Consider the following 69,606-nt stretch of genomic DNA (forward strand, 5'->3'; position numbering starts at 1 on the left):
CTGAACTCAGAATAGCTCCTGTTAGTTGGGCATCTGTTGGACAGCTGGAGGGGAAATGAGGCACAAAGAGGCAAAGTGACATGCCCAAGGTCACCAGGGAAATCTGTGGCAGTGCTGGGAATAGAACCCAGGTGCCATACTTTAAACATTAAGCCATGACTTCTCTCTAAAATATAAAACTACTAGAGGTATGTGTCTGTATTGTACTGGGTGGGAGATGTAGGGCTCTGGGTGTTTAGGGGTTATATTTATGTCAGCGGGCGTGGGAGTGTATTCCTATCTAGAGTGAAATGTGTGTTTAGTGGCATAGCTGTGCATGAATTTAGATATTGTTGGAACTGGGTGTTTTTAGGGATGCCAGCAGAAGGGTGGCTATGCTTGGAGGGCACAGGAGTAGGGGTGGGCAGTGTTGCCAACGCTTGCAATATTATCATGGCTGCCATGATATGCGATGTTGTTCTAAAAGCCCCAGCTCCTGGAGTCATGGGGTCAATTTAAAGAAAAAAGCAAGTGCCTAGCCCCGATGGTTGCTGAGAAATACTTGAAAACGTAAAGCAAGTGCACGCTATAGATTTAGAAACCAGAAGGCAAAGATAAAGACCCGACAAGGTACAAATCTCAGGATTTGGGGGTGGAAGCATGATTGCTGAATACTGGGGGTAGGAGTGTAAACAGCTAGTGGTGACAGAGCAGGGGGTGTATCTCTTGAGGTGTAGGTGTGTATGGGCAAAGGTGTATGTGGGTTAGAATCATAGAATCAAGATTAGGGTTGGAAGAGACCTCAGGAGGTCATCTAGTCCTACCCCCTGCTCAAAGCAGGACCAACACCAACTAAATCAGCCCAGCCAGGGCTTTGTCAAGCTGGGCCTTAAAAACCTCTTAGGATGGAGATTCCACCACCTCCCTAGGTAACCCATTTCAGTGCTTCACCACCCTCCTAGTGAAATAGTGTTTCCTAATATCCAACCTAGACCTCCCCCACTGCAACTTGAGACCATTGCTCCTTGTTCTGTCATCTGCCACCACTGAGAACAGTGTAGATCCATCATCTTTAGAACCCCCGTTCAGGCAGTTGAAGGCTGCTATCAAATCCCCCCCTCACTCTTCTCTTCTGCAGACTAAATAACCCCAGTTCCCTCGGCCTCTGCTCACAAGTCATTTGCTCCAGCCCCCTACATATTTTCATTGGCTCCACTGGACTCTCTCCAATTTGTCCACATCCTTTCTGTAGTGGGAGGCCCAAAACTCGACACAATACTCCAGATGTGGCCTCACCAGTGCCGAATAAAGGGAAATAATCACTTCCCTCAATCTGATGGTAGTGCTCCTCCTAATACAGCCCAATATACCTTTAGCCTTCTTGGCAACAAGGGCACACTGCTGACTCATATCCAGCTTTAAATAAATAAATATTTTGAACTGGAAGGGACCCTGAAAGGTCAGTAAGTCCAGCCTCCTGCCTTCACTAGCAAGACCAAGTAACAATTTCCCCCCCAGATTCCTAAATAGCTCCCTTGAGGATTGAGCTCACAACCCTGGGTTTAGCAGGCCAATGCTCAAACCACTGAGCTATCTCTCCCCTTCTTGTTGATTGTAATTCCCCGGTCCTTTTCTGGAGAACAATGGCTTTGTCAGTCGGTCCCCAGCCTGTAGCAGTGCATGGGATTTTTCCATCCTCAGTGCAGGACGCTGCGCTTGACTTTGTTGAACCTCCAATCCTCCAATTTGTTTAGGTCACTCTGGGTCCTATCCCCACCCGCCAGCATATCTACCTCTCCCCCAGCAAACAGATAATTAATGAAGATGTTGAACAAAACCAGCCCCAGGACAGACCCTTGGGGCACTCCACTTGATACCAGATGCCAACTAGACATTGAGCCATCGATCACTACCCATTAAGCCCAATGATCTAGCCAGCTTTCTCTCCACCTTATAGTCCATTCATCCAATCCATACTTCTTTAACTGGCTGGCAAGAATACTGTGAGAGAACACATCAAAAGCTTTGCTAAAGTCAAGGTATATCACGTCCACCACTTTCCCAAATCCACGGAGCCAGTTATCTCATCATAGAAGGCAATCAGGTTGGTCAGGCATGACTTGCCCTTGACGAATCCATGTTGACTGTTCCTGATCACTTTCCTCTCCTCCAAGTGGTTCAAAATGGATTCCTTGAGAACCTGCTCCATGATTTTTCCAGGGTCTGAGGTGAAGATTCTCCTTCTTCCCCTTTTTAAAGATGGGCACTATATTTGCCTTTTTCCAATCATCTGGGACCTCCCCCGATCCCCACAAGTTTTCAAAGATAATGGCTAATGGCTCAGCAATCACATCAGCCAACTCCCTCAGATGCATCTGGCCTCATGCATGTGCAGCAGACTCCTAGCTGGGGCAGGCGGTTGGGATGTGGGAGAGGTTTCAGAGTGCAGGGTCCCACGGTGCTTATCGCGGATTCCAGAAAGCGGCTGTCATGTCCCTGCAGCCCCTAAATGCCTGGGTGGCCAGGAAGGCTCTGCATGCTGCCCTTGCACCCGCAGGCACCTCTCCCACAGCTCCCATTGGTTGCGGTTCCTGGCCAATGGGAGCTGCAGAGCCGGCCCTGGGGTAGGGGCAGCGCACAGAACCTCCCTGGCCCCCCATGCGTCTAAGGGTTGCAAGTACCTGGCAGCTGCTTCCGTGAGCTGCGTGGAGCTAGGGCATGCAGAGACCTTGCCTTAGCCCCAGCCCCCACTGCGCTGACAACTGGACTTTTAATGGCCCAGTCGGCAGTGCTGATCGGAGCCGCCAGGGTCCCTTTTTGACTGGGCGTTCTGGTCGAAAACCGGACACCTGGCAACCCTAGCTGAGTGTCAGTGGTGCAAATCCAGAGGGACCCTGCAGGAGTCAATGCGGTTATCTCAGTGCAGGAGATAAGACTCGGAGCCTTCTCACTCTGACCCTCTCAGTTCCCCTCTCTCCTTGCAGGCCTGGGCTTTCCAGGTGCTCAGCCTTGTGCAGTGCTGGCTTCTGGAAGAGTGGTGGGGTGTTTTCTGCAGTCAAAAGGCAGCAACTGAGGCAGAGAAACCCTGCCGGTTCCAGACAAATCACTATAATCTCTGCCTCCACTTCCTTCTGCTTGGAGAGAGCCATGTATCGTTTCCATTTAGGTAATAACAGACTGCTGGCAAAGCTTTCGGCACAGAGCCGAGCTGCAGGTGATCAGCCGGCGCAGTGGAGTCTGGCTCCAGTTCAGCAGCTTGCCTTCCGGTGATAATCGGGGGCTTTCCCGGGGCCCTGCCAAGAAAGGGCCTTCACTTCCTGAAGGCAGCCTGCTAGGGGAACCTTGTGTGCCCTCAGAGAGCTCTAGAGGCAGCACCACCCCTGCTGAGGGGGCTCTGGGGAGGGGTGAGGGCAGAGAAGGGGCGAGGATACAAACTCTTGGGATAGCAGCTAGTTGAGAAACAATAGTGGTGTTTCATGAAAAAAAATAGTTTTCTTGAAGTGATCGTGACAAACCGCTCCTTAAGCGTGGAATCTGGTTTGATGATTGAAACCAAACATTTTTCGCAGATATTTTTCTTGTTTCCTTTTTTCTCTTTCTCCCTCCTCCATCCGTTCCTTTCCCATTTGCCCATGAAAAAGGATAGGGAAAAAGAGAGAAGTGGAGGAAGGAAGGGGGCAAGAAAACAAACCCAAACTAGATTTTTTCTGAGGGGCGGGGAGAGTGGATTGCGCAGTTGTTAAAATAGCAGGAAAAATAGGAAAAAAATAACCATTTTACACACACATAAATTCATGTAGAAAAAGGCCAGTTTCACACACTCCCATTGCACCACAAAAATCAACCAGCTCACAAAGCCTCCCCGACACAGATACAATCTCCAGTCTCCCTGACACAGACACACTGACCCCTCTTGGACCCCTCACTCCAGAGGCCCCCACGCTGCCCAAGGAGGAGTGTGGGGAGGGGAAGGGGAGAGGGTGCTGTGTGTGTGTGAGATGCCAACCTGTTAGGGCTATGACTACAGCTGACAAGTTTGCTTAATAGAAATAAATATTCATATAATTGATTAGCCATAATTACAACCCAAATCACCCCCTCTTCACCCAGCTCAATGAGCCTGTGACCCGCACGGGGAGGAAAGGCAGCAGCAAGAAGTGTCTCTCCTGCCCGTATTATTAGGAGGTCTCTGTCTCTAATAGGAAAAGGCTGTCTTGGATCTTCTAACCCTACAGCTCCTTGTCCCAGAATAGCCCCCAGACCCTACCCCATAAATAGGCTTGTCTCAATAGCTGCCCCCTCCGAAGAATCCTCTGGGCCAGACTGGAATGGTGCTGTATCTATAGATCTCTCTTTCCAACTCAGCTGCGATGTGTCTACACTGTGGAACGCCACACTCAGGAGTTAAGCCCATGCCTTTTTGCAGTGTAGACATATCCTCTGACTCCCCTCTGCCCCACGCTAGCAGCCCTCTCACTAATCTCGACTCCCCATTCCCCCACTGGGGTGAGTCTCTACAGCCAGAGATCCACCCTGGCTGCAGCCTCCTGGGAGGTGAGATGGGAGCTGCGACTGGGCCCGCAGACAGAGCTGGGGTGAGGAGTGGAGCCAGGCAGGTTTCCAGTCCCATTCCTTCACCTTGCCAGGAACGGGCCAGCTCTTGGTTCCCTGCTGTGCTTGGACAGTGATGCCTTTGCTGGTTTTGCGGCTGCCCCCAGCTGGGCAAGGGACGTGGGCACATGCAGAATGGCAATGCTCCCCTGGTGGCAGCAGGGAGTGGCCCAGCCAGGTGAGGGGTTGTGGGGGGGCCCGAGAGCACAGAGACGGTGGAAGGAGGGCCGCATGCCTTCTCCCCAGGAAGGAGGAGGCTATGGCTGGTGCCTCAGTCTCATGTTCTGTACAGTACCCCAAGGCCGTGGGAAGGCACAGCCTGCTGGAGCTAAGCAGAAGGACCCATAGCCAGGAAGGCCTTTTACTGCTATTCCTGGCCGTGTAGGCAACCCAGATACCCGGGGTATCATGAGGGTGCTGGGTGGCTAATGAGGATCCATGCACTCCCCCTGCCCCTTCCACTGCATCACGTCTGGTCTCCTGGGGCAGCATGCAGTGGGAGGAGAAGGTCCAGGGGACACATTCTGGCCCAGCGAGAACGAAATGACGTGTGAGTTGCTGGGACAGGCCCCATTCATCTTCGTCAATGGGCAGAGGAAGAATTGGAAATGGCAGGGCGAGATTAGACTGCAGCACATCCCTGTCACAGTCATTTAGATCCCTGCCACCTCGCCACTGTGTGATAGCGTGGGCACCTATGGTGCTGTCCATTCGGGAACCTCAGCACAGCGCTCCCTCCACCATTGGAGTCAACCTCCTCTAGGGGGTGGGGAAAGCTGCTGAGACCCTGTGACATTCAGGAATGGGAGGGGTGGGTGGCTCATAGTACAACTGAGAACCACCCTCAACCCCTGCCCCAGTCAGATCCGCCCTTTTCCCTCTGTGCTACACCCCTTCCCCTAAAAGGCAGATTCTCCCACTCCAAAAGCAAAAAGCACCCACTTCCCTGTCAAAGGAGAACCCTCATTTGTCTCTGGCAGTACGGTGCATATGATACATAGTTGAGCAGTGCTGATTCCACCCAGTAGGGGGCTAACATGAGAGAGCAGCACTGAGATACTGCAGTGAGGGGCACTATAGCCAGGCCTCAGAGAGAAATGCACCAGTCAGCTCATTAGAATGGGGGACAAACCACCCCGGTGACAAACTACAGAACTAAATTTGGTTTGCACCTTCCTCTGTGCTGTAATTTTAATGTACCTTGCTATATATACACTTTTCTATGCTGAAGCGCTTGAAACCCCTGGCTTCTTTCCCAGCTGCCTCCCTTGCTGGCAAATGATTTCTAGAAAGCCATTTAAAATGTATGATCCTTCCAAGGAGGAGCTGATAAACAGGTGTGGGAGGGGCGGGCGCAGGAAGCACAATGCAGTGAGCTGCCATATTTCCTGGCTTTGCGTTGTTCTCCTCCTGGCCTTTTACCAAGATCGATGGCCATTTATTATGAAAATAAATTACCACCTGTGTGCAGGAGTCCTTGATGGGAGGGGGACAAGTATCAGCCTTCCCTCTGCGTGTGTTTGTGTGTGTGTGTGTGCGCGTCACCTGTGCCGCCGGTGACAAGAGAGCAGAACGTTTTTGCTAGCCATCAATCTGTCAAGTTTACTATCTAATGGCATGTGTGTGCGTGCTGTGATTTCTAGCAGCGAGACGCAGGAGGATGGGTGTCTGTGGCCAGTGAGACACAGCAAATGTCCAGTGGCCCCTGGAGTGGAATATGGGAGGTACTGGGAAACAAGGACTGAAAACGATCCCCAAAATCTCTTCTGGGCAAGGCGGGGAAGCTGGTGACATCCTTGAAAATTCACAGAGGATTTCTGGAGAAGTTGCCACCTGAGGGTAAGATTCTAAGCCCCTCCCTCATACCCCACCCCACCCCTGCCCCCCATGATCCGGCCTTCCCCACACTGGAGCCCCTACAGATGAGAGACTCAGAGGATCAATCCTGAAGACATTAATAAAAGAGACCAGACAAAAACCTTCACGTTCCTTCTCGTGAGTGAGCATGTGCTTCGACTCTGAGATACAGTCCCTGCCTTTTGAAATTAATTCCCCATCCCTGGTGCATCGGCAAAATAACTAATCTGGCTGCTCTGGGCTTGCTGCAGATTTCCTGGTGGACAGAGCCCCCTGCAGGAGGAAAGGGGGAGGAAGGAGGGCACAGCAAGGAGCCAGGGAGAGGTAGAAAAAATGGATGGTAGGAGAGAGGAAGAGACGCAGGGGCCCTGCAAACTACAGAGCTGGGAGCGTGTGTGATTCTAACCTGCAATTCCCCTCCTACCTACCAGCCCCTGGCTTGTGGGGACCTCTCCCAGTGGGCAGCATGATCTTCTATGGCTCCCTGCCACTTCTCCCCTGGCCTGTTATCATGCTCACCGCCCCCCTCCCACCTGCATCCAGCTACTCAGTGCCTTTCCGTGTCCTGATACTGCGCTGAATCATCACCCTGTGCATGCAGCTTACTAAAGAAAGCAATGTGACATCCTTTGATATCGTCTGTGCAGTTCTTATCTTTTAATGATCATTCCACCCTGCGGTTTGTTTGGGCTTTTTACATAAGAGGCCAGAGTTCAAAACCCCAGGGCACTGTATGTGCTGGGCATTCCCTGCTCTCCCCGCTTCTGGTTGGAGGCAGCTGGGATGCAGGAATCTGCCCCCCTGAAACGGTGCAGCTGAGTGACCCGTGGGAGCGCTACAGGCTGGGAGAAGACCCTGAAGACCCACACTAAGGCTTCTTTCCAGAGCCTCAGCCCCTCACAGAGACCTGTTTGCCAGGCCCTGAGTATGAGACTTGGGAGGCAGAAGAGCAAAGCTGTTACCCTGGCCCAGCGGTACAGTACCAAAGTGCACCATTTCTCCTTGTCCCCACCAAACCACCTTGGCTTCCTGCAACCCATTGTCAATGTACACATATATACACATTGGGGACTCCAAACTATTAATGCTATCTTCAGGGGCACAGTGTGGGGGACCCTGGAATGACAGAGTGCAGAGAGGGCTCCCCAGTGCACGGGGTCACGTCCTTTGGGCTCTGGTTTCACCCAGTGACGACCTCTTCATGGTCACAGGCCTCTCACTTCTCAGGTTTACTTGTGTAGAAGAGATGCAGCTGGCTCTTGAAGTCTGCTGCTGGCTTGGAAAATCCTGAGGGGAGGAAACTTTCTTGGGATTCTCCCACAAGAGCTCATAGGCCTGCTGCCCAGCTCAGTGGCTGGGGAGGGAGTCTGAGAGACCAGACATCTGCAGGACTGTCCTAGCCAAGTCTGGGGGCTGGAGACCCCTGGAGCTTGTCCAACGTGAGGAGGCCAGTGTGAGGCATACATAAGGCTATGTCTTGTCATAGAGCCTCTGTCAGTTCAAGTGTGGGAGAGGCTGTGCCCATAGCCCCGGCCTCCAGATCCACGTCCGCATCAACCTACTCCCCTTCAGATTTGAACTCCCAGATTGGAAAGGGAGGAGCCAAATGGGGCTTGTCAGCCTGTCAGTCACCTTCTGGCTAGTCAGGAGGTAGGGGAAGGTGCTGGTCCCAGAGCAACCTTCGCTGATAGAGCCCAATGGGGGAGGATATGGGCCAGCGATTAAAGATCATCTGGACAGCAATGAGTGGGCCAGGAGCTGGCTCAGTTTTTGCTGGCGATCTTTTTCTTACGGGCTGAGACCAGGTCATAGAAGGGATCCTGGGTGATGCTGGTCCTGGATAGAGGAGGAATGAGAGAGAGATTCAGGGCTGGGAAATGACATGGAAAACCACAAGGATCTCTTTGAACCTACAAACAATGGACTGCCTCCCTCCCCAGAACAGGGGATCTGCAGGCCCCTCAGCAGCACCTGGAGCCTCCAGCTAGTGTAGAGTCAGGCTTTGCAGGCCAGAGGAGGAGCCTGAAGGATCACTGCAAGGGCCTCCAGGCCCTAAATGGCTAATGCACTGGAGCCATAGGGGTGGAGAGGCGAGGAGGTCAGGGATGCTCACAAGTGTGAACATTTATCTCCCTGGGGATAAATGCCCCTCTGCTCCCTTGCATGTGAAATCACTGCTGCCCCAAGTGCCCCAGAGAGGCAAGGTCTGCATGCCTCCAGGTCTGCATGCTCCAGGTCTGCATGCTGGCACGGCATTGCCATTCGCCTCTCTGCCTGCCAGCACACCTCAGGCAGCTCTGGCCTCTGCTAGCGCCATGTCTCCCCTGACCTGAGCTCATTCCATCCCATTTCACCCTGCCTGGGGGGATCCTCTCATCTCCCTCAGGGCCAGTCCCCTCACCGTATTGCCTCGATCCACAGGTCGCGTTCCTCTGGTGTGGCTGCCGAGATCTTGTAGGATTGGTGCTTGCCTTCTACCACCTTCCCATCCCCGTCTGTCTTGCAGGCTTTGATCTTCTGCCCCTTGCAGTTGGGATTGAAGAGCTCGAAGCAGTTCTGCAGGGGGAGATGTGGAGGGAGTCAGGCAGTAAATCCATTGTTCCAGGGGCCCAGCTGTGGGAGGTCATGCTAAAGGAGTTTGCAGAGGTGGCAGTGGGCTTGTCTGTTCCTGAACTGGGGCCAGGACTTTGCCTGGCATGCTCTGGGGATCTCAGCACTGTTGATTTAGATTCCAGTAGCTCAGAGACTTCACAAGTAAAAACCACAACACTCTGCACTCAGTGACTCCTGCACCGCCGTGGCCACCAAACCATGTTTTACAGATAGAGAGAGAACAATGCCCTAGACTCTGGAAAACCCCCTGTGGTTTGTGCTGCACCACACGCAGCCTACCAGAAGCAGTTATTCAGGAACATTGCCTAACGGCTTTTGGGCACCTCTGACAGGACAGCATCACCTGTCATACTGCAACCAGCACTGGCTATGCACAAGGGACAGATAGAAAGGGGGGGAGGGGCAGGTTGAGGTAATCTTTCTTGGGGAACCTCCCTAACAGCACAGCACTATTTCTTACTCATAGACTTTAAGTCCAGAAGGGAACATCATGATAATCAATTCTGAACTCCTGCACATTGCAGGCCACAGAACCTTGCTCACCCACTCCTGTAATGGACCCCTAACCTCTAGCTGAATTACTGGACTCCCCAAATCATGCTTTAAAGACTTCAGGTTACAGAGAATCCACCATTTACATTAGTTTAAACCTGCAAGTAACCCCTGCCCTACGCTGCAGAGGAAGGCGAAAACCCCCCGTCTGTCAATTTGACCCGGGGAAAATTCGTTCCTGACCCTAAATATGGAGATCAGTTAGACACTGAGCAAGGCCCACCAGACAGACAGCCATGAAAGAATCCACTGTAGTAGCTCAGAGCCCTCCCCATCTAGCGTCCCATCACTAGCCATTGGAGAGATTTGCTGCTAGCAGTCGCAGATCGGCTACATGCCATTGTAGGCAGTCCTGTCGTACCATCCCTCCTGCCCGTCTAAAGCTCAGTCTTGAAGCCAGTTAGTTTTTTGCCCCCACTGCTCCCCCTGAAAGGCTGTTCCAGAACTTCACTCCTCTGATGGTAAGGAACCTTTGTCTAATTTCAAGCCTAAACTTGTTGCAGGCCAGTTTATACACTTCCTCCAAAGTAGCACACATATGGCATAAACTCCTGGTGATGGAACCAAATCTAGAGCTGGGCAGAGAAGGGTTGTTTCGTTTCGTGGAGGATTCTAATATTTCAAAATCTGGTTCCATTCAAACTCAGAACAAAACCTAGACATTTCAGCAGTGTCCATGAAAGGGAAAGCCCGGGATCCCTGACTCCGAGACAATCTGCCCACCAAGTGAGCTGGAGAGGTGCTCGGTGGGTGAGCTGGCAGGACGCCAGGCAGGTTTCGAAAGCTGCCTGGTTTCTGGAGGAACTCCGTCCATATCGAACCATCGCCACAGAATGTTTCAGTTTCAACTAGTTGGCAAATTCCCATGAAAAACTTCGCTGGAATTTTTCCGCTCCGTTCTAACAGAACCATAACTTCCTGGCCTGAAGTCAAGACCCCTGTGCCTTGAGCAATCAGGTCTTGTTCCAGCCCCTTCTCTAGTGTACCAGTAGCTGCTACAGAGAGGGACAGGACTGACAATGGGCAACTCAAACCTACTTAGCTTGATACTGATCTTCCACCGGTGTAACCCAAGTAAAGGGCCACTGACTCATGTGTTACTCCTGGTCTACAGCAGCGTAACAAAGACTAGAATTGCAACCTCGATGACAACCTCAGCAGAGAGGCCAAGCACTGAGCAGGCTATGGGGAATGAAAGCCCTCTGCCACCCATAGTGGCAGCCCCTCCTAGACAGACCTGAAGCACATCAGCAGGGCTAGGGTGTGTGGGAAGTTTATCCTGCTGCTGCCCTTGCTGTGCCTACCCCTGTCTTGGGGGTAAAGGGAGGGCTGGGTCTCTGCAGCTGTTGATCCCGTGTTTCTTACCTGCACTCATGTGGCGCTTGAAAGAGAATCTGCCTGAGGCTGGGTCCTGGGGTGGGGCAGTTCAGACACTCCGTCCTCCAAGACAGCAGAGTGCTGCCTGGGACAATGCCGCTGAGCAGGGCAGGAGGAGTTAAACCTGCTAGTGTGTCTGATGATACATGCTTGTCCTGGTACCAAACAGTGGAGACTTACTGGCTTTTTGGGGTCCTCCACCTTCCGAACTGATAGATTCTCCAGGGGGATGATCCCCAGAGGTTCTTTATCCTGGAAGCCAACGAGAAGCAGGTATGAGGGTCTGACATGTTCCCAGCACCCACACCAATGACGTGTTGCTCCCCATTGCCCTGGCATGCACCCTAGAGCATTATGGCAAAGCAGGCCCCTCAACACAAACACACTAGCAAATCAAAGGGGCGCTTGGAGCCCATGGCTATAGCTGGCCAGAGTTCTGACTGACAGAACCTACCATGGTGTTGATTCTAATCAGTCTGGAATGGCAGCTGTGGGTCACAGCTTGAGGCGGGGGTTGGGAATGGTGGGGCTCAGTCTGACCGCAGTCCAGGAGTGACAGAGTGGGGTGTATCCCCATCCCTCATTACCCCTGGAAAATACAGACCCCCTGGGAGAGAACTGCTTGACTGGAGTGCAGCCTTACCGTGGTGTATTCAAAGTAGTACAGGCAGTTGTCAGTCAGAATGAACCAACGGCGCTTCCAGGTCTTCACCCGGCCTCCTAGGGGCAGCAAGATTCAAAATGTGTCGGTACCTGACAGCTCCCCCTCACAATCACTTCCCTGAAGATTAGTACCCAGGGGTATAACCTCCATCCCATGCTGAACGCACCCCTGGAACTTGGGGGAGGGAAGGCATCCTTCTCAGCAGACTGGCTTTGGGAGATGCAGGCGTGGGCTGGCTAGAAAACAGCCGGTAGGTTTGAACACCAGGGGTCAGGCTCAACCCGCGGCAGCAGAAGGAAGGGTGGCTGCTGCAGACCTCCGCAGGGTTGCATAGGAAACTCTTGGGGTGATGCTCATGGTGATGAGCTGCACAAGGAGGCATTTCGTACCTAGTTTAAGGAGCCAGCCCTCACGGCTGGGGTTGAAGAAAGTGTGCGTGAGGTCATTCCCATCGTCTTCTGGGATGGAAAATGGCTCGTTCTTGATGCTCTCAAACAGATTCTGCTCCACAGAAAGAGGGAGAGAAATTAAAAAGCTGGCATAGCTTGACTTGACTTAACTCACTGACGTTCCCTACTTATGGAAGGATAGGGGTTGCTGGCTACGCAGTACCCCTTAATGCTCATCTCACAGGGACAAAATGGGAGCGGTATGTGTCCAGTCAACATCTCTGTGCCGAAACAGCCCTAGTTACATATGCACACACAGACACACGCACACGTATGCCCATGCGGACAGCATTCTATTTTGCACAGACACGCACAAGCGCAGAGGGGAGCAATGAGAAGCAGACACACCCATGTGTGGGCTACCAGGCACACCCCAATACATTGCACAGCAGTGGGAGGGGGATTCTGGTTTCTTGTTCTGTATGGGGATGACACTGTGCTACTGGGATTTGACATCATTTATTACGCAAAGTTCTGAGTAAAAGATTCTTGCAACTTCCTCGAAACAACCCTCAGGAAGTGACATGATGCCAGAAAGCTGAGCCCTTCCCACTGAGGGAGGAGTGGGGCAGAGGGTGCTACACAAAGCCAGGGCTGGTGCTTGGGTAGGTGGGTGTCATGAGCAGGACACAGTTGACATAGGGTGCTGAATGCCAAATCATCACTGTGGCCTGTACGAACCCTCCGATGCCAACCGGCAAAGGGTGCATGGTTATGTAACAATAAATCCCAGCAGGCCTGACAAACTCACTACACTCAACACACGCTGTCAGAATATTTAGCCAAACACTGTCTTGTAAGGTATCATATGAAAACTGGTGCCACGCTAGTCATGAAGATCATTGTGTGATGTGTGTATGGGCTGTGTATAAAGAGTTGTGTATGGATACTGGCAATATGTTCTTACAATATGTTGTGGAGGCAGTTGATGAGCAAGACTGCCTTGGAGAAAGGAATGTGGCTTTACCTGCCAGCATGGATCAAGCTCTGGGACAACAGCATGACTTGATCACAAGCAAAGGCCAAGGAAAGTACATTTGCATCCAAAGTGAGTGAGCCAACTGAGAAAGCAAATTGACCAGAGGATGAGGAGTGGGCTTATCGCCTGCACCCCGAAGAACAAGGAGCTGAGGAGAGGAGCCTGAGGTTACTTTTCGGAGAGTACATTTCCAAGGTTTTTTGGACTATAAAAAGAAGCAAGGGGACTTCTTTGTTAGCCATCACTTAGGGGACAAAGGGGCAAGCACGCTCTGACCCTGCCTGTGAACCGTGGGTCCTCCTGCCTGAGAGGCTGGGGATGCAGATAGCTTGATGGAGGTGCAAATGAAAGCTGCTGAGGCAGATCCCTGCTTGCTAAGGTTACGTTTGAGTCACTAGAAAACGTGTGCGTTTTGTGTTGTTTGTAACCATCTCCTTTCCTCCTGCTTAGGATCTCTTCAGTCTCTGTTCTGTGTTCAGACACTTAGGGTACGTCTACACTGCACGATTATTTCGAATTAGCTTAAACCGATATTACAAAACAGATCTAATAAAATCGGTTTAGCGCGTCCACAGTGGGATCCCGAAATCGATTGTTTGCGTCCATGGTCCAAAGCTACCATCGATTTCAGGAGCGGTGCACTGTGGGTAGCTGTTCCTCAGCTATCCCATAGTTCCCACTTCCGTGTTGAGAGCACAGTGCCTGATGGGGCAGAAAACACTGCCCCGGGTGGTGCTGGGTACAGCCTCACCCCTCCCTTTGTGAAGGCAGCAGACAACCCTTTGGCGCCTTTTTCGCAGAGTGCATTGAGCAAACGCCATAGCACAGCAATCTTTCCCTTTTTTTTTTCACGTGGTGGTGGGGGGAAATAAACTGAGGAGCTGTTCCCTGAACCACGCCAGACACTGTGTTTGAACCTACAGACATTGGGAGCTCAGCCAAGAATGCAAATAATTTTCAGAGACTGCTGTGGACTGTGGGATAGCTGGAGTCCTCAGTACCCCCTCCCTCCCTTCATGAGCGTCCATTTGAGTCTCTGGCTTCCCGTTACGCTTGTCACACAGCGCTGTGTATCCTGGAGTTTTTTATTCAAACGCTTTGGCATTTCGTGTTCTGTAACGGAGCTGGATACAACAGATTTGTCTCCCCATACAGCGATCAGACCTAGTATCTCCCGTACGGTCTATGCTGGAGCTCTTTTTCGATTTCAAACTGCATCGCCAGCCGTGCTGATCAGAGCTCCACGCTGGGCAAGCAGGAAATGTAATTCAAAAGTTCGCGGGGCTTTTCCTGTTTACCTGCCCGCTGCATCCGAGTTCAGATTGCTGTCCAGAGCGGTCAGTGCTGCACTCTGGGATGCCGCCCGGAGGCCAATAACGTCGATTTCCGTCCACATGAACCCTAATCCGAGTTATCACTATCGAATTTAGCGCTACTCCTCTCGTTTGGGAGGAGTTCCGAAATCGATTTAAGGAGCCGTTTAACTCGATATTAATGACGACGTCGTGTGAACGGATACAGCGTTAAATCGGTATATCGGCCATTAAACCGATTTAAAGTCGCAGTGTAGACCTGGCCTTAGGCTGTGTGTTAAGGTGAACAGTGTGTCCTCAGTGAGCCAGCTGGCTGATGTGGATTCTGTCTCTTTGGAGGCAGCAGCAGACTTAGTATTTCTGTGGGCATCCAGGGCTGGGGCTAGTTGCTGCAGAGGAACACTTTTCCTGGGGCCTTGGGAACGGGTTCACTGAATGTTACCAGCAAGGCCAGGTTAAGACTGGCAGAGGGATAACACAGTAGTTTAGAGTTCTGGGCACCCCAAGAAAGAGCTACAATTGCAGCACTGGGCAGGGCCCCTCTCCACAGACTAAACCTGAGCAGGAGACACTAGACTAGTGGTTCTCAGACTTTTGTACTGGTGCCCCCTTTCACACAGCAAGCCTCTAAGTGCAACCCCCCTTATAAATTAAAAACACTTTTTAATATATTTAACACCATTATAAATGCTGGAGGCAAAGCAGGGTTTGGAGTGGAGGCTGACAGCTTGTGACCCTCCCATGTAATAACCTTGTGACCACCTGAGGGTCCCAACCCCCAGTTTGAGAACCGCTGCACTTGACCTCCCCCCTGCCAGGGATTGTGTAAGAAGGGCGGAGCTGTCATGCTGCCTTCCCTGAGGAGCAGCCATGCAGTGGCTGGTCTCCACAGCTCTGGGATTTGCATGGGAGAAGCAGGGTATGCACACACTGCTTCCTGGCTGCCAGTGCAGGCCAGTGGCAGCATTCGATCTCTTAGGGCCAGACTTTCTGCCTCCATTTAGGCCCCTGAACAAGGGCCACAGGGTGCTGCTCTGCTCTTTTGGAAACCTGGCCATTAAGGCTCTTCCTTGCCCAGGCCTAACGACTCCCTCTCGTAAGAACGGATTCCCGTCTGATCTGGGTACTGATACTGCCAAGGGAGCCAGAAGGTGAACCTGCAGGAGGTGCCACCAGGATCCTCAGCAGACAGAGGTCTAGTGAGAGGGAGAATGGCCCCCAGGCAATACAGGAATTCACCAGGTAAAATAAATCCCTTGAGGCTTTCCGAGGCTGAGGCCAGGGGCACAAGGCCATTCAGGATTAGAGAAACCTGAGCTACAAATAGCACAAAAGAGACGCCAGAGTCCTTCCTTGAGCAAATGCCCCCCAGTGAAGACACATGGCAATCGCAGAGCCAGGCTCTGAGACCCTTATTCATGTCAGCACCTTACTCCGCAAGTTGTTTCCCAGGAGTCAATGGGGATGTTCCTGGGTGCTACTCATTGTGAGTAAGGTGTTCAGAATTTGGCCCACAATGACATCATCATCATCATCATCATCATCATCATCATCATCATCATCATCTTGATGCCCCAGATGTACACACACCATGCCCCGAACAGCTTACAGACAAAGATTGGGGCTAAGGGAGTCAGGTGCCCAGCTCTCTTGGCAAGTTGCTGGGCGTTGGGTGCCTCGCTCCATTAGGTCACATTGAAAGACCCAGCCCAACAAAGGCAGGCATGCTCACACAGAGATATACACTTGCAGACACATGCACCACCCACACACCCTGACAGACACAACCACCACTAACCACACTTGCAAAGGTGCACGCAGCCCTCGCAGATTCGTTCTCTCTCTCTCTCATCTACACACACACACATACACTTGCTCAACCACACACCACACACTCTCCGCCCCACACTGTCCTGGTCTGCAGCACACCCTGGCCAGCAAGCCACATTGGCAGGCTCTCTCCAATGTACCTTCCCTGTCACTGGGGCAAAGCACATTCTCTCATCTTCCAGACACCCATACCCCCGTCCTGGAGCACCCCTGCTCCCCCAGCATAAGAGAGTCCACTTATTCCTCCTTCGTCAGCAGCAGGGTTACTAGGGTTGCCAACTTTCTACTCGCACAAAACCGAACACCCTTGCACCGACCCTCCTCCGAGGCCCTGCCCCTTCTCACTCCACTGCCCCTACTCTGTCACTCACTCTCCCCACCCTCACTCACTTGCTCATTTTCACAGGCTGGCTCAGGGGGCTGGGGTGTGGGAGGGGGTGAGGGCACTGGATGGGGGGTGTGGGCTCCAGGGTGGGGCTGGGGATGAGGGATTTGGGGTGCAGGAGGGGGCTCCGTGATAGGGCGTAGAACCAAGGGGTTTGAACTCAAAGCATGGGAGGGGGCTCTGGGCTGAGGCAGGGGATTGGGGTATGGGAGAGGGTACTGGCTCTGGGCTGACGATGTGGGTTCTGAGGTGGGGCCAGAAATGAGCGATTCGGGATGCAGTAGGGGGCTCTGGGCTGGGGCAGGGAGTTGGGGTGTGGGGGGTGAGGGCTCCAGCTGGGGGTGCAGACTCTGAGGTGGGGCTGGGGATGAGGGGCTTGGGGTGCAGGAGGGTGCTCCAGGCTGAGATCAGGGGTTTGGAGGGCGGGAGGGGGATCACAGTTGGGAAAGGGGGGCAGGGGTGCGGGGTGGATGAGGGGGCAGGCTCTGGGTGGCACTTACCTTGGGCAGCTCCTGGAAGCAGCGGCATGTCCTCCCAATGTCTCCTATATGGAAGCACAGCCAGGCGGCTCCGTGCACTGCCCTGTCCGCAGGTGCCGCCCTTGCAGATCCAATTGGCCATGTGGTTCCCGGCCAACGGGAGCTGTGGAGCTGGTGCTTGGAGTGGGGACTGTGTGCAGAGACTCCTGGCTGCACCTATGCCTAGGAGCCAGGGTGGGACATACCGGCTGCTTCCGGGAGCCACGCGGAACCACGGTAGACAAGGACTCTGCCTTAGTCTGTCTGCGCTGCCAACCGGACTTTTAATGGTTCCAATAAGAAACTAGACACCTGACAACCTTGTGGGGTGATATACCTTGAGCCCAGCAGGCCTTTGTCTCTTGCACTCTCACAGCTACTGAGGAAGGAGGAATACATGGGAACCATGGATGCTCCAGGAAGGGACCACCTAGAGATCGGCACGATGCCCCAGGGAGAGGTATCGATGATGCCTTTGGCTGGGTCGGGTATTTCTCCCAGCTCAGCACCCGGCAGCAGGCCAGGCGAGCAGGCAGGAGCACTTACCCGCAGAAGCTCTTCAGGCAGGTCTCCTCCATTGTTGATGCCTCGATTCATGGCCACGAACCTCTCGAAGGGGGGCTTGTCCTTCACGTTGGGGTTGTGCAGGCTGGTGTTCAGCATGATGACAGAGAAGGAGAGCACGTAGCACGTATCTGCCGGTGAGCAAGAGAGTGCAGAGGGGTGTGGGTGCCTGGCAGCATCGCCACTCCAGACACCCCAGCAGGGGGAACTGTGCCCCTGGGGTTCTGGGGGGAAGTGGGTGGGAGGCTTTTCCATTCTCATTGAGGCTCTAAAAGGGTTCCCCCTGGACTGGGAGGAGGCTGTCTCCCTTTGCCTGAGATCTGCTAATGGCCCTTCGATTGCCTATTCCTTTGGTCTCCAGTACTGAGCGCATGGAGCCCTTGGAAAGTGGGGGAGGGTGCTCATTTAATTTTAAATGAAGCTTCTTAAATATTTGAAAAACCTTATTTACTTTACATACAACAATAGTTTAGTTATATATTATAGACATTGAAAGAGACCTTCTAAAAACTTTAAAATGTATTACCGGCACGTGAAACCTTAAATTAGAGTGAATAAATGAAGACTCGGCAGAGCACTTCTGAAAGGTTGCCAAACCCTGGCTTAGTCAGTCGGTCCCAGCCTGTAGCAGTGCATGGGATTCTTCCATCCTAAGTGCAGGACTCTGCACTTGTCCTTGTTGAATCTCATCAGATTTCTTTTGGCCCAGTCCTCTAATTTGTCTAGGTCACTCTGGACCCTATCCCTACCCTCCAGCATATCTACCTCTCCCCCCAGCTTAGTGTCATCCACAAACTTGCTAAGGGTGAAATCCATCCCATCATCCAGATCATTAATGATCCCCAGCTGAGGTCAATCCATGTAGACTCCACTGGCTTCCTCGCAGTTGAGTGGGTTCACGCCAGCTGTGGACATGGCCCATTGGGTTTCTGTCAGTGAAATGGAGAGCAGCATTGTCCCTTGTCTCTAGAAAAAACACCTACAGGTAGGAACTGGCAGAAGTGATATGGGACTGGGGCCAAATCACCTGACCTAAGGGAAGCTAAAGCTGGAGGTGCCGCCTCTACTGTTCAAACACTACATTCATGGGTCCACTTTAGCAAACATCTGGCAGCTCATTCCCACTCCCTGCCTCTGCAGCTACCTGTTGACTGGAAGACTCCTGGGTTACACTGGCAGTACCAGTTGGCAAAGGCCTCCATCATCCGATCAATCTTCTGGGCCTCCCCGGGCAGCCGGAAGCTCCACAGGAACTGCCTGCAAGGACATCGGGCCCATGGGCTAGTCACAGAATGGCCAGGCAGGCTTCATGCCCCTAATGCACAGGGGCGCCCTCCTTCCTCCCATGGACGTGTGGGTGTCCTCCCTCCACACAGGGAAGGCAACACGACATCCTTATGTGCAACAGGGGCCCCTTTCTTCCCAAGAAGGCTGCGATGGGACACCCAGCCTAGGACCCAGGCAGCTTTCCCCTCAGCACCCAATGGGACATCCAGCCTGGGAAACAGGGAACCCTTCTCTTGGTTCCTAGGGCAACAACTAGACAACATCCCTCAGAAATGGGGACCCTCCCCCAAAACAAGGAAGCAGGACAGGACACCTGCTCAAGAGCCCGAGACCTCTCTCCCCATCACATGGGTGACCAGCAGGATCCTCTCTTAGCAAACGGGGACCTCTCTCCCCACTGCACAGCCTCAAACGAGACGCCTCACCCAAGGATACAGGCTCCCTCTGCTGCTAGTGCACAAGAGCTTGACAAGAAGCCTGTCTGGGCAATGTGAGAGCTCAATGAGATGTCCTTGAAACAGGGGAGGGGCGGTGTCCCTCTCCCACAGCACACGGACACTAGCCAGGTGGCCACCTCTGGAAACAGCTGGTCCTCTCCCCCCATGCTGGGACACCCCAGGAGGAAGGGGGGCGCCAACCTATGACAGAGTAGGATGCACTCTTATGACATATAGGTGATTCTTCCCTAACACAGGGAAATGCAGCAAGATGCCCCCCAGGGAAATGGGGGTCATGCTCCCCAACGCACCGCACAGCAATGGGACACCACTCCGGGAGGTGCCTTCTCCTGCATTGGTGCAGTTGGACACCCAAGTATGAAAATGGGGGCGGGGATTCCCTCCTAGATGAACGCTTGGGAAGCTCCGTGCCCGCTCTGGCGTGCGTTCGCTTGCTTTCGCAGCAAGGCCTGAGAACCCACTCCCACGCCTCTGCTGCTCTCTGCCTGGGTGCTCGCTCACCTTAGTGCCTGCACCAGGTTGAGGTTGGCGAACGGGTGGCATTCCACAAAGGCCTGAAGGATCTGCAGGTTCGCCGGGTCCCTGGTAGAGGAAACAGGGCCGAGTGGGAGGGTGTGGGGAGAGAAGGAGACTGTGACTCAATGCTTTATGATGCAGCCTTTCTATGTGACCTAGAGCAGAGCTGGGCTCAGACCCCTCAGAGTTCTGATTCCCACAGGAACATCTCTGCACACTCCCTTTCCCTGCTTTCCAAATTCAGCTCCCTTTCCCCCCACAAAAAGACACCAGGACCTTTGGCAAGATTGTTACACTGATGCCTTGTCTGCACCGGGGGTTCACCCTAAGTACAGCCATCAGCACCAGTGCAGCTGCCCCAGTGCTAACCCCTTGCATCTACAGGGCATCAGCCGGAACCTGAGCTATACATGGCTTATCTCCCTTTCAAGCAGGGCTGAGCTCCCCCAGTGCAAGTGGCAGCTCTGCCTGTCTATGCTAGGGGCTGCTCCAGTACAGCTGCACTGGCGGCTGAAGTTGGGTCTAACCCCCACTGTAGACAAGGCCTAAGAGAGTTAGATCAGGTAGGGGAGCTCACCTCTCTCCCAGGTAATCCCCGATGGCTGTCTTGTTCAGGCCTTCTCCCTTGTACAGGAACCGGGCGATCTCTCGCAAGTCTGAGGACAGCACCTTGTGCTCGGTCAAGTACTGGATCCCCTGGGGGAAGAGTACACCCTGGCTGTGAGTGAAGGGGTTCTGGGGAGGCCAGGGAAGGGTAATTTAATGGGGGTTCAGCCCGACCATCTCAGGACATCATGTTTCCCCAGCTCTGCAGGCCTCCTCCCAAATCCAGCTACTCCCCCTCCCCCTCAGAACGCAGCCGGGGAGCACACAGCCAGACTTGCTATCTGAATCTCTCTCCTCATGTTCCACATAGGAGCTAATGTTGTACCCATCCTGGCCTGGCCCGGGACACCTACTGTCGGGGAGCTGCCAGGTTCCTGAGCAGAGCTGTGCAGAGAATGGAAATTCCGTTTCAAGCAGGATTTTGAGATTTCAAAGTTTGTCTTGGTTTTCATCCAATGGAACCCGAAAATTTCAAAATTTTCCACAGAAGAAAATGACACCTCCCCCTCTCCCCCCAAATTCATTTTGAGCTGATCAAAATGTTTTGTGCCCACAAAATTGGTTTGGTTCCATTCTGACTGTTTAAAAAAAGGAAGATTCTATTATAATGTATGGCATCATGCACAGTTTAAACCATTCCAAAAGGAAACATCTTTTCGAAAGGAAAAATGGAAACGTTCCATTCTGAATGTGTCCGAATGGGGTGTTTTGACACCATCAGCACTCCCTTCCTTTCCCCTCCAACACGCCTTTTTTCTCTGAAACAGAATTTCGATGAAATGATTTTGTGACGCGTTTTGATTTCAACAGAGCTGCATTTTCCAATGGAAAACAGCCCCCTTTAAGTTTTTCCAACCAGCTCGATCCCAAAGTCGCACCCACTGCCCACCTCCTGCCCCACCACCCCTGGGCGCAGTCTGCACGCTCTATGGGTGCAGCCCCCTCGGCACACAGAGGCCAGCACAAAGACCAGGCATCGCTAATGTCCCACTGAAGGGCTCAAAACAGGGCTTGATTTAACTCTGCGTAACACACTGTAAGAGGCCGGATTGCCAGGTGGGATGTACACAGAAAGAAGTCCTAATGCTGGTTTGCTGGTGCTCGGGAGTGAATGTCACCCAGACTGTTCTCCTCCTTTGGTGGGCTGGTGGGTATTGCCAGCAATTGCTATGATGGTACTGAAGTGTAGAGGCAGTGCTAGCCCACTGGGTGTCCTAAGCAGGAATTCTCCCCCCCTCCCATACAACACATCATAAAAAGGGACTATGGGGCCCCCTTGAGTTGCTCGAGGCCCTAAGCAATTGCTTAGTCTGCCGAGTACCGGCTCTGTTGGAGGGTCCTCTTTTGCGTCCCAGTGGAGGGGGCGGAGGCGTGATGGAAAGTTGGTCAGAGCAGCAGCAGCTGAGCTGGAGTCAGAGAGACGGTTGCTGTGGTTAAAATGATGGGGGCTGATATTACTGTTGTAGCTTGTGGTTTTCTTTGCTAAGCACAGACTGAGTGGTCCAGCAGAGTGGGGGAGGGGAGAGAAAGCGGCCCTTAGGTCTCTTCTTTTTATTCACATTCACCTCTGCCTTTTCACTCTGCTCTGAGTCTCCTGCTAGTGGGGTGGGGAGTCCGGGTTGCGCTGCGTGTGGGGGGTGGGGGATTGGGAGAGTTATCCAGCAGGCGGAAGACCCAGATTTGCGTTGCAGACTCTCATGCCTAGGCCAGTAGCAGGGGTGGCCTGGCTTCGCCAGGCCTGCTCTGAGTGTGAGAAAGCCTCACATCCTGTCGGGTGACCTCCCTCCCTACCCAGGCAACCCAGGAATAGGTTTTAGAGAAATCTATAAGTGAGAAAGCCTGGACTGGGGGCTCTCCGGATTTGTGCTCCCTGGACAGACAGAAGAGTCAGTGTTTGGATTAAGTCTGGCCCTGTCTCTCCTCCTTCCATTTCTCTTCTGCTTTGGGAGTGCTTTGATTGACACATGTGAGCACAATGTGTCATGGGGAGGCACCATTTCTCAGAGCTCTCAGAAGATATCGTGGCATGGGGCGTTGCCTGATAGTGCTATGTTGGGCTGAGAAACCAGCCTACCCCTACCCCATCGCCAGTTCCTGGGACCCACCCGGCATGTGTCTGCCGCGATGGCAGAATGAATGTCTTTGGAGTGGGTAACTCGCATCTGAGCTGTAGTAAAGAGGGGTCCATATGGGATGGGAACAAGTGGCAGTCGGAACAGTACACTTTACCTTTGTAGGGTCCATGTTGAATTTCTTCCGGCCTATGCACAGATCTTTGTCCCTCTGGACCATTTTGCTGCAGATGCAAAGGTGGAGAATCAAGCCTGGCACAAAGAGAAGCAGCCAGATGTATTCCCCTCAAAGGATGGGGCAGGAGGAGGGCTCCCAACAGGAGTTTCCAGATCTCAGCTCTGGCTTGCTCCAGGGCCGAGAAGAGAAGCCACTCACTCTCGCCTGTCTGTGTCCATCCTAAGGCAAGGGGTGTTAATCCCCATGGAGACTGGAATCTCTCAAGGGGCTGGTGTTTTACTGAACTCACTGCTCTCTAGTAAAGAGAAATCTCATGAAAGAGAGAGAGTGCGCAAACTAGCTATCTCCATCACTTCCCCTGTGCCCAGAAAGATTCCTCTCTCCTGGGACATGAGCCAAACCCCATTGATGTCAATGGAAAGGCTCCAGCTAGGGCATTAAAGCAGGCCCCTGGTTCTTTCTCCACCCTGAAGAAGAGCCATGCCACCTATGCACCAGAGGAACAACCATGCAATCGCCACCTCCCTGCAGGCATATGGCTGGATCCTCACCTCTCTTCTGCGCTTTGGAAGCAATCTATCTCCGCAAACACTTGTGCAATCTCCTCCTTCAGCTTCTGTGGGAGGAAGAGACGGGGGGTGAGAGTGAGCCAGGGGATGGAAGAGCGACCAGATGTCTCACTTCATCTCTGAGTGGCTGCCAAGCCCTACTGGCATGGGCAGGGCCAGCCCAGTTCACTGGTCATTGTAACGGGACCAGCCAGGGTGTCTTATCAAAAAGGGCACTGATCTCAGATTGCCTTCTCCACCCATGTTGGACACTGGCTGAAGGCTGGGGTGGGGAGCAAATGTTCGGACACCTATTGTCAAATGTGTCTGAAAAGTTGAGTGCAGACAGAGCCAGGGAGCAAGAGAACAGGGACCCATGTCTGGGCCTGCTCTGGAATGTATCGTGGATGCTGCACCAGTATCGTGGATGCTGCACCGTGCCCCTTTCCCTGCTGTAGCCCGGCCACGCAGCTGGGAAAGGTGTGCAGAGAGGCAGTGGAACTAGCTACCAAGCAGGGGGCGTCACCTGGGAGTTGGGTGTGTCAGAGGGAGCTGCTTGTGCTCCTGTCATTCAGCAGTTGCCGCACCGACTGATGAGCTGGTGAGGCGGCTCCTCACTATATTCTATCATTTAAACATGGAATTCAGCTCCTTTGGACACTTCATAGCTCCCGGCCTCTAATTCGCTGTCTCTGGGTTACAAAGGGAGCCAAGTTCTCGGGGTTCTCTCCATGCCTCTGTTTCCCCTCCCACCCTTTCCTTGGCGAGTTGATTGTGATTTTAAGCCCTTCCCTGTGAACATGTTTGTACAGCACCTAGCACAACGGATCCCTGAGGTTGGCTACTGTGATACAAATTATTTACTGCTATTATTCCCATTTCCTAGCACTATCCTTCAGCTGCTCAAGAGGCAATTTGAGATCTCCCAGCTGTTTAACCCCAGTGATAATGCACCAAGATTGCTGGAGAAATTCCCAAGGGGACGAATCTCCATCCTGGGACCCTGTTACCTAGGCACCTCCTGCCCCAGTGGGCAGTGACTGTTTACCAACCAGTTTTGGGGAGATGATAGATTCAGACTATTGGCCCATCTAGTCCAGGATCTTGTCTCCTGTCACACTGGGTCAGCCCTCTGGTCCATCTACTCAGGTTTCCTGCCTCTTACGTTGGCAGTGGTATGGCAAACAAACAATACACATGGACAGTTGTGTAAAGCTGTACCTGGAAAAGGGGAGGGGGCTTGCATTCCTGACTCTATGGCAATCACTTCACAGCACAAAGCACAAGATGGGTTTATTCATCTGGTAGCACTTGGCTTAACCTTCTGTCCTAGTCAAGGCACTCGTCACCTGGGCAGCTGGGCACCTGCAGATCATGGGCCAGCTCCTCAGGTGATGTAAATCAACGTAGTCCCATCATTCTGGCTCCATAAGCTCTTCAAGGTGTGATGCTGGCAGGCCAGGTGCCAGCTCATGTCAAGGCTCCTAGGCCTCACTGAACACTGACAAATGCATAGCTGGAAACCAGTCTGGCTCACTTGGGTATTAGTATTGTTAAAATGGGTATTAGATTTAGAGAGATGTGTTTGGACTTTATGGAATGCTTGTGAGTTGCCGCATGCATTAATCTCACTGGCAATATCTGTACCCCATGCTATAAGGTAGTATTTAAGTGTTTGCTATGAAACTGGAAACTCCCAGAGTCAGGAAAGAAGCATTACCAAGCATGAAATACTAGTTTACCACAAGAGGTGTCATCTCCTGTCCAACAGAAGAAGGCCCATAGACACCAGATGAACCACCATGGAACATCAGTGGACAAAAGACTTTGCTGATTGTTCCCCCCCACACGCATGAAGAGGGACTTGCACAAACCCTCATCCCATCACAGTCTGAACTCTGGGGGAAGGGAATAAAAATCCATGACCAGAAGGATTTTTATCACAGGGTTCTTGGAATTTGGATAGGAAAGTATTTCTAAGCATAAGCAAGAGATCCCCAAGCTGCTTAGCTGGATTAACCCTAAAGGACAGCTAGCGCTTGAACATTACAGCAGCTTCTATTTTTGAAACCTATGATTGTAACTCATGTGTCTGTGTGTGTTTACCTGCTTTAACCTTGTCATACGTCCTTTGTTTCTTTTTCCGAGTTAATAAACCTTTAGTTAGTTTAATATAGGTACGGCCCTACCAAATTCATGGTCTATTCTGGTCAATTTCACTGCCAGAGAGTTTTTAAATGGGTCAGTTTCACAATTTCAGATGTTTACATCTGAAATTTCAGAGTTTGTAACCATAGGGGTCCCCACCCAAAAGGGGATCATGGGGGATGAGAGGGGTTGCAAAGTTGTAGGTGGGTCCCAAGATGGCCACCTTCACTTCTGTGCTACCTTCAGAGCTGGGCTCTAAAGGCAGCACCCTCCCAGCTTCCTGCAGTCAGAGGAGGTTCCTGGAGGTGGAGGTGGGTAGGATGTCCCCCAATGCAGCTGGGAGCACCCCAGCTAGGGGCTCTTAGCTGCTAGTCCATGCCAGGGACAGATTAAGGCAGGGGCCCCTGGCCAATTTGTGGGCCCACCAGGAAAAATGGGTGCCCCAGCCCTGGAAGAAGTGCCAGGGCAGAAGCCCCTACCAGGTCACCCCGAGTCCCAGCAGGAGCCACAGGGGAAGAAGCCTCGAGCCTAAGTGCCCTGACTGCAGCCGCAGGGCTGAAGCCTTGAGCCCAGACTGCCCCAAGCTCCAGCTGCAGTGGGAGGACGGACGGAAGCCCAGAGCCCAGGTTGCTCCAGCTGCAGCTGCTGTGAGCGAAAGCTCCCAGCCTCGCAGGAGCCTGCAGGAGGAAGCCCCAAGCTTGACGTCAGGTGCTGCGGCAGGAGCCGGGGGGAAGGGGGGGGAATGGAAGCCTGGAGCTCAGCTTCTGGGCTGCTGCACTGCAGAAGTGAGGGTGTACCACCCTCATTTCTGTGCTGCCTCTGGAGATAGGCCTGATTTCCCCACCAAAAGCAGTTGTGCAGGGGAAGGACAACTCCTGTCCCTTCCCAGTGCGGCCAGACTAGCAGCTAGAAGCCCTGGGCTCCTAGCAGCAGGGGAGATCAGTTTTCTTGGGGGAGGGCTGATTTCATGGTCCATGACATGTTTTCACGGCAGTGAAATTGGTAAGGCCCTAAATATAGGATTGGCTAAAAGCATTGTCACTGGTGTTGGGTTTAAGGTACAAATGACCTGTGGTAAGTAACTGGTCCTTTGGGACCGAGAGTAACCTGAATATTGTGATTTTTGGTGTGAGCGACCATCTGTCACAAAGGCAGGCTTGTCTGGGTGGCAAGATAGACTGAAGTGCCCAAGAGGCCTGTCTGTGACTCCATGTTAAGGCTGTTCTAGTGCCTGTGGAATTCACACTAGATGGGTGGTTAAATCTAATGACAGAAACACACAACCAGTTTGGAGGTTGTGCTCTGGTTGGCACCTGCGTTCATGAGCCACTCCAGACAGCTTAACATAGGGCAGGGGCTCAGATGCCATGAAAATGGGCATGGAATAGAACAGAAACTATCTGTTTTGGTTTTGTACTCTGCCATGCACAGCTGTGGTACTAGACAAGTAATACGTGCTAATTAATAGTAACTCCACATATTGAGACAGCTGCTGTAAATTGGCATAGATTCCATTCATGTCAACAAAGCTACCTCCATTTATCCCAGCTGAGGATCTGGGCTGCTAGTAATATTGCTCATAAAGTTCACCAGCCTTTTCAAAATGTCCAGTTATAGTGTTTGCTTTGATGATCTCTTGCAACGGGGAGTTCCCCAGGCTGGATGCTGCTTATTGGTGGGACTGATGCCATATGAACCTCAGCATTCCAGATCTGATGGTGCTTGGGAAAGTATCTCCTGCCAGGCCAGGGAACTGTTCTAGATCGGATGAGATGTTTGTAAAGAGTTCCCCCAGAGAGCAGGTTCTGGGAAGACCTGTCTGTCCAGAGATGGGCAGGGGCAGGGTGGCCCATACCTGAATGTCCTCCAGGAGTGCCATCCTGTGCTGCTTGATGGTGTTTATTTCAGACTCTTCAGCCTTGCTCAGATCAGATGTCCCTGGAAATACAAAAGGGAAAATGAATGCCAGTGAGAACGGGAGTTGTCTCAGGGCAAGCGGAGCCCCACAACATTGTAGGCAGGACAAAGCAACCCCTGCCATTCCAGTCCTGAGCTGCTCCTGCCCGTAACATTCTGCCATGGCACCTCCCTCCTGCCCTGCACCCTGCCTTCCTATTCCAGTCCTGGGACCCAATCCCAGCTCTGCCAATGCTCCTCCTGATCCTGCATCACCCCCTGACACACCAGTCCTGGGCACCATACCTCAATGCCAGTGTCCCTCAGCTCTGATCTTGCAACAACCCCTCTGTTTCACTCCCAGGACTTTCCTAAGTAGCAGTGTTCAATCTTGCTACATTTTGTTTTGTGGTTTCTCATACAAACGAGCTTCTTTCACGAGCAAGAGCAGGACAAATAAACTTGATAAAGCAGTGACCTAAATACAAAATCTAACCCAATCAAAAGCCATTGGCTTGATCTCTCTCGATCTCTCATAAATTCAAGCTCTTCTATTAAATGCAGAAACAGATGCAAGAAACAAATGCAAATGGGACACAGATAAATGATTTAAGAGAGAGTCTAAGTTGATGCCATTTTGAGGGGAGGGAATTTGGGGGGTTCATCGGAGGAAGAAGAGTGATGGGGCTGGGAAGATATTCCAATGACCACAGGCTAAACACAGATGTAGCTAGCGCTGCTCTTGCTTCCTCTCTTCTTTACAGGAAGACAAGTGATGACAGAGACGATAAGACCACAGAATGATTCATAAAAGACCTAGAAGAAGAAATGGAGCCACAGCAGACCAGCTAAATACACTCCAGCCAGAGCACAGCATTCAGCAAGAATCAGAGGAGAAATAGGAAGCTGCAGCAGCAGAAACTGAGAGGCCATATTAGTGGCAAGGGAAGGCATGGAGTTCAAGGGAGCCACAGATCAACCCACGTGCACTGCCTTGTCGAGAGCTCTCATTCAGCCCCAGGCCAGGAGCTTCTCTGCAGGCAAACACCTTCCCTGCCCCTGCATCAGGTCAGTCCAGCAGGTATCCTGCACCATTGGTGCACACACCAAATCCCCTGGGCCTCCTGTGTCTGGGGGGAAAGGGGAAGTCTCACCAGCTGTCTTGGAAACTCTCTTACTGTGCCTTGCACACACGGAACAATGTCTAAAAATAGAGTGGAAAAGGGGAAGGAATCAGCTGTGGCAGGGGAGAGAAAAGAGAAGAGGGAGAAAGAACAGTGATCTCGGAGCACAGGGGCTTGTTTCCTGCAGCGTCCCAGAGGAGTGAGGGATGGGGCAGCCCCATTAGAGTCTTACTACATGTTCTCACGTCCCCCCAGTGCTGCTTACTGAATTCTACTGGTTTCCTTCCAGGCTTTGTATGCCCTGGGGATGCCCAACACAGACTAAGGGGGCAGAGTCACTCCAAGCAGTAGCCCTTACCCAGCTTCCTGCAGACAGATGTACACATGCGCACAAATTGCCTTGACTGAGTTGAGGCCACTGAGACTGGGGACAGCTGCATGGATGGGAGCTTGGAACCTAGGGCTGGGAAGGAGCATATCCCCCAACTCTGGAGGCAGCCTTGGTGGAGACCTGGGGGAAGCTGCATTGTCCAAGTCCCCATTCAACACAGGTAAGATGGGAAAATGCCTGCTCTCATAGACTCGTAGATGCAAAGACCAGAAAGCTAACCATCATGACCAGCTAATCTGATTTCCTGCCCACCACATGCCACAGAACCTCACCCACCCACTCCTGTAGCGGACCCATGACCTCTGGCTGAGTTACTGAAGCCCTCAAATCTTGATTTAAAGACTTCAAATTACAGAGAATCCACCATTTACTCTAGTTCAAACCTGCAGGTGACCCGTACTGCATACTGCAGAGGAAGGTACCCTCCCCCCATAGGCTCTGCCAATCTGACCCAGATGGAAAATTCTTTCCTGACCACAAATATGGCGATCAGTTAGACCCTGAGCATGTGGGCAAGACCCACCAGCCAAACACCTGGGACAGAATTCTCTGTAGAACTCAGAGCTGCCCCCCATCTAGTGTCCCACCATTAGCCATCGGAGAGATTTGCTAATAGCGGTCATGGATGGGACATATGACATTGTAGGCAACCTCATCATACCATCCCCTGCATAAACTTATCAAGCTCAGTCTTAAAACCAGTTAGGGTTTTTGCCCCCACTGCTCCCCTTGGAAGGCTGTTCCAGAACTTCATGCCTCTGATGATTAGAAACCTTTGTCTCATTTCTAGCCTAAATTTATTGATAACCAGTTTATATCCATTTGTTCTTGTGCCAGCATGAGCCTTTCACTTAAATAACTCCTCTCTCTCTCTGGTGTTTGCCCCTGTGAAGTGTTTATAGGAAGCACTTTGTTAAGTTAAGCAAGTCAAGCTCCTTAAGTCTCTACTCAGGAGGCAGGTTCTCCATTCCTCTGATCATCCTAGTAGCCCTTCTGTGCACCAGTTTGAATCCATCTTTCTTAAACATAGGAGATCAGAGCTGCACACACTATTCCAGATGCGGTCTCACCAGTGCCATGTATAATGCTACTAACACTTGCCTATCTCTACTGGAAACACCTCCCCTCATGCATCCTAGGGCTGCATTAGCAATCTACAGCATAAGCAGACCTGCAGGCTTGACAAGTGAATTATGATGGCTTACTGCCTGGCAAACGGGCTGCCTAACTCCAATTCAAAATCCCAGCCCCAATCCTTTACCGAGTGCAGCTCAAAAGGGGAAAGGGGCAAAGGTGGCTTGATGTCACTTTTATGCCCCCTTATCCCAGGGTCAACAAGAGACCAGGCCAACCCCTGGTGCAAGCAAGAACAGCCTCAGGGCTGCTATGATCTTTGCCTAGGGCTGTTCGGGCAGCCAGGGAGCAGGGAGCGGGGGCACATATTCCCTAGCCTTGCCCCCAGCTGTTCTCCATACTTTCATAGCTGTGGTGCTGTAACAGCTGATGTGCTGCTACAGATGGGCTGCATCACTTGGGAGTATCATCCACTGACCAGTGAAGCCAGCATTACGGCTGCTTTGCTTTGGTAAAACAGCTTAAAGCATGTAGCAAGCCCAAGGATCTGGCCCCCAGAGGACATCCACTGACCCACTTGGCCAAGTTGAGGCTGGAAATAACAGGGCTCCCTCTCCTTGTGAATGCTGCCAAACAGCCAAAGAAACACACGAATCCCCTGCCTGCCTTGTTGATAGTGTTTATAAATAATTTGCACTTTCAAAAAACAAAAAAACTGACTGGAAGAGAAAAAGATAGACAAATGTAAGGGGACTCTTGTCCCCTTACTAAAACTGAGTGGGGATGTTTTGGTTGGCTAGCTCCCAGTGCCAAGGGGAAATCAGGTTCCTGAGACTGACCGTCCCCAGGAACAATGGGGAGAGGCCAATGCTCCAGGTCAGCCTGATTGACAGGGCGGGCAGGTTAATCAGGGAGTCAGGAGGCCTGGGGAGTAAGTCCCATCTTTTATGTGAGCTGGAATTGCCTGGGTCAGACAGAGTGGGGCCGAACTAAGGAGAAAGCTGGGCCCAAGCTGAGCTGGGGAGCAGAGCTGTGCCAGCCAGAGGGGCCAGAAAAGCAGCCCTGTGCTGGGAGCAGAGCTACAGCCCCAAAGCCAGAGCACCGCCCAGACAGCAGATCTGCCCTGGGAGCAGAGCTGCAGCAACCAGAGCCAGAGGGGCCAGAAAAGCAACCCAGGAAGCAGGTCAGAGCTGGGACCAGAGTCACAGAAGCAGCCCACAGAGCAGACCTGCCCTAGGAGCAGAGCTGCAGCAACCAGAGCCAGAGGGGCCAGAGAAGACGCCCAGGGAGCTGGAGGCAGAGCAGCAGCAGCAGCCGTGCTAAGGCAGAGTGGGGCAGTCCAGAGCTGGGTGTGGTGAGCAGCTGGGGAGTGTGAGGGGGGACCTGGGCAGTGGCCCCAGTGCAGGGAGATGCCTCAGCCAAGAGGCCTTGCAGGCCAGACTTGGAGGCGGATCGTAACCCCAATGGGGCGGGGGGTAACGCTGGGAAGAAGGGTCCTGCCGCCTAGAGCCTGAGAGCATGGGGCCACCCCTAGAGCAGGTGTCCGACCTGCAGCATCCCTGCAGCACAGCCAGGGCCTGAGACGGAGGCCTGGCACTTGTGAGGAAGAGACTGAACTTCCCTGACATCCAGAGACACTCGTTGTGACGTCCCCGTGTCACAGAGCAGGGTGACGTGTTTTCCTTTAACTTAACCTTTCCCATTTTTTCCTTATTTTTTAAAATTGGTTGCTGTTTAATAAATTGTATTTGATTTGAACTGTATGTAATGATCAGTGGGTCAGGGAAGCATCCAGTGCAAGGAGAGCACCCTGGAGTGGGGTCACCCTAGCCCCTGCCCTAAGTGACCATGACAAGGTTGGGGGTCGAGCCCCCCGGGAATCCTGGGCCCAGCCTTGTTGGGGTTATGAGGACTCTGCCACACTGGAGAGTGGAAGGGGAGCCCTTGAGGTCAGGCAGGCCTCTGGGTAAAGGAAGTGGGAGCGAGGACTCAGATCCTTTCACTAGTCCATTTCACTGGGTTAGTGTATAAGCCAGGAAAGTTCCCCACAATAGCGGGATCATTCCCCCGCTTACACAAGGATGGGGGCAGGGAGAAAGTGATGGGCAGACTGGGTCAGACATGGAAGGGGAGACAAGGGGAATAAAGATGAGAGTGAGCAAGAAATGGGGCAGTGGGTCAGATTTACGAAGGGATTTAGGCACCTAAAGATGCAGAGAGGCGTCTAATGGGATTTTCAGAAGCACCTACGCAGGTGAGGTGCCTAACTCCGATTGGAAGTAACTTAATAAGTATGTGAATTTAATGTATGCGCCTCTCTTGCATTGTACTTCCCTAGCAAGCATCCAAACCTCTGCATTTTGGTAGCGGAGACATGAGATGGCTAGTTTGAGTCCTTTGTTGCCTGCTTTGGATTCTGTAGTTAAATCGGTGGGGAAAGGAGAGAAAATAACCTAAAATTCACCCTTTTGCCCACAAAATCCTGCAATGAGCCAGAATCGAGTGGTTTATTTGAAGAACTGTCCATTGAATCAATTGAATGGTTAAATGAGGGCAATTATCCTATTTAGATTATAAGCTCACTGGGGCATGGGCTGTCTTTTGATTAGGTGTTTGTACAGCGCCTAGCATAATGGGGTCCAGGTCCATGCCTAGTGCTCCTAGGCACTGTGATAATAAATAATAATAATGTGCATTGACTCCAGTGCAGGCAGTGGGCCTCTATTTTCCCAACAGCAGAGGAGGTTGACAGCAGCACAACGGTTCTCCTTTCTTTCATTCCCTGCTTTTATAGAAAACGGAGCCTGGGAACTTGGGAAAGGAGAGTCCCAGTGGATCTTCGCACTGGCCCGCTCCAATACCTTGAAGATGAGCCTGGGCGTAGCACTGCAATCACAGGGTGAAGAAGTTCACATCTGGTACAGAGGACCCACACAGAGTCTAGGCACTAGCTAAGTTCCACGTAACCCCTATGTTGAGGACTTAACTGGAACATAAATGATGCATAGCCCATGTCTGGGCCCTCTGCGCAGGGGTAAATTTCACCCACATTGAACAGGAATTAGTTAAATCAAGTCCAATGCACCAGTGAGTCATTGCCCCAAAAGGTTTCATCAACTCCTATCATCTCACCTAGACAGGCTCAGACCCGTATTTTCAAACCCCACCTCCAGCATGGATGGTGCAAATTTGGTGACCACACAGCACACATGCCAAATAATGAACACAATGATTTAACTAGTCAGACCCACCGAAAACCACACACTGTAGCTAGGCATCTAAATGCATACCGCTGCAGACACGATCAACTGCACCTGCAATTTCCTCCCTCCATCAGTAATGGGTACAAAACTGTGCTGGCAGTACTAGAAGCCAGGCTAAATGCAGGATTCACAATACACAGGCCTTTGGTCTACCTCAGTATGAGGCTGAGTTTACAGCCAATTAGAGCCAGTAGCAGATCCTGGAGCTCCTCACCTGCCTCCTCGCATGCATCCTCTCCCAGTCTCACCACTGTTCTGATTCTGACGTGTTCATCTCAACATACTCCATCCTATGAGCGCGGGCTCCATCGCACAGCCCAGCTCATGGCCCTGCTGGCGTAGCTCTCTCCCACATAGGAACACACAAGATGAAGTCACCCCCTCCTCCCACCCCAGGGAAAGGGGTGGGAGTCACCACCTTTCAGACTTGCCCTGTCAGTTATCCCTGGACTGTGAAGGAGGAGAGGAAGTCGAACATTTTCTCCACAGAAACAGACAATGGGCTTGATTCCCTGGAGCTGGCCCAGAGAGGTGCAAATGGCATCCCCCAGCACCAGCAGGGGTCACTGCGCCCCAGTGGGATTCACTCCAAGCAGAGGACAAGGGAGTATTCACACCCCCACCCCTCACTGGGTCATGCCATGGGCTGGGCAACCTTAAACTGCAGAAGCTTCCTCACTGAAAGCTGCTGGAGGGACACACTCAATCAGGGCAAACTCTTGGCCCCCTGACCACGCCTCCTCCCCAGGCAGCACAGCTGACTTTTGAACTGGGGTGGGCTGTGGGTATCTTTCACTGCTCCAAAGACCTCAAGGCAGATTTCCTGCCAATGAAGACCTTTCCCCAGATGTCTGCCAGTGTCAAACTAAGCCCAAAGACCAATAGCTCAGATCAGCAATAAAATCATAGGCCTAGATATATCCATGCAAACCACAGAAGTACAATGACTTCACTAAAGCTGCTCAGGGCAAGGACTTTTTGTGTGTTTGTACAGCACCTAGCACTGTGGCCCCTGGTTTACAATCGGGGCCTCAGGCACTACTGCAGTACAAAGCACAACAATATTAATAACGTGAAGTAGCTCACTGCGGCTATTAACAACATTAGAGCAACCACATTTTCGTGCTGGACAACCAGTTTTGAGATCCATCTTTTCCTTGGACGATTGACCTTGCCAGCATGAGGCGAGCCAGGACCCTTTTCTCTGTCGGTTTCCCGCCTTGTTGCCCACTACTTACCCAATCAGGAAATAAGTTTTTTATCTCAGTCATCGCCTCTCGGCTACTTCTGTCTTTCTAGCTTCTTCTGGAGTCTGTCGTGTTTCTGTGGTTCTCAGGGATATGTCCAGGTCTATGATTTTATTGCTGATCTGAGCTGCTGGTCTTTGGGCTCCCTCTCCCTCCCCCACCATTTCCAGCTGTTGGGGAGAGGGCAATAGCTGTGGGCCATTCTCTGTCTCCTCTGTCAGGGGGCTGATTTACTGTTACTGTGCCTCACAGGCGGTCGTTAACACCAGTGACACGCACTGCCCAATCAGAATGCTGGGGGTTACACACACTCACTTTGCACTAGCCCCAGCTGGGACAGAGAAATGAAGGCTTTCACAATTTCGCTTTTGAACTCGCAAGTCATGCTTTTGCACCTCTGTCCTGTCACACTGAGGCTGCATCAAAGGAATCTGTTGTTTACAGTCAGAGCACCAGGCACCTCTGGTGCCCCAGGCTGGGCCTGGCCCTGGCATACTCCATGCCTGCTTGTTATCTAGCTAGTCTGAGGGTCACTGACATGAGGGATTTAACTTTTCTCCTCAGAGATGTCCTGTCTGTACAAAGCTCAATAACGGCTTGACCCTGGTCAGTGGGTCGTCTCCCAGTGATATCTGCAGAGAGTTGGATCAGGTCCTGAATAACTGGGAGGGATGGAGGGAGGTGAAAACAGCACAGCACCTGCAAGCTATAAATCCCACCCAAAGCATCTGGGGAACTCCTCGTCTCTCCTTTCCTCCCTAGCACCCCACTCCAGCTGGTGACACTGCCCTGCTGGAGCCTAGTGGGTTAGCAACACTTGCAGCAACAAGACAGGAGAAAGACTTACCGGTGGGACAAACATCCATCCTGAGACCTGCTGAAAGGAGAATTCTTTCAACAGCCGTCAGTTTCTCTTTCCCCACTGCTCTTGTGATTCCTTCCACAATTAGCACTACTTCAGCCCAGTAGCTAAAAGTGTTTCAGATGAAGGGCTGCATTGTATTGAAGCTCCACCCCCACCTCCTCCCCATATTGCTCATATTAGTGACGGCACTGATGAACTCATGTTTCTCAGAGAGTACAAACCTGTCTGGGTTACTTCCTAAAAATAAAACAGACCAAGCCACGAGCAAAAGCCATGCTGTTTTAACATGGGCAGCCATTCAGATCTTTGCGGGGGGGGTTGGTCTCGAGATTCACTGTCATCTGGTTTGATCCAGCATGCTCTGGGAAGGGAGGAAGAGGGAAGTTGGCAACTCAAAGAGCCAACTTGTTTAGTGGATGGTTTTGTGCTGGGAAATGTTTATCCCCCACCCCTGCACTGAGCTCCCAAAAGATATCAGCAATAGGTGGTGGGTGGGTATTCCAAAATTCGTGTGTGCTGGGTCCTGCACTGCCCCCTGCTGACAGCTGATGGACTTGTATGCAGCCCAGGTTCCTTTCTCCCCGTCCCATACTGGTCCCTTTTGGGCAGGCTCCTCAGCAAGGATTGACTGGGCCATGGAGAGTGAGGTCCCCTCTCATCCCTAGAGTCACTCTCTCCCTTGTGGAAGCTTTGCCCCAGCAGGGCAGTGGAGGGAGCTTGCCCCGGCCCTGCCTGTGCTGTGTCTGTTCGGGAAAGTATAGGACTTTAACCACCAGGGCTGTCAGTGTCAAGCTCTCTCTTCCCCTCCCCGCAGCCCCGGAAGGCTGCACACTTCCGCTTGAGGTAATTGCACTTGGTTGCCAGTCTATGATCTATTGTACATGATGGTCCTGACATGGTCTGAGGGGGAAGGAGGGGAGGGTATTGTGCCCACAAGGTGGAGCTTGACAGCTGGCATCAACATTCCAGGAGCCTCTTGCAGGGCAAGGGATTCACAGGGCCTTACACATTGTAGAAGCGATCTGGTGGCTGGCCACAGGATTCCTCTCACTTACTTCTCTGTCAGGCTTATGGCTGAGGATGGTGAGACAATGCCAGCTATCCTGAAGCCGAGCACAACAAGAGCAGGTGTCTGGCAGGCTTCTCCTCCACACATCCAACAGCTCTGCCAGAGCATCTCGCTCCTGCCCGGCAGCACTCTATGCTTCTTCAGTTCTGCCTCCTAGCTCTGCCTGGGCCCCTCACTCCAGCCCTGCAGCACCCCCTGCTATTCCAGCCCTGAGCCCACCCCCAGCTCTGCCTATGCACCTCACTGCTGCATGCTGTGCTGTTCCAATTCTGCCCTCCAGCAACTATGCCCGTGCCCCTTGATCCAAGAGCACCCCCTGCTACTGCATTAACATTACCTCTCTTGAGCAGACTGCAAAGCCATTTCCCTAATCCCTGCCTGCTATGCTCACTGCACTGTGCACAGGACTGGCCATCGGGTTGTGGGGAAGGTTTGGAAGATGGTTCAATGGGGCAACCCCAAAGCTAACTGGCTCATTTTATATAAAATGAGGAGATTGGAAAGCTCCTCAGGTCACCCTCGGCCTCCTGCTGCAAAGCTACAGTCTGGCCGCTTGGGCTGGACTCTGTGCACAATTGCTACTGTGTAAAACAGGTTTTCACGGGACAATTTTCCAAATACACTGGAGGATTGGGGCTCACTGAGGGGGAAGGGAACTTGTGGCAGCCCAGGTGGGGCCTGGGCTCCTCCCACAAATCCAGCGCCCCACAGCTGTGGATTACAGGCTTCCCAAAGACTAAACCCAAGCAGCCACGGGTGGGGGGATGATCATGAATAACCCACGATTTTTAGGAAGAAGCAGTGACAAATCCCCTCGCCCCTCAGGTTTACATGTCCAAGGCCATTTTCACAAGGCAAAAGGCTAGAACAGGGGTCGGCAACTTTCAGAAGTGCTGTGCCGAGACTTCATTTATTCACTCTAATTTAAGGTTTCGTGTGCCAATAATACATTTTAACGTTTTTAGAAGGTCTCTTTCTAGAAGTCTATAATATACAACTAAATTATTGTTGTATGTAAAGTAAATAAGGTTTTTAAAATGTTTAAGAAGCTTCATTTAAAATTAAATTAAAATGCAGAGGCCTCCAGATCAGTGGCCAGGACCCGGGCAGTGTGAGTGCCACTGAAAATCCGCTTGCGTGCTGCCTTCGGCACGCGTGCCATAGGTTGCCTACCCCTGGTCTGGAAACTTATTGTCTGGGGCTTTTATTAAATGCAAGCTGAGATTTCTAGGTCCCCCAACCCAGGGGAGGAGCCTCTGCACGAAACTCACACAGTGCAGGCCATGCAACTCAGTCCTTCAGCACACCCTGTCACTTCAGCCCCAGAGGCCCTGGCCAAGTTCAGCCAATGAGCCTCATTCAGACCTGTTCTCCAGTCCTCCCACAGTTCTGTATCCTGGCCTGCAGCACCCCTTCTTATCCCAGTACTGGGATCCCCACATGGCTCTTCAGAGGCACTTCATCTCTGGCCTGCAGCTCTCCCTGCTCATCCAGTGCTAGCTGCTGACACAGCTCCACCACTGCCCCTTGACTCTGCCCTGCTGTTCCCCTCGCTCTTGGCCCCCTCACCAACTCTGCCAGTATCCCCTCTGCCATTTCCATTTCAGGTTCTTTCCTCATTGAAGGCAGCCAGTCTTGGGGAATCCTGTGAGTCTTGGGGAATTGGTGTTGCAGCTAAACATCCAGGAATGAGTGGCCTGAGAATTCCCGGCACTCATTTCACTGGTAACCTTATGTCTGAATTAACTCAGGCAAAACAAACACGTCAGTTAATCAAAGACCACAGAAAGTGAGCGGTTGAGCTGGAAAGAGCCACAGGAGGGGAGGAAGTAAAGGAAGAACAAAAAGCAGGATGCAGGTGATGGGAAGCTGAGCCGATGAGGAAGTGAGGCGGGCAAAAGGGGAATAGAGCTGGGGCTGCTCTTGGCCTAAGCTGGGGCTGGAACCCATCATGCTGTCTTCTGCACTGGCCAGACACACAGTCAAGGATGCTCCAGTCCCCCGGGGTGGGGTGGGATGTGAGAAGGCTGCATCCCTTCTTGTGAAGTAATTGCCATTTGAGCCTGGGTACAAATCTCTCCCTCACCCCCTTGATTGGTAGAGTCCTTTCGCTCATGTCTCTGTGCTGGGATACAAGACATCCCCTCCTCATCTATTCCCCCTTTCCTTTCCCATCCCCTGGGCTAGGGTCCAGGCCTCTTCATCTTCTCCCACTTCCTGCTTTCCCCATGTCTCTGTGCTGGGCTAGGAGTTCCCCTTCTCAGTCATTCCTACAGTCCCCCTGGAAGAGCCTTTCCCCGCTGCCGCGCATGCTGTTCTTGGCATGACAGGACAGGGTACACTGAAGCAGGGCCGTCCTTAGGATTTATGGTGCCCTAGGCAGGATTATTAAATTGGTGCCCCCGTGCCTGTCTTGCTCTTCGCAACACAAACATAAGCTTACAGTATTGGAAAACTTGCCACATGCATGTTATTAAAACCAGTTTAACTTAATTAAGGACACTGTAATGCTGATGGACTAGCACTAAAGAAGCAGCACTACAGAAAAAATTCTGATTTGACAGAATGATGCAAATAATATCATTTTTTTAATTTGTCACCATTTTATTGGAAATTTATATGAAGAGGTATTAAAACAAGGATTAGTTTTTCATTAAAAGCAATCTTTCTGGCTTTTTTGGCTGCAAAATCAGTAATAATGTCATTGTATGACAAAGACAAAGTGATGTCTTGTTCGACTGCAAGAATAGCAAGACCAGTCAAGTGTTCCTGACTCCTTGTAGAGTAGAGATAGTTTTTAATGAACTTTAGTTTTGAGAAACTCCGTTCTCCTGATGCTACTGTTTACAGGAATTGTCAGTAGAATATGAGTGGCAATGTACACATTAGGATATAGGTCAACAAGTTTGCTAGTATGAATAAACTGTACAACGTCCATCTTCGATTTTGCATGTGGCAACAACTCAATTCTTCGTACAGTTCAAGTCCATTTAAATCAAAATGATCACCAGGCTTCAGGAGGCTCTGTAGGTCAGGGGTCCCCAACACGGTGCCCGCAGGCGCCATGGTGCCCACAGGGGCCTCTCAGTGCACCCGCGTACTGGCCGGACGACGAACATCTGCCAAAATGCCGCTGAAATTTGGCGGCATTTCGGCGCCAACGCCTCTGGATGATACCACTTGCCACCAACAAGCAGCGTCATCCAGAGGGGGCGCCGCCAAAATGCCGCCAAATTTTGGCAGCATTTCGGCAGATGCTCGTCCACCACCACAATCCTTCATCTGGTGCCTGCCAGATGAAAAAGGTTGGGGATCACTGCTCTAGGTTTTTGCACTTTGTCATTAGTTCTCTTGTTTTTCTATTTCATTGAATTTAGTCCCGCTCAGCCTGCTGCCTGCTGACTGAATGGAACCCCAGGCCAAGAGCAGGTTGAGTGGCTCAGCCACGGTCTCAGCCACCGGCCTGCTCAGCCTGCTGCCAGCCTGTGGGGTGTCCCACAGGCCAGCAGTGGGTGCTGAGTGGGGCTGGCAGCCAGAACCCAGGTGGAAATGGGCAGCAGCCAGAACCCCAGAGCAGTGGCGGGCTGAGCCACTCAGCTGCCACTGCATGCCATCAACATCAGCTCACATGCCACCTTTGGCACGTGTGCCGGTAGGGCCGACCTGTCTATACACTAGTAGGAGATGAGCATATTACAGTTGTTGGAGGCTCTGTTAGCAGTAACCGGCTATAGAAGTCAGCCAACATTTTTGTTTCTCTGAGAAAACTGCCACTCCCTTCCCCATACCAAACTGTCACAAATAATTGCACAACTTAATTTTCTGTTTTTTGGCTAAGATATTGATTTTTTAAAAAAAAATATTGAAATTGATTCAGGATTGTTAGCAAGTATTTAAACTAATTGTTAAATGACATCTAAATGGCAACACACGTACTGCTTCATGCTTGGCTCACCTCTAGCCTGCTGGTCCAAACAGCTGCAGTAGAGGAGGAGATAGGTGGAATAATCGCAGGACCCCAAATACCACTCTCTGGGGTGCAGAGTGGCAACAGCAGCAGCAAACCTCAGGCTCAATCACACGCAATGGGTACCACCACCAGCCCACGGACCATGGTGAAGTAGCACAGCATCTGATCTCAGGGACGGGGCAACCATGGAGCCACAGCAGCTCATCCTGCCCTGTGCAGCTCCCGCCGGATGAGATGGATCGCTACCAGCCCAGGAGAGAGACACACTCCCAGCTAGGGTGACCAGATCCAGATGTTCTGATTTTATAGGGCCAGTCCTGATATTTGGGGCTTTGTCTTATATGGCACCTCATTACCGGGCCTCTATCCAGGTGACCAGACAGCGAAGTTGTGAAAAATCAGACTTTGGGGGTCGGGAGGGGGGGGAGGGGGGAATAAGAGCATATATAGAAAAAAGACCCAAATTGAATGGTCCTATGAAAAAGTGGGACATCTGCTCACCATCCCCCCAACCCCCTGCCTGATTTTTCACAAGGCATGCTATCGTGGCTTCCCCAGCCCAGCCCTGTGCGAATCCGCTTCCAATCCTTGGCTTTCAACTTCAATCCTCAGCAAAAGCAGCAGCCAGCCTCCACCGATTATATTTTGACTTCTCTCTCCCCCAGACTTCACCCAACCCAGCCCTGATGGAGAATGGGGGAGAGAGGGGATACTCTGTGGGAGGGAGATGAAACGGGGGGGGAGTGCTCCGTGGGCAGTGGGAGAAGAAATGGATGTTATTGGGGGAAACATACAAATGGATACTTGCAGAGCCGCTGTCGCTGCCTACTCTGCCGGGGGAAAGAGTCATACACTGCACAGGAGTTCCTTCCCCCACTCTTCCACACGCAATCCCTTATCCCCTCCCTCAGACTGTGCTGCATTCGGCTCTCTCTAGGACCCAGCAGCCCTGCTCTTACATGCTCCACTGCTTTCCATCTGTCCGGGCTCCCAGCAGAGCGGTGCCCCCAGACCTAGTGGTGCCCTAGGCTGCTGCCTGTTCTGCCTATGGCTAAGGACATCCCTGCACTGAAGTAAGAAGGAAGGGCAGGGACACAGTTGGGCGATGGGACAGGGTGACATCTGGGATGACAGAAAAGAAGAGCAATGGCGTAATTCAAGTTTCTCCCCTCCCTTGGATTTGTAGGGTAGGAAAGCCTCATATTTGAACCCCCATCTCCTCCACTGCCTGACCGCTGTTCCCCTTTGGGTTCCTCAGCAATCCCCCCTCCTGTGGGTCACCAAGCTGCAGAGACGATACAGCAAGGCCTGGGTGAGTCTGTCAGAGCATAGCCATCTCACCGACAAATTCCTCTTCCTCCTCCTCCTAGCTTCTTCCTCAAACTCTGTGAGAGAAACAAGACATGTCAGAAGCCAGCCTTCCCTTCTCCCCCTTCTGTCCAGGGCAGCAAACCCTGGCCAAGAGCACCCCTTGCTGGCTGGAGAGGGGCACAAGGCAAATCACAGCATGCTGAGGATGTAGCTGTGCCAAGTAATTCCAGGATATAAGCCTCTTCCGCCTATGGGCCTCCAAGCTAGGGTGACCAGATGTCCCGATTTTATAGGGACAGTCCCGATATTTGGGCCTTTTCCTTATATAGGCTCTTATTACCCTCCACCTCCATCCCGATTTTTCACACTTGCTGTCTGGTCACTCTACTCCAAGGTCTCAAGGGGGCAGATGCCACCAATTATCCTAGTCTAATGTTGGCCTGTCTTAACACTGCAGTGCTTGACTTCGCAACCTTAATGTTCTTTTAGCACAGATTCTTCAGAATGTACATTTCTAAGTTTTTTAAACTTTTAAAAGCCAATAATTTCATCACATGGAACCATACTGACTGTCCTCGCCACCACCCTATGAGTCATCCGCAGGGTTGGAATCTTTAGATTCACAGCACAGTCCTCTAGGTTGGAAGTAATGGCGTAACTGGTAGCAGTAGAAGTCTGTCTTCTCTGTGGACCTGCCAGTAGAGGGGGATGGAGACACATACCTTGCCAGGGGGTTTCACAGCTATTTGTTAGACAGCAGAGGAATGGTGAAAATCTGGACTCTTGGGTTCTGTGAACTTTCAGATTCTGTAGGGGAGTATGCTTTAGTGGTTACAGATATTTTTTCCCCAGCCTCTCCCTGTCCCCTTCTATCCTTATCCCCATTCCTGCCCTGTCCTGTCCTTTATTGCTATCCCCTCTGCTGCTTGCTCTCTCTCTGTCCAACTCCTGTCCCTGTCCCCCCATTCCAGGCCTCCTCTGGCTCTTATCCTTGCCCCATCCTCCCACTCCTGCCCTTGTCCCCAGCTTCTGCACATCTTCCCCACCCCATCCCACTCTTATCCTCTCATTTCCATGGCTCTTGTCCTCCTCTGCCATGCTTTTACCCTCCCCCATCCTTGGTTCCTGCCCCTCCCCACCCTTGCTCCTATCCTCCCCTCATCTGTCCCTCTCTACTTCTGCTCCTACCTCCCACCACACTCCTTTGTATTTGGGTACGTCTACACTACGGGATTATTCCGATTATACATAAACCGGTTTTGTAAAACAGATTGTATAAATTCGAGTGCACGCGGCCACACTGAGCACATTAATTCGGCGGTGTGCGTCCATGGTCCGAGGCTAGTGTCGATTTCCGGAGCGATGCACTGTGGGTAGCTAATCCGTAGCTATCCCATGGTTCCCGGAGTTTCCCCTGCCCCTTGGAATTCTGAGTTCAGATCCCAGTGCCTGATGGGGCAAAAATCATTGTCGTGGGTGGTCCTGGGTAAATGTCGTCAGTCATTCCTTCCTCCGGGAAAGCAATGGCAGACAACCATTTTGTGCCCTTTTTCCCTGGATTGCCCTGGCAGACGCCATAGCATGGCAACCACGACGCTCTGCTTCGCCTTTTGCACTGTCAGCCTCTAGATAGGCACTGGGATGTCCCTGAATCATGACGATACTGCACAATATACGACACAGCTCACGAATTCATTTGCTTTTGCATTGAATTAGCAGAACGGTTACAAGCTTCTGTATCCTCGCTGCCATTAGTAAATTGCATGAGATGAGGTTTATTCCCAAGGTTCTGTACTCGTCTGCTGCCTATAACGGGCCTCTCTGGCTGAGTCACCGGGGCGGCAAAAGGCACAAAATGGAATGACTCCCGATCAATTCTCCTACTATGGTATCTAAAAATGAGCAGTCCTGCTATGAATATGGCATAGTGTACTAGAGAACTGATGTATCAGAGAATCAGAGAGCACAGCCGCTCCGTTGCAGATCCCCGCAGAACTGATGTGGCTGCATGCTATTCATGGGGGGTGCCTTCTGCAACGAACCCCCTCCATGCTTCCTCCTCCCCCATCTCTCCTGGGCTATAACGTTGGGCAGGTCCCCCTCATATTTGTTGATGCAGTAATAAAGAATGCAGAATAAGAAACTGACTTGTTAGTGAGATAAAATGGGAAGGGTCTTCCAGGCTGCTATGACTATGTCCAGGCAGGGACATAAGCGCTCAGTAGTAATTCGTGGGGACGAGGAGCCCAGCATCCCGCTGCAATGAACCAGCAGGATCATGAATCTTTTCTTTACATAGGAAAGGACGGGGGCACAGGAGCTCAGCCATCAGTTCTTATGATGAAAATGGTACCAGCCATACTGTATCCATCTACTGGGAATGACCCAGTGAATACTTCTTATTTCATCGCCAGGCCCTCCGTCCCGCCAACATCACCTGCTGAGCCTGAAGCACAGAGTACCTCAGTCAGTTCCAAGCATTTGTACTGTTCCGACCCCAGCGTAGGGATATGAGGGCAGATACTGCTACCCTTTTATGTCCACAGCATGATCGTGTCTACCAGCCATATCATACCATAGCTATGGTGACAATTAACAAATATAAGTCCTAAGTGATACGCGATTTTTTTCCCTTTTCTTTTCACGTGGGGGGGGAGTTAACATTGACGAGCCTATACCTGAACCACGCCGGATCAATGTGTTTGAACCTACTAGGCATTGGGAGCTTTCAGCCAATGACAATGCACATACTTTTCGCCGAGACTAGCTGATGGACTGTGAGTAGCTGGAGGCCTCAGAACCCTCTCCCTCCTTTTCCAATTGAGCTCACCATCTGATACTTGGTCTTTCGAGTTACGGCTTGTCACTCGCGAGTCTTCGGTTTAGCTTGGAGATTTTTTTTTAAACGCTTTGGCAATTTCGTTTTCGGTAAAGGATGCATCGATAGTACCAGATCTTTTCTCTCCATACCAGTTGATACAGATCTCCAGAAGTTCTCGACGGTCCATTGCTGGAGCTTCTTTGGAATTTGGGACGCATCACCATCTCTTCCTCTGTGATCTAGAGCTCATGCTGGCAATACCGATAGAAAATTCAAAACAGTTCGGCTGGGCTTTCCTGTCTACCTGGCCACATGACATCTTGAGTTCTAATTGGGCTGTCCAGCAGGTACAATGTGCACTAGTGGGATACTAGTCTGGAGGCCAATACCATCGATTTGCGGCCACACTAACCCTAATCCGATACGGTAATACTGATTTTAGCGCTACTCCTCTCGTCTGGGAGGAGTACAGAAACCGATTTAAAGAGCCCTTTATATCGATATAAAGGGCCTCGTAGTGTGGACGGATGCGGCGTTAAATCGGTTTAACAGTGCTAAAATTGGTTTAAACGCATAGTGTAGACCAGGCCTTTGAGACAGGCAGCTTCCTTCTTCTCCTCCATCCTGCCTTGGTGCCAGCAGAGGGAGCACTTTGGCCCTACTCTCAGCTCCTGTGCCTGGAGCCAAAGGGTACATGTACGCTGCAGCTGGGAGGTGCAATTTCCAGCTCAGGTAGACATATATGTAGGGTGACGAGACAGCAAATGTGAACAATCAGGATGGAGGTGAAGTGGAGTAATAGGCATCTATATAAGAAAAATCCCCACATATCAGGACTGTCCCTATGAAATCGGGATATCTGGTCACCCTACACATATGTGCTAGCTTTAGGGTGACCAGATAGCCTCACCTGGATCACCTGGATCGATTGGTCTTCAGCTCTCGTTAAGACTGTGCCGATCACAACATGTCTGCCATTCTTCTTGCATTCTTGCCTTTCTTCTCCACGTTCATCCGAAACGTTTAACAATGTTATCTTCCCATCTTCTTGGAGACCGACCAGGTGGTCTTTTCTGTTCTTGCAGGTACTACTCAGTAATGATTGCGGTCCACCTATTGTCCGTGAACCGAGCTATGTGGCTCGCTCATCGTATCTTATTATATCTGCTTTCCACAACAATATCTTTCACACCACTGCATTCTCTAATAATTTCATTTGAGATACGATCCAGAAGGGAAATTCCCAACACGGTTCATTCCATTGCCCTTTCAGCTACTGACAGCCGCTGTTCTTCTCTCTTCGTTAGTGCCCACGTTTCACTGCCATACAGCATGGCTGGCAGCACGTTGAACTGAAGATATTTGTATGTGTGGTCTTGGCGATTTTTCCTTTGAGGATGTCCTTGATGGAACTAAAAGCACACCATCCTGCCTGAATCCTTCACAAGAGTTCTCCGTTCATGTCTTGGACATATTAACTTCTTGGTCCAAATATATGTACTGTTCCACTTCTTCAATTTCTTCTCCTGTTACTGTTATTTGGGCTTTTTGTAAGACATCTGATCGTATGTATTTCGTTTGACAATGGTTCATTTTCAGACTGACTCGACTGCTTTTCTTGTCGAGTCTTTGTAGCATGCTCTGTAGTTGGCTGGTGCTTTCGGCAATTAGTACAATGTTGTCCACGAATCTGAGATGAGATAATCGTTCTTTTATATTAACATCGTTCATTTATATTAACACCACTCCTCCAATTGATCTTGTTCATAAGCATGTCAAGGCAGGCGGTAAATAGTTTTGGTGAAATCATATCTTCTTGCTTTATGCCCTTCTCGATTGGGATGCAGAGGGGAGTTTCGAGGAGAGTAATGTTTGTTGTACATCCAATTTTCGCTTCCTTCAACTAACTGATGTACTGCGTGTTAATGTTCTGCTCTGCGAGTGCCTTTAATGTTGCGCTGAACTCGACACTATCGAAAGTCTTTTCATAGTCGACGAAAGCAATGGACAGCTCTTTCTAGGAGCTGGCTAAGGGTAAATATATGGTTGATCGTACTGAAATTTCTTTGAAACCCTGCTGCTCTCTCGTCTGTTGTACATCCAGACTCCACGACAGTCGGGTCGTTATCATCTTTATAAAGAGTTTATAGATATGAGACAGCAGGCATATAGAGCTATAGTTCTTAAGATTTTCTCGATTCCCCTTCTTGTACAGCAAGATGGTATTTGACTCCTTCCAGCTTGATGGTATTTTTCCTTCTTCGAGATATCAACTGAATCTTAAAGCGAGGGACTTCCAAAGTTTTTTGCCTCCTGTGGAAATCATTTCTGACGTTATTCCATCTTTGGCCGGAGCTTTTTCTTCCTTCATCTGGTGTAGTGTGCTTCGGACTTCACTGATGATTATTGGGGGGATGTGTTCTTCTGACTCTTGGAGAGTTGGGAGAGGGATGTTGATTCTTGATTTGAAGAGTTCTGTATAGAAGTTCTTGCAGACCGTCTCCATCCCTGCTCTGTCAATTACTGTCTCTCCGTCCTTGTTCTTCAATGCTGTTATGCGCAATCTATACTGCACCAATTCCCCAGACAGCAAATGTGAAAAATTGGGACAGGAGGTGGGGGGTTATAGGAGCCCATATAAAAAAAAAGCTCCAGATATCAGGACTGTCCCTATAAAATTGGGACATCTGGTCACCCTAGCTAGCTTTCCTCAAGCTAATGTGTTAAAAATAGCAATGCAGCGGCTGGGCTAGCCCACTGAATATACATCTGCTATCTCCAATGTGTATGTCTGCCTGAGCTGGGAATAACACCAGCCAGCTCCAGTATAGACATAGCCACAGCTGGTAGCTCCACCTAGAATAAGTAACCAGGAGTTGTGGAAGGGTTGCACACCATCATGCTTCAGCACTAATGCCAACCTCTAGCAACTGGAGAAACTTCCCCTGGGGGCAAGTTATCTCTTGACTGCCTACCTGCTGGGATTCTTGCACCTCCCTCGGAAAGATCAGCGACTGGCCACTGTTGGAGGCAAGACACCGGAGAACAACCTTCCCAAGGACCTCCGTTCTCTCTCAAGCCCAGTCTTGCTAACTCCAAAAGTTCAAATTGTGAGTCAGATGCCCCTCAAATCAGGAGATTAGCCCTAAAATCAGGAGATTATTTTATAACTAATATTGTAGTTTTGGTCTGTCTGCTGGTTTTTGAACTCTCCCGGCCCAGCCCCAGTGTAGTGTGGGTGGGTGGATGGGGGGGGGGCATGGGGTGCAGTAAATGTATATACTAAGATGGCCTTTGTCCCCACCACAGGGCTACCTCTGGCTGCCTGATGGTGCTCCAAAATTATAATTAATTAATTCTGTGCCCCCCAGTCCCACACCTGCCCCTTGCCCCTCAGTAAACCACTATTGCCTCTGCAGCTCCAGACATCCCATGCCCCCTTCCAGACCTGGGAATGGGAGTAGGGGAGGAGGAGCAAAGAGCAGACTGACCCATTGTTCACAGGAGGGGAGGGAGGGAAGTGAAGAACTGTCCTGAGGTGCTAGGTGCTTTCTAGTCCCTCCTCCCCTGCTGTGAGAATGGTGTTGGCTAATCCCTCTCACCGTTCGCCTACCCAAAATCTCCCTTGGAGTAGGGGAAAGCTCTGTCTGTTTACTGGAGCAGTTGTGATTGGCTGCTTTCTCCCAGAAGCAGCCAATCAGAGGGGGCTCTACCACCCATCCCAGGCTGAAATTCCAATGCGGGTGGCAAGGCTGGCTGGTAGAGTTGGTAACACTGCAGTCCCCATGCGGCTTGGTTCTCAAGATGCTGCATTGTACAGACTACCAGGAAGCAGTCCTTGTGCCGTCTGAGAGAGAGACACACAGCACCATCTGAGACCCAGCATCTAAGGGTCTGCCCTGAGGTTAGGGCATATGGTACTGGCTGGGACAATGGCAGGAGGTCTGAGATGCTTCTATAGCTATAGCAACCCCTGTATTATTTGGTTTGTTGTGTTTTCACTGAATGGCTCACAGTCTTGTCCTCCATGGATGCGTGCCGGTGTTTCACAGACTAAGCTAATTTCCCCTTTTGTTGTATAATCATATCCCTTCCAGCCAGCTGAGGGTCCCTTGTTTAAGAATACTGCGAGCAGATTGGATAGAAGAGAGACCATCTGCTCAGGCGCACAGGGCAAAGTGGCCTTGACGGGGTCGGAAATGAAATGTTCACTTGTAGTTATGCTGTTCAGCCACTAGATGTCTCTGTGGATTGTATAGCTGTTCCAGGCAGGGAGGTGGTTCCTGGTAAACAAAGGAGACAAAGCTGGGGCTCAAGCTGCAGGGAAGCCTGGTTTTGCTATAGTTTTGCTGACTTGTTTAATAAAAGTCTCCTGTTTAAGATAGACTGGATCTCCAATAGCATGAAGCTAGCCAAGGAGGCACTTAGATACTACAGTGTCAGACACAGTATAAGAATTTACCTGGGACAGATAGATCTTCCTTTAGGAGAAAGGAGATGGATAGGAGACTTGTCCAGGCTGGGACACCTCTTCTTCCTCCATCAGGAGCTGCTACTGCTGCTTCACCTGAGGTGAGTCCTGTTTCTTCACAGTAGCAAGTGGAGCAGGAGGGGAAGCGAGCGGGGAAGGTTCTAGGCAGAAGCTGAGCAGTGAAGCAGAGGGAGAGGCAGAGTAGCAGTAGGGATAATGATTCCTGATTCTAGTAAAGTTCCTTGTTCAGCTTTCTCTGTGATTCTTTACCACTCTCACCTGAAAACAGAAAGGCTGGGAGGCCCTGAAACTTCTCAGCCAGGAGCTGGCTCCTCCTCCAGCACTCACAGTAGATTACTCTGACTGGTGAGTCCTCACTGCACTTGCTCGAGAGGAAAGGGAGCTCTGGGGAAGCAAGGAAGAAAAGGGGGACCCCTCCCTCTGCTCTCTGCAAAGGGGAGGGAATGGTGTTCCCCCTTTTTCCTCCTTAATTTAATGCCTGGCTGGATGCAGCACAGCACCCCCTGCTGCTCAAAGCTGGGGGACAGGAAGCATAGAAAAGAAATTACTTGAGTCATCTGGCGCATGAAACTGTCTTTCAAATTGCATGTTTGTACATGCCCCGCCTTCAGCCAGTGGCCTGGACTACCAGGGGGGAGGGACTGACGGGAAAGGGAGGGTTAAGTAACATTCTCTCTTCCACTTCCTCCCTCCCCACGACCTGCTGCTCCCTTCAACGCTAGATTTGACATTACATTTGTACAGGTCTTTCCTCTGGTCACCTGAGAGCCTTATCTGTGCCTGATTCCTCCTGCCCCAGGAGCCGCCCTCCTCCCTGAGGCCAGAGAAATGCAGGCCATCAAGTGTGTGGTGGTGGGAGATGGGTACGTACCCTTCTATTTTGGGGGGAGGAGAAGAGAAGGGGAAAGGTTTTTTCTTGGTGACATTTCATCTTCTTTGCTTTTAACTTCCTCTGAACTGCTTTCGCTCTCTTTCTCTGCCAGGTAGGGTGTGCAGGGGAGCAGTCTGCAATGGAGGTTATGCATTATGTCGGGATGCGGGACGGGCATTTTCTGGGGAAGGTGTAAAAGGCCCTCTGAAGGACGAACTATTTGTAGGTTGGCCGATCTCCCCTAGATGAAGGTGGCACTGGACCCTCTACAGTGCCTTCCGCGCTGCAGCTATTGCTGGTAGAACTGGAGTCAGGTTTAACACACAGTGGGGGAGATTGTGGTTTCCCTTCTACTGGGTCACGCCACAAGCCATGGGGGTGGGGGGGAGGCAGTGACTGACACATGGCAGTGGTGCATGGATAGCACTGTGGGTCCTCTTCTGTGGATCTCAGAACCCACGCGCTCTCCATGAGTTGTCCAGGAGATCATTCAGTGGGACTCCCATGGATGCAGCAGGGAGGAGATGTTCCTTTCCCCTTCGCTCCTGAGATGTGCAATGCCCTCCGTCTGCCTTAGGTATGTGAGGCAATGAAACCCTGGGCATCTGAGCCCAGCATAATCATTGCTTAGCTTATCCACCACTTGGCCAGTGTGCACCCTGCTGTCAGTGGATATGGCCCAGCCAAGGCCTTCAACAGCAGGAGCTTCCTCAAGGCGGGCCCCAGTGGGCTGCTGCCCCGCCAGGGCACTGGGAGACAAGCAGCCAGGGCCCAAGAGAGCTGTGAGGTGAGAGTAGTGTCTGGCACTGTGAGGGTTAAGCCACTTCCAGGCTAGGAGCTGGTGATACTGTTATCTGGGGCAGCTATCGGTAGCAGATGAAGTGACATTTGCAGAGGCCCTGCACCTCGCAGTCACTTCCTCCTTTCAACTGGCCCCAGGAGGAAGTTTGCAAACAAACGATCAAATTATAGAAACCACCTTGGAGGCAAGGGCAGGCGAGAGGGTGGGGGAGGGACAAATAAATACAGAGAAAATCCCAAACAAATGGTGGTACCTGCCAGGAAAGTACCGTAAAGACCAGAAACTAAGGGCTACAGAGCTGTCCCTGAAACCACCTGCACAGAAAACACCCTGAGACTAATCCCACAGCCACCTCATAACCTCTCCCCAGAATTTTGCTAACCACCCAACCCTCCCCCAACACAACACCAGTACTCTGCCCCCTAACTCTACCAGCCCCAGAGCCTCCTCCATAACTGATAACCCCTTAAACCCTTTAACTCTGCTAGCCCCATATCCCTCCCCACTGACCACATCACAGCCGTCCAACACTGTAATCCCATAACCCTCCCCCATAGCTCTGCCACCTCATATCCCTCCTTCAGCTCAACAGCTCCATCCGCATAACCAGCCCCCAGCACAGTAACCCGATAACCCTCCTCTGCTAATTCCATTGCTTTAAGGTGCTGCCACCCACCTGGGAGGCAGGTCAGTAGTGTTATCTCCATTTTACAGAAGAGGAATTGGAGGCACAGTAAGGTCATATGACTTTCCCAAGGTCACCCAGCGAGGCAGAGCTGGGAAAGGCCAGTCCATTAGCCACTAGGCCATCCTCCCCCTGTTTGTCTTGGCTGCAATTCCTTTCCCTCTCTGTAATCTATTTGCCTCCACAGTTGGCTCCCTTGCCCTTCATTAGAGATGGTTGGAAATTTTTCCGTGGAACCCTTTTTTGTGTGACAGAAAATGTCAATTCATTGGAATGGTGTCTCAGGTCCAGGATGGAATTTCTGGACACAAAGAGAGGCTGTTTTCCCCCAAATATCCCATTGCCTAGTGGTTTGAGCACTCAGGCTGTGGGGGACATAGGTTCAAGTCCCTGCTCTCCCTGCATTTCTTTGAAGTCCCTTTGGCCTGGGCTCTCTCCCACTAGCGCCCTCTTCTGGGGTTGGACTGCATTTCAGCTCTGGCCACCTAGTTCTCCATCATGCTCCACTGAAAGCTCGGTGGTGCTGGTGGCCTGCAAGGGTAGGACTGCACAGCAAAGAAAAACCTCTGGCTGTCCGTGCCAACCGACACCGGCTCACAGGGCTGTTTCATTGCTGTGTAGACCTCTGGCCTCGGGCTGGATCCTGGGCTCTGGACCCTCCCACTGTGCTCCAGCCCGAGGCCAGAAGTCTACACAGCAAAGATACAGCCCTACTCCGTGAGCCTGTGTCGGCGGGAACAGGCCAGCTGCAGGTGTCTAGTTGCTGTGTTATACAGGAAGTCAGACTAGATGATCTGATGGCCCCTTCTGGCTTTAAACCTTATGACTCTATGAGAGGAGGAGGAGGGAGGAAGCTTTGGCTGCTTGCTCAGAAGCCCCAAGAGCAGCCTCACTGCTGGTAGCCTGGCTCATGAGTGCCATGTCAGCTGGAAGGACCGTGTGATGACGCTTGTTAGGTAGCCTCAGGAAAGCCAATATGGTGCCGTGCTCATAAAGCATGAGGTGTCCTTTCCCTGGTACTGGCGCCATGTCCCATCATGGCATTAGAGAGTGCTGTCCTGTCGGGGGTGCCATCTAGGCAATTGCATTCGGTTACTCTACATTGTCACTGCTGTATCAAACGGATACATATACTCCTCCGTTTCCTGTCAGAAATTCTTTGTTGCTGTGCACTGATAATCAGCTGCTGTGCTCCAACCCAGAGTGACTGCATTTCAGCTGAGTGATCCCTGTGTAAGGTCTGTAAAATGCCTCAACTTTCAGGCTAGAAGACACTAGCGCAATGTAACATCCTCACTCCTTTTCCCTCTAACACTCTAACCCTGCTTGTGCAGTGCTTAGGGCTGGGAATCTGGATTCTCTGTTCTTTTCCTCTAGCCTTCTGCTATGTTTGGCTTTCTGGTCGGAGAAGGCATGATACCCCACAGCAGGAATCACAGTAACAGGTCCTGGGTGTATTTTCTGTCTCTTTCAGAGCTGTGGGTAAAACCTGTCTCCTCATCAGCTACACCACCAATGCCTTCCCAGGCGAATACATCCCCACTGTGTGAGTATCTAGCAGATGGGAGGCTGGGGGGCCAGGCAGAGGGCAAGCAGAAGGGCAGAGGGGGTCACGAGCATCGGGAGTACTAGCTCTCTGTACCCATAAGTCAGTACTAGGTCAAGTCTCGATACCAGAAAGCTGTTCATTTGTAGGCTGTGGGGCTGTCTGGTATCTGGATAGTCCCAGCCTTCAGTTCAGCAGCTGTGAAATGGACAAGGGGCCTAATTCATCATTGCCCTATGACTCCTTTGCACCAGGGAGCCTGACCTAAAGGGACCACAAGAAAGACAGAAGCCTTGGCACGGGGAGCCTTCATACCTGGTGCAGAGCCAACTCTCTGCTGCCTCGTGGGGGAGCCCTAGCTGTGGGGAACAGGGTAAAGGATGCAAGGAGCATGTCCAGGCAGTAAGGTGCAAGGTTGGGACTGATCTGCACCACTGCAAACTCCTATACGGGTCACTGAAGCAGGGATGCAATATAGGATGGCCCCAAGTGTAGGCTACTAGCAGCTCTTGATTAGGGATGGTACAAGCTGACATTCCACTCTCCCTTCACCTCTGTTGGCATGTATGTGAGCACATCCCTTGTTCTCAATGAATAGCACCTTACTGCACAAGAAGTCCCACTGAAGTCACTCCATGTATGTGGGGGTAAGGGTGTCAGAATCTGGCCTTTAGGGTTCCAGCTCCCTGGAAGAGACAGGTGTGTGTTGCTGTTATACCACAGTAGCAAAGCAAAGCATCCTGGGAAGCTGCATATAAATCACTGTGCAGACAGGGCTGGGAGCACCTGAAATCCTTGTCCTTTGGCATGGTCAATTTGAGCCGAGCTTTTGGCTGCGAGAAGCCATCTCTTCTTGGTGGCCGGCTTGTGCTGCGATACTGTCACCTCCTATGTGCCAAACGGTGTGGTGTGTGTGGCTGTTCAACGCCTTCTACTTGCTGTGCACCTCGCCTGTTCATATCTAGGACCCCTGCTCTGTGGGCAGAGAGAGGCAGCCATTTTGTTCTCTGAGTTGGGGCAACCTGTAACAGAGGAGACATGCACTGGGTGTGCTCCCTCATGGGGACTTTACTTTGGTTCCTTCTTGTTGCTCTTTTCCTTCACTTTAGATTGAAAGCTTGTGGTTGCTCTCTGCATAGGGAAAAATATAACAAATGGGTTCAGGATAGGAGACCTAAAAGGAGCACCTGCGTGGGTGGCAACTGTTCTCTGAGCTGCCAGTGACCCTGTGTCCCAGCACGGTGCTAGGGGATGCTCTGCCCAAAGACAGGAAAGCCTCACTGGCTATAGGCATTAGAGATACCACAGCATGTTTTGTACAAGTAGGGGTGGAAACCATGGCATCCTGACCCAATTCCAGCGGGGCGCTTGGCAGGGAGCATGGTCCTGAGTGGTACAGAGAAGACGGATGGCATGAAAACGTTTAAGAGGGCAGTTTGGCTTCTAAAACAAAAGGGTGCAGATGAAGGCTTAGAGAGCGCAGAGCTGGAGCAGGGAGTGGGGAGGGCTTGGCAAGGGGAACTTGAGGGGAAATAACAGATTGGGGCTTCGCAGTCAGGATGGAGCCCCAAAGGCAGTGGGAGATGCTGGAGCTGGGAAGGAATTTGGGACAGCTAGGCTATGGGGAGGTAGGTTGCGGTGGGACAGGTGCAGGTACTCGGTGAACCAGCAGCACTAAAGCACTGCAGGAGGGTGTCTCTTTCCCTGCCCCGGGTTCGTGAGAAAGAGGTGCCCCCGAGTGCTCTTCTCTCTAGTTTGAGGAACCGACTCTCTCTCTCTCTCTTTGCATTGCAGGTTCGATAACTATTCTGCCAACGTGATGGTTGACAGCAAGCCCGTAAACCTGGGGCTGTGGGATACAGCTGGGCAGGAGGATTATGACCGGTTGAGGCCCCTCTCCTATCCGCAGACGGTGGGTCATTCCTCACTGTGCCCTGCTCCCCACTCATTGCACCCAAGGCGCATTCCCTTGGCGACATCTCCCTCTGCTGGAGAAGTCGGACTTACTATCAGCCTGAGATGGCGCTAGAGTTCCTCTCTTAATTTTCCCCTCTCTGAGAGCTCACCAGCCCCCGAAAACCCCATCTCCATTTTTGTATATGCTATGCATCTGGGGGTCCAAAGGAGTGAAAGGATTTTGGGGAATATTTTGGAGAGCCATCTAAATATCATACGGTATCATTCAGCACTAAAGGTGTCTCTCACAGGTTTTGAATGACTCTGGGGATTTGCAAATGAGGTATGGAGACTTTCATGTCTTCTTGTGTCCTGATTGTGAGACTGGAGGGTTCTGAGTCCACGAAACAGAGCTTCTTAACTTTAAACAGGGTTTGATGGGCGGGGGGCGGGGGAGAGAATGGTGATACTTTATTCAAGCTCCATCCACAGTCTGCTAAAACAATCAGCAGTGAAATAGTTAATTGTGTTGATATGGTCATCAGTAGGATTCAGAGTCAACACACATCAGTGCTATTCCCCCAAGCAGTCTGCTTGCAGATTCAGGAAGGCAACCCTGTGTCAGTTCACATTTAACAGGTTTCCTTCACAACTTGGAAGGGTAGAAACATAGGCTCAGAGTTTGTTTTTTTTTAAACTAAAGCTTAAATTCTACAGTGATGGGGCCACCAGAGAAGTATTTTTCTGAGTACCCGAGTACCAGCTAGGTCTCACTCCTGCATTTATTGTGACTGGTTTGAATCTGGCCCCACTTTGGCAGAAACCAAAACCGTCCCCATCTGATGATTGGTTGATGATCTGTGGAAAATGGGTGAGGGGGTGTCAGTCCATTTCCCCAGCAGGACAGGAGTCCGCATCACAAAAACTGCACCTCCACACTTAGCAATGATAGATTCCCTCAATAGCGGCATCAGCTGATACCAAGGGCTGGCTGGGCTAGGAGACTGAACAACCGTCTCTCCCTTCCAGGTGGCTCACAAATGTCAGGACTGAGTTGCACAGATTGGGAGGGATGGACAGAAGATGCACAGTGCTGTACCTTTTTTGTGGGGGGATAACAAGAGAGCTTGAGTCTCCAGGGCTATCAATCCAGCACCTTTCACCAGCCCACCCCTCTCCTATGCTGGACAGAATGCTCCAGCATGGTGCTGGGAGGGGTCCCCCCTGCCTAATCCCCGAATGCTGTCGTGTTCTTACAGGACGTCTTCCTGATCTGCTTCTCTCTGGTCAGCCCGGCCTCTTATGAAAACGTTCGCGCCAAGGTAAGCGCATCGTGGCTGGCGTGGAGGTGTCTCTGTGCAGAGAGCAGAGGTATGCACTAACTTGCCACGTGCAGCTCAAGAAGCCAGCGAGAGCCGCACAAACAGGCACTGGCCTTGAAAAAGGAATGCTTGTGCAGTGAGCGTGGGCGGTGACAGCTGATGGATTATCTGGATCCTGAGAGCTATTTTCCTTTGTGTCTCTCTCAGGAGTAGCTAGAATATTGGTCTCCCACAGCCTCTGGGTTGTCCAAGAGAGATTAACGAATAAACCAGGCTAGATTCTAGGGCCCACCAACTGTGCTGCTCTTGGACATGAGAGCGGGCAACACACTGTTCCCCGTTCTCACCTGGGTGCTTCCTTAGCACCCGCCCCCGACTCCTGCCCCTTCACTGCCCTGGCTCCAGCAGCTTTCACTGCTGCAGCCTGCACATTCAGAGGGCAACTTTCAACCAAGACCAGCTCAGCACAGCTCTTATGCATGGGCAATTTATGGGGCATGGGGATATATTCCCCCAACATTCAGCCGGGGGAGAGGGGACCAACAATGTATTTCCCCCCAACTTTCAGCTCCCACCTAAAGGGGAGTGGAGGGCAGCCTGAGGCTGTTGCATAGCTCTCTCCCTTCCACTGCTCTGTGTCTCAGCTCCTGGGGCAGGGAAATCCCACTTTGGGCTCCCTTGTCAGGGGCTTTGCCTCTGGACTCCACCCACAGGACAGTGCAGGAAACAATGGCAGCTGGATTTTATTTGGTGTGTGGGTGTGTGTCTTTCTCTCTCTCCTCCTGGCCCCTTCTCGACCTCCCACTAGTGGTTCCCTGAGGTCCGACACCACTGCCCCAGCACCCCCATCATCCTCGTGGGCACCAAGCTGGATCTCCGTGACGATAAGGACACGATTGAGAAGCTGAAGGAGAAGAAGTTGTCGCCCATCACATACCCGCAGGGCCTCGCACTGGCCAAGGAGATCGGTAGGTAGAAGGCCATACTGGCAATACACTAAGACCGCTGGGGAAGAGGACGGGGGTGTGTATGCGTGTGCTCTCCACCAGTCTGGCATATGCTTCCTTGGCAGGGGATGAGGAACATGGGCAGCATCCCATGACGCTGAGTGGGAGCTGCTACTGGGCACCTGGAAGAAATGCCAAGGGGTGTGTGAAGGAACAGGGTATTGAGGGCTCAGGAAGGGCAGGCCTGTCCTTTTCTTTTTGTGACCCCCTTTGTGAGGGAGTCCCACCCCTCAGCGCCCTGTCTTCTGCTCCTTTTCTGGCTAGGATCTTTTGCCGTCCCATCCCCCAGCAGCTATCTCTCCCTGGCCTCTTCTAGCTGGTCAGTCTTTGCTGTGAAAGTCACAGCTGCTCTGTTGGCAGAACTCTCCTCCCCAAGTCCGGAAGTAGGAGGGACAATGAGGTCTTTAACTTGTCTCAGAGAGACCCAACCGCTGCTTCCTCTTCCTGTCCCCGTGATCTGGGGTTTGTGCGAGTGACTAGGGGAAGATGGTAGCTCTGCCCCGCCCTTTTTTGTTCATCTGTGTCTCTCTCTTTCCCCTGCTCCGCCTACAGTATAGCACTTCCTTGCCTCATGTGGCCACTAAATCCAAGCCGCAGCTAGGTGAGAGGAGAGGGGGAGACGCAGAGGCACAGGGTAGGGAGAAATGAGGTGTTTTCAGCTGGGATTTCAGAGAAGAGGCGGATAGTCAGTGAAGCACAGCCGTTCCCCCAGGGATGAATCACAAGCACTTGCCCCCAACCTACCTCCCATTTCCACAGAGCAACCACATCCTTCCCTCTCAGAGCGAGGGTGCTCTCTGCTCCACCAGCCTGGCGGGGTTGGGGATCCATCAAATCTGTCTCTGATGGCTGTGAAGCCATTTTGGCAGGGCTGGGGCCAAGTCAGTCTCTCTGAGCCTCAGTTCCCCAACTGTGAAATGGAGGTAATAGCACTGGCCTACCTCACAGGGGTGTTGTGAGGATCGATACGTTACTGACTGCAAGATGCTCAGCCACGTCAGCGTTGGGGGCCGGAGCAGACAGACAGAGAGACAGATGGATGCATCTGTTCTGGCTGACATGGGCCCCTGAGATTTCTTCACTGGTGTCTCTTCTGGGTGAGGCCCTTTCACAGTTGCAGGGCTGGGATGGGGACTCTTGGATTCACTCCCATTTCCTCCTAGTGATGGTGCTGTCTTTTCTCCTGGCAGATTCTGTGAAATACCTCGAGTGCTCGGCGCTGACACAACGTGGCCTGAAAACGGTGTTTGACGAGGCAATCCGAGCGGTTCTCTGCCCCCAGCCCACCAGACCGAAAAAACGGGGGTGCAGCCTCCTCTAGGGGTAGGTGAGAAAGGGCTCCCCTCCAGACCCCAGTCTATCAGCACTAAGGGGATTTGTCTCCGTTGATAACCCCCCTCACCCCTTCTTTCCCTTGAAAGGACCCTGATTCTTGCTGGGGGGAGCCCTCTGCCCTGAAGAAAAACCCCTCGCAGGACTCCCCTTCCTGCTGCACCACTCTCCTCCTGGACTTCCTGACTCTACCCTGAAGAGAAGCTGCTGTCACCAGCTTCCCCCAATGGGATCCCAAAACCTGCCTCTGACCTGAGACCTCAGCGCTTCCTTGGAAGCTGGGGCTTGGCCACTAGGGCCTGCTTTGTGGCTGCCCATTACCAGGCAGCAGCTGCCTCTCCTCCCCCTTCACATTGCTTCCTCTGCTCTTCCCCTGCCTTCCACACAAGGCTGCAGGGAGGCAGGAGAGAGGCACAGAATGGCCAGGGACAGGAGACAGCTGATCAGGGCCAGGAGAGGGAGAGAAAAGGCTCTCTTCTCTCGTCTTACCACAGCTGGGCTGGAATGGGAAGAAGGATGGTTGAGGTGGGGAAGGAGGGTGGAAGGGTACGAGCTGGCTTCACAACCTGCCTCCTCTTGTTCAGGACACAGATTCCAGCCCCAGCCCTCAGCTCGCTCCCGACACCAGGCTCTGCCGATGCAACAGGGGTTGAAAGTTTCAGCGTCTTGGACCTTGGTACCTCTTGGTGGTCACAGCGCTTGTTTGTTTCTGCTGCCTAGAAGGACCAGTATGGATCTATAGCACTCGTTTGTCCATTTGCACAACGTCCCTCCCTCCTCCTGTCAATTTCTGTATAGGGAATGAGAGTCAATAAACCAACTGTACCTTCCTGACATCAGTGCCTTGTGTCCCTTCTCTGGCACTTAGCTGCAAGTTTGGCTGTCCGGGTTTGATGCTGTGGCTGCACCATGCTGGCTGTGGCATCTCTGGCCACTCCACTCAGAGGGACCGCAGCCAACCAGCTGAATCCCTCTGGCAGCCATCAGACTGACTGGGCATCACCGCAGCTGAGATTCAAGCTGGGGACGGTGGCGGGGGGTTCTGAAGGCAGTGTCAGCTGAAAGTGAGCGGCCTCCTATCTCAGGCTGAGCTGGTAGGTGCCTGCATTTAGCTATTGCTTACCTTCCTTCAGATCTGCCTGTGTCTGTGGGAGAAAGTCTCCTCTCCTCAGGGACCTACCAGCCAAAGGGCCTCGCCTGACAGAGCCCAGGCAAGCCTCTTCCCCAAAAGCAGTGGAAAGGTAAGGCCAACAAGTCTGTTGCGAGGGGCACAGGAAGGGAGCCTAGGACAACCTGAACTTATGGATCTTCTAGAGCGCCTGCTAATATGGCCTGTCAGAGCTTGCATACTTTCCCCAAGGGACCTGTACACGCTGTCACTTTTGCCTGCACCCATACACACACCTATACATACCTTGGCACTTACTTACTTAACCAGACACACAGAGAGGTAAGCAGGAATGCGGGGCAGGAATGAGTCACCAACCAAGGCAAATAGCCCATGGCTCTGCTGAAATCAAACAGATGAGAGCTGCCCCAGCAGCAGGGCATGGAATCTGCAGCTGCCGGCACCTGGGTGACTGATTCACTGCAGGGGCGCCAGGAGCCTTGACTGCTGCTAAGAATAGGGAAAGCAACGTTATGTGATGGCTGTTAGGGCAGATGCCAGAGCATACTTCCCCCGAGCACTGCAGATCCAGGCTCACCCAGGCTTCCCTTCTCCCCACCCCTACTACCAGGAACCTTAGGGGTTGGAGGAGGGTTCAGGACAAAGCAAATGGTAAAGAAAAATCCAGAGGCAGTAACAGGAAAGTGCAGGGGGACTGGATTGAACCAGCTTTCCACTCTGCAACTAGCCTGCGTCTGAGCTCCACAGGTTCTACCTTGCTTCAAAGAGTTTCACAGGCTAATGTTGGCGAGGGCCTGTAACAGAAAATTCCATGGGTTAGACCCTGGTGGTGATGAGTTCCACAGGTTAATTTCAGGGGTAGCTCAGAGAGGCAAGGCTCACCTCAGAGACAGCCTGTGGCATGATGTTTCATGCATTAACCCCTCATAACATTCGGTGGTGGGTTCCGCAGATACATGCATTGTGAGATGAGGTGCCTGGGCCCCATTCACAGCTCGTGTGACCGCTGTAGGCACAACACAGTGGAGTCTGGTCTGAGGTTCCCTACACGCGCATATGTATGGTGGGGGGTATAAACGCCAGAATCTGTCGCCAACCCTAAGCTTTCAAAACTCATGAGTCAGGCTCCCCAAAATCATGAGAGTGGCTTAAAATCTGAGGACCTGTCCCAGACTGAGGTATTGACAGAAGAGGTTTGGGAACTAATCGATAAATTAAACAATGCCTTTTTCAGCCGCCTGAGCGACATAGCTGTGTTGATCTACATTTTAAGTGTAAACCAGGCCTAAGCCAGCATTGCAGTCCTTTTCCTGCAGCTCAGCTGACACAAAAAGGTTCCAGCAGAGCCCAGAACTGGGATCCCAGCCTGTAGGCGGCAAGCAAGGCAGGAGGGGTTGCAAGCACTTTGCAGAATAGGATTCGAATTCAAAATGCCCTTGACAAATTGGAGATTTGGTCTGAAATCAAGCTGAAATTCAATGAAGACAAGTGCAAAGTACTACACACAGGAAGGGAAAATCAAATGCACAACTACAAAATGGGGATTAACGGGCTAGGCGGTTGTACTGCAGAAAAGGGTCTGGGGTTATAGCGGATCACAAATTGAATGGGAGTCAGCAGTGCGATGCAGTTGCAAAAAAAGGCTAATATCACTTGGGGGTGTATTAACAGGAATGTTGTACGTTAAAACATGAGAGGTAACTGTCCTGCTCCATCCTGCACAGGTGAGGCCTTACCTGGAGAACTGCATCCAGTTCTGGGCACCGCACTTTAGGAAAGATGTGGACAAATTGGAGAGCGTCCAGAGGAGAGCAACCAAGAGGATAGGTTTAGAAAACCTGACCTGTAAGGAAAGGTTGGAGAAACTGGGCATGTTTAGTCTTGCGAAAAGAAGACTGAGGAGGGACCTGATAAGTCGTCAGATAAGTTCAGGGCTGTTATAAACAGGATGGTGATCAATTGTCCTCTATGTCCACTGAAGATAGGACAAGAAGCAATGGGCTTAATCTGCGGCAAGGGAGATTTAGGTTAGATAGCTGGAAAAACTTGCTAATTACAAGGGTTGTTAGGCTCTGGAACAGGCTTCCAAGGGAGGTTGTGGAATCCCCATCACTGGAGGTTTTTAAGAGCAGGCTGGACAAACGCCTGTCGGGGATGATCTAGGTTTACTTGGCCCTGCCTCAGCACAGGGGGCTGGAGTTGATAACATCTCAAGGTCCCCTCCAGCCAGGGGCGGCTCCAGAGTTTTGCCGCCCTAAGCAGCAGGAAAAAAAAAAAAAGCTGTGATCGGCGGCACTTCAGCTCTACCACTGCAGCTTCATTTTTCGGCAGTGGTAGAGGGACTGAGGGACCTATCGCCGAAGAGCCAGAGGTGCTGCCCCTTTTCGTTGGCTGCTCCAAGCACCTGCTTGTTGCACTGATGCCTGGAGCCGGCCGTGCCTCCAGCCCTACATTTCTGTGAGTGTATGTTCAGCCAATGGAGCTGCACTTGCACCCCTTTGTATTAGGTCTGAATTTGGCTCTAGGAGCTCAAATACGGAAGGTGGGAAGTGGCAACCAGCCGGCTCTCAGAGGCTGAATGAGAGGGAAATGCGCCCTCAGAGAGGAATAGGAAACAAACAGAAATCACTAAGCTGGGGCAAGAGAAGCAGTTGGTAGGAGGTCTGCAGCAGGAACAAGGCTTGGCAATGTGGGGTTATCGTTTTTATCCAGAGGGACGCATTTGCAGAGTGGACTAGATTTCTCCCCTTGGAGCCAATCCCTTTCTGTGCCCGAGATCAGATCACCTGTTTGCAGAGGTGAGGCAATCAGCAGGGGGGAGGGGGAGATCTCATTCCTCAGGAGAGTTCCAGCAGGGAAATGGCCTCAGATAGGTAGGTGGTAGAGACAGAAAGATCCTTACTCCTCCATTCACTCTCCCGTATCCTATTGGAGATGCTTGTGGACAGAGGAGAGGAGAAGGGTGCAGTGGAAGCGAGAGTTCATCCCCCCCCCACCCCCCAGACCCGTATAAATACCAATGCATTGTGATCATGATGAAGCCCTGGGGGCTCCAATTGTGCCTGCCTAGACTGTAAACTGCTTGGGGCAGAGAACACCTCTCCTGTGCATCCGTAATCCCTCCCCCCGCCTGCAGCCCTGTAAAAAAACTCCCCTGGAGAGCAGAGCTCAGCCACCTGCTCCATCCAGCCTGTCTCCCCTGCACTGCGTTCTCACTGTACCCAGCCACTCTCTGCATCTCCCCTTTCCTGCTTTCACTCTCCTCCACTCCCCCTCATTCCTTCTCCCTCTCTGGCTTGCCCTCCGTCACCATCTGTCACAACCACCCCCTCATTCTCATTTTCTCTCTCACTCCCCGCCTTCCTTTCTCCTTCTCTCTCTCTCCATCACAATCACTCTGGCACTCCCCTCTTTTCCTTCTCCCCATTCTCCCTCTGCTACCATTCATTCTCTCTCTCTTTTTCTCTCTCTCATGCTCGCTCTTTCCCCCCACCCCCGGTCTATGCTGATTGGCTGGTGGGATCATTCCCGGGAGTAACTGACGCTCTTGATCTACCTAACCCTGTCCGCCAAGCCTCCACTTCAGCTGATGGAGAGCTGGAGAGGGGAGTCCTGGCTCCACTGAGCAGTGCTGGGAGCTGGGTCTGGTCCCTGCAGCAGGCAAGCCCTAGAGACCAGATGAGAGAGTCTGACCAGGCAGATGTGGCAGTGCTGGAGGAAGGCAGAAAAGTCCCATCACCTCTGGAGCAGCAGAAGAGGTGAGGGCAGCAGGCACCTCTGGAGAAGTGTGACAAGCAGTTCCAGCCCCTCAAGGACTGAAACCACATGGAGATTTCATTGGGAAATTTTTTTTAAAGGGGAAGAAACAATATGACACATTCTCCCGGTGTGTGGAGGAACATATAAATCCCACTGACGTGTAAGTACCAGGCAGATCTGCCTCCTCTTTCCACCCTCTCCTCCAGGCGCTCTCATGTGCAGAAGTTGGTTCTGCAGTTCCCCCAAACGGAACCTGCTGCCTCCCCTGCCTTGCTTTGTCCCCACAGACTGGTGGCTGGTGATGGCCAGGAGGTGAGAGAGTCATGAACTGGAGTAGGAACGAATGGCGGGAGGGATGGAGAAGGTGCAGGATTTGAGAGAGAGGCTATGTACCTTGCTTTAGGGAATTCTAGGTGGGTTTCCCATCATTTACAAAGCTAACCTATGCGTTGCTGATTCCCCTCTCTGCTCCCCCCACCCACAGTTTCTCCCTCTTATCCCTCGTTTCCCACTGACATTGTGGTTTCTTATTCCTAAAGACTTTGGATTTCTTGGATAAAGATAGAAATTGGCATTTAACTCACAAACCCCCACCTGGCTGGGACCCAGCCCCTAGGCACAAACACATTTGTGCTGATGTTATTATTTATTTGCATTACTGGAGCACCTAGAGGCCCCATCAGGTGCCCCAATCCAAAAAGTCCCAGCCCCAAAGAGCTTATAAGCTAAGTAACCAGTTCTTGATCCTATACCCCAGGCATCTCCCAATAGTTTCCTCAACCCCATTGGGTTCACCACATCTGCACCCCCCTCCCAGAGGTCTAACCACACCAATACTCCTATGAGGCCCCATGCCTGCAGTCAGAGTGCTCACTGAGATCCCTTGCCTCTACCTGCTGCTCTTTATGGGACTTAGATTTCACCACTCCTTACTTCCTGCCACCAGTCTATTCCTATTCTCTAGGTATGTCTACGCGGCAGACTATGTCTGGGCTCTGACTCAGGTTTGAGCCCAAGCCCCCTTCTGTCCACACACAAATCAGCCTGCCTGGGTCATCAAGCATTTAGGACCTGGGTGGGTCAGAGCCTGAGTCCTGCTGAGATTCAGGTCCAAGCCCTATCATTTTGCAGTGGGGAGGCAGGTCAAGTCACAGACGTGAGTCAGAAGATCTGCGAAGCTCAGTATGGACATGTTAGCACAGCTGTGAGGCTTGGGGCCAGCAGTTGTAAAGCTAGGCTTACAATGCAGTATGGATGCTCAAGTGTGGGCTTGGAAACACTGAGACCTGGGCTCTACTGTGCAGTGGGGACATCCCCTCTATCACTGTACCTGAACCCCCATGCCTGCCACTCCCCTGAAAAAATTAACACCTATGTACATCACTGAAAAGGCTCTGGAAGAGTTCAAAGAATTTCAAATCATAGAAGCAGAGAGTTGGAAGGAACTGCAGGGGTCATCTAGTCTAACCCCCTGCCAAGATGCAGGATACGCTTTCTATTCAGTCCATCTTTCCTGGCCAGTGCAGGGCAGTCCCTTACAGTGTATTCTCAGGGCTTTGCCTGCCTCGTATTAAATGGCCCAAGTGGTGGGGCTTCCATTGCAAAGGTTATTCCACAGCCCAATGGACTTCACTGTCAGGAAACCTTTCCTGATATTCAGCCTGAGCTTCCTATTTTTCAATTTCATCCCAGGACACCCCCCTTGGACTTCTCTAAACAGTTCAGCTCCCTCTCTGTTCATTCCCCCTCCCCTCCCGTCATAAACCAGAAGCTCATTCAACACAGATAACAAGGATAACGTAACGATGTCCTAGCTGTGTTCGGTAGAGAACCAGGACAGAGGGGGGCCACTGGAATGTGGGCACAAGTAGAAGGTGTGAAATGGGATGCGTGGTGGCGACCAGAGGAAGTATTTCTGTGGGGCTTCTCACAACACATTCTAATATTATAAGAACCAGCCCAAACCTCAGACTTTGCCTGAAGCTTCCAGAAGTTTGATTAATGTTTGGGGTTTTTTTTAGGTTTTTAATATCAAATCTTTGCCTGCCCTGGTTTTGTACGGTTTGAAAAACACCATGAGGGAAAATAGTTCTCAGCATATTTCTGAGCTGCTGGAGGTGGGTAGGACTGGAAATCGTATCCTTTGAGATTCCGAGCCCTCGTTACTAGGGAAAAGCTGGGATAAGCTTTGAAACATTGAAGGGTCTCCTGGCCCAAACCCTCAGGGGAGACTGGAGTGGGGAAGGTGCCATCTATTCCTGGGGCTAAGCATCCATCCTCTTCCATGCAAGTCCTCCCCACTTACAATATGGCTATTTGAGGAGCTAATCAAGCAGTGGGATCAATACACCAAGGGATGACAAAGGCATGGGGCTGCCATTTGAAATCTCAGAGGGGCTCTTCCAGACCTCTGATAATCCAAGAGCATTGCCAACATGCCACCATAGACTCCCCTGGCATAGCTTGGGGCAAGAGGCTGTGTCTCCATATCTTGCCCTGTGCTGAGCTACAGCTCCCACATGGCCCCAGCCCTGCCCCAAAGAGGCGACAGACAAGAATCCCATCCCTCCCGTCCCATGTTCAATCTCTGCCATTGTCAGTGGAGAGCTGGCACACACATAAGCTGCTAGTTTGTACAGGGTTCACTCTGAGCGTTTCCTTGCCAAAGCTTGATGTGACGGGCAATTGAGCGTCAGAAGATTAAGAGGGCTTGACGTTTGTTTTGGTGCTGTGGAGTGGTAAGGCAGAGACTTCTCCTTCCATTAGCAACCTGTATTTGAGAAGGCTCAGAGCCGCTCCTGGGGTCAGAGAGAGTGAGAGCGGGTGGTAGCTGGATGTATAAGTCCATCTGCCTCCAGTGAGAATGTTATAAATACTCCAGCTCCTCCTTTATTCATGTGCAGGGATGATGCAAACCTGCCTCTCCTTCTTCCAGGGCATTAAGCCAAGCTTCTGACATTTGCTCTGGACTTCAAGGGGATTTCTCGGCCTCAATAGTGGGTGAGGGGAGGTGGGTGGACAATAACGCCCTGGTGACTTACAGCAGGATCCCATCCAAGGTATAGAGACTTCAGCATACATGAGAATCAGGCCCCCTGAAATTAACTTCACCAGCCCTGGAGCCATTTTCAGTAGGAAACAGAGGTCTGTGGTTGCTCCTTTGGACTATTTCCCCTGGGAAGTCCCTTGGCTGTATACCAGGACATTTTCCCACTGGTCTCAATCACCCAATAGTGGTTCTTAAACAGCTGATCACATCTGACATTCTCCCATATGCTCCAGCGACTCCGGCATCTGAACCCCCCTCTCCTTCTCATCTGTGTCTGTGCCCACATGTTGTTATGCCTGCTATTTTATGTGTGGCTTGTTCAGCTCTGACTTCTAAAGTGTAAATACCTTACTTCTTCCTCTCCTCCTGCCTCCAACTCTCCAGCTGATCCAGTGGGAGATCGCCCCATCCTTCCTTTGCCATGGACTCTCCTGCTTTCACCTCCCCCACTCCTGTGGCTTCGGAGGAGGGGAACATCTCCACCAGCTGGGCAAGTTCCATCCTGGGAAACCTATCCACAACTGCCAGCCCAGGCATGGATGTCAGCGGAGTCCTCATCCCCCTGGTCTACCTCATTGTCTGCGTGGTTGGGCTGGTTGGGAACTCCCTGGTCATCTATGTGGTCCTGCGCCACTCAGTGAGCGAATCGGTGACCAATGTCTATATCCTCAACCTGGCACTGGCAGATGAGCTGTTCATGCTGGGGCTGCCCTTCCTGGCTGCACAGAATGCACTCTCCTACTGGCCCTTCGGCTCCTTCATGTGCCGCCTGGTGATGGCTGTGGATTCCATAAACCAGTTCACCAGCATCTTCTGCTTGACTGTGATGAGCGTCGACCGCTACCTGGCTGTGGTGCACCCAGGAAAATCGTCAAAGTGGCGGACGGCCCGCGTGGCCAAGGCTGTTAGCGCCATGGTGTGGGTGCTGTCATCAGTGGTGGTGCTGCCCGTGGTGGTGTTCTCTAATGTCCCCCTGGGGATGAGCACCTGCCACATCCAGTGGCCCGAGCCAGCCTCCGTGTGGAGAGCTGGCTTTATCATCTACACGGCCACCCTAGGCTTCTTTGGGCCTCTGCTGGTGATCTGCCTCTGTTACCTGCTCATCCTTGTCAAGGTCCGCTCTTCCGGCCGGAGGGTGCGGGCCCTTTCGTCCAAGCGCAAGCGGTCAGAGCGCAGGGTCACGCGCATGGTGGTGGCCGTGGTGGCTGTCTTCGTGCTCTGCTGGCTTCCCTTCTACGTGCTCAACATCATCAATGTGGTCTGCCCGTTGCCCAATGAGCCGTCTCTCTTTGGGGTCTACTTCCTCGTCGTGGTGCTGCCCTATGCCAACAGCTGCGCCAACCCCATCATCTATGGCTTCCTCTCCTACCGGTTCAAGCAGGGCTTCCGCAGGGCCATCCTGAGGCCATCCCGCCGGGTGCAGAGCCAGGATGTGGTGGCACGTCCCCCAGAGAAGACTGAAGAGGAGGAAGAGGAGGAGGAGGAAGCGGAGGACAGCGGGGTCAGCAAAATTGCCCAGAATGGCAATGGCCGACAGGAGTGTGCCCTGACCAGTGGAGCAGCAGGAGGCAGTGAGCATAAGCCGCTCCCGGAGGAGCCCGGGAGCTGTGATAAACCCAATGCACTGCACATCAGTTATTTGTAGTGAATGGAAGGGGGAGGCGCTGTCCCGCTGTCTCCTGGACACTACAGTCTGTATCTATGGGGGGTTGTGGACTGCAAGGCAGCCAGGTCCAAGGCTCCACTTGGAGATGGGCGAGTTCGAGGAGTGTCTGGAAGGGCAGAGTGCCTCCTGTGACTTCAGCAATCCTGTGGGAGGGGCTGGGCGACAGTATCTGGGTTGGGCTCGGAAGGGGAACTGGATAAGGGCAGAAGGGGGTGCAGAGCTGCAGAAAGGAGTCCAGCACTGAATCTCCCTACAACCGACAGACAGTATTACGAGTGGTTGCTAATGACTCTAGTGCCCTCGTCAGGTGCCCAAGCTATCCCAGTGTCTGTGGGAACCAGACACTCTGGGGCAGGATCATGGGGACATTTCCCCCCCGCCACCAACAAACACATACAGCCTGCCCCTAGGGCTGTCCTCTCCACACCTCCAGCTGCTCTAGTGTCTCTTGGGGACAGCTCCCCACCTTCTGTGTGACCTGATATTATCTCAACCGCATGGAATACCCTGATTCTTTAAAGGGTTCTCATGTCCCACCTGCAGACTGGTCTCATAGGGCTGGTTTAGGACAGTGGGCAGAGTATGAGACACACCCTTCCTCACCTCTAGATCCCAGGGTTTCATGGTGGTATTGGTGGGTACCTGGTGGGTGACTGAAGAAGACCAAAACACCATGGGCTAGGGGCAGGGCTTTCTGTAAGCTGTAATTTCCACTGCCCTCCTCCATCTTATCATGAATAAACATAAAGATTTAGAACTCTGTGAACAATGTCAAAGGATCAGTCTGTGTGTGAGTACGATTGTGCTGGGAGGATGAGGGTGCAGGTGTGACAAATGGGTGTGTCTGTGGGCGGGGGCAGCTATGTGGGAGTTAGGGTTGCCAGGTGTCTGGTTTTTGACTGGAAAGTCAGGTCAAAAGGGGACCTGTGCTGTGTCTGGTCAGTACAACTGACTGGACACCAAAAGTCCGGTTCCTGCAGTGACCAGCCTCTACTGCAGGGAGGGTGGGAAGAGCAGCTGCTGCTGGAGGAGCTCAGCTGATGGACTGGAGAGAAGCTTAGGAACTGGCTCCCAGCTCCGGTGGAGAGGAGGTAGGTACTGCCTTCTCAGCCAGGGCCCGGGTCTCTATGGCCCCTCTCTCTGGTGACCACCTCCCCCATCCGCTCTGCTGTGGCCCCTTGCTCTTGCTCCAGGGACCAAACCCCCCTCTTCTTGGCCTCGATTACCCCCTGCCCTGCCATGCCCCAATTGGGCAAGCAGGCAGTCACCGCATCAGCTCCTCCCATCCCAGCTCTGCAGGTGGCAGGTGAGTCCCATGGGAGGGGGGAGTGAGCAACTGAGAGAATGTTGTATTGTCTGGTTTTAAAATAATTGGAAAGCTGGCAACCATACTGGGAGCGAGAGTGGGAATTTTTGTGAATATGGTAATTCCCATATAGGTGTATGGTGGGCAGATGTGTGTGTATGTACAAGGGTTCAGGACTGGTTTTTCTATGGGTTTGTGTATGTGAGATT

General features: G+C 51.9%; 3 protein-coding genes across 5 annotated transcripts; 2 read left to right on the forward strand and 1 right to left on the reverse strand.

Annotated features, from left to right (window-relative positions):
* Positions 1 to 7,085: 7,085 nt before the first annotated feature.
* Positions 7,086 to 35,500, reverse strand: CYTH4 (cytohesin 4). Of its 2 annotated transcripts, none has more exons than XM_032779176.2 (13): positions 35,347 to 35,500; positions 27,360 to 27,442; positions 23,360 to 23,424; positions 22,788 to 22,854; positions 20,530 to 20,648; positions 19,938 to 20,018; positions 18,836 to 18,948; positions 17,674 to 17,822; positions 12,043 to 12,154; positions 11,633 to 11,709; positions 11,170 to 11,241; positions 8,849 to 9,003; positions 7,086 to 8,283 (listed from the first exon to the last, which is right to left on the reverse strand). In XM_032779176.2, the coding sequence occupies exons 1-13, from the start codon at positions 35,363 to 35,365 to the stop codon at positions 8,211 to 8,213; spliced, it is 1,185 nt and encodes a 394-aa protein (XP_032635067.1). In that variant the 5' UTR covers positions 35,366 to 35,500; the 3' UTR covers positions 7,086 to 8,210. The 2 variants fall into 2 exon arrangements, with proteins under 2 accessions (XP_032635067.1, XP_032635068.1); XM_032779177.2 differs by lacking the exon at positions 35,347 to 35,500 and adding an exon at positions 34,491 to 34,551.
* A 14,176-nt stretch (positions 35,501 to 49,676) lies between these two features.
* RAC2 (Rac family small GTPase 2) lies at positions 49,677 to 59,322 on the forward strand. Of its 2 annotated transcripts, none has more exons than XM_032779180.2 (7): positions 49,677 to 49,890; positions 52,860 to 52,931; positions 54,726 to 54,843; positions 56,087 to 56,149; positions 56,958 to 57,117; positions 58,347 to 58,479; positions 58,578 to 59,322. In XM_032779180.2, the coding sequence occupies exons 1-6, from the start codon at positions 49,856 to 49,858 to the stop codon at positions 58,475 to 58,477; spliced, it is 579 nt and encodes a 192-aa protein (XP_032635071.1). In that variant the 5' UTR covers positions 49,677 to 49,855; the 3' UTR covers positions 58,478 to 58,479; positions 58,578 to 59,322. The 2 variants fall into 2 exon arrangements, with proteins under 2 accessions (XP_032635071.1, XP_032635070.1); XM_032779179.2 differs by having other exon boundaries at positions 49,679 to 49,890; positions 59,073 to 59,322.
* Positions 59,323 to 62,618: 3,296 nt separating this feature from the next.
* Positions 62,619 to 68,799, forward strand: SSTR3 (somatostatin receptor 3). Its single transcript, XM_032779181.2, has 2 exons — positions 62,619 to 63,536; positions 66,810 to 68,799. Exon 2 carries the CDS (start codon positions 66,847 to 66,849, stop codon positions 68,068 to 68,070), a length of 1,224 nt encoding a protein of 407 aa, XP_032635072.1. The 5' UTR covers positions 62,619 to 63,536; positions 66,810 to 66,846; the 3' UTR covers positions 68,071 to 68,799.
* The last annotated feature ends 807 nt before the right edge of the window (positions 68,800 to 69,606 follow it).

This window comes from Chelonoidis abingdonii, chromosome 1 (assembly GCF_003597395.2).
Source record: "Chelonoidis abingdonii isolate Lonesome George chromosome 1, CheloAbing_2.0, whole genome shotgun sequence".
In the NCBI taxonomy this organism is placed as follows: domain Eukaryota; kingdom Metazoa; phylum Chordata; order Testudines; family Testudinidae; genus Chelonoidis; species Chelonoidis abingdonii.

Excerpts from the sequence above, each read along its gene's own strand:
- CYTH4 (XM_032779176.2), bottom strand. Across the intron at positions 20,649-22,787 it reads TCAACATGGACCCTACAAAG|GGGATCCAGTACTTGACCGA; the intron begins GTAAAGTGTACT and ends CTCTTCCCCCAG. Across the intron at positions 8,284-8,848 it reads CTGTGGATCGAGGCAATACG|GACCAGCATCACCCAGGATC; the intron begins GTGAGGGGACTG and ends TCCTCTATCCAG.
- RAC2 (XM_032779180.2), top strand. The coding sequence starts at position 49,856 with ATGCAGGCCATCAAGTGTGTGGTGGTGGGAGATGG. Across the intron at positions 49,891-52,859 it reads TGTGTGGTGGTGGGAGATGG|AGCTGTGGGTAAAACCTGTC; the intron begins GTACGTACCCTT and ends TGTCTCTTTCAG. Across the intron at positions 56,150-56,957 it reads ATGAAAACGTTCGCGCCAAG|TGGTTCCCTGAGGTCCGACA; the intron begins GTAAGCGCATCG and ends ACCTCCCACTAG.
- SSTR3 (XM_032779181.2), top strand. The coding sequence starts at position 66,847 with ATGGACTCTCCTGCTTTCACCTCCCCCACTCCTGTGGCTTCGGAGGAG.